Here is a 72,089-nt window from a genome sequence, read left to right as displayed (position 1 = left end):
AACAAGTTTTCAAGGACCAAAACAGTTTAGGGTAATGTTTCTAGTCCATTTCCAGCAACTAAAGTCGAAAATCTGCACTCTATGGCTCCTACTCGCCGAGTGCATGAACCTACTCGGCGAGTAGGTTGAAGATACAAGTGAACGCGGCAAGTCCCCCCATGGACTCGGCGAGTTCATCAGGCAGACAACAAGTTTTTCAACTTTTTTCCACTTTTTAGCACAAATAACAAACAAACAAGCCTATGCTCTGATACCACTGATGGGTTTTGAACATTCTAACACTTCCTAAGTGTACATGCAACCCTAATAACCTTAGATCTATGTTTGTTTAATTATCATGCAAAGTTGATTTCCAAGGCTATGATCGTATCTAGCATACATGGGGAACAATTTGAACATAAATAATAGATAGAATTACATACCTTGTTGTTGTAAGTGTTCCTTGAAACCTTGTGAGCCTAGTACCCCAAGTGTGATGCCTCAAGTGCTTCACACAACACCAAATGCTATGGACTAAACTTGGAGAGAATGTATAACACACTAAAATCGGCTAATCCCTCTTGGTTCACTAGTCTTATCAAGTGTAGCCGATTTTGGGAGATACATGGTCTTTATATAGTGTTGACACATCTAGGGTTACACCATGTAAACCCTAATGTGTCATGACTCTTCATTTCCATGACCCATGGGTTTGTAACTCCCATGGAGCCTCCATGGAGCATCCAATGGGTTTAACCTAACTTGATTATCCATGGAGCCTCTTAGCCCACTATATAAGTTATGGATGATTTACATAATCAACCCATATATTTAATTAGTTATCTTTTGATCACTTAATTAATTCTAAAATTAATTCTTGATCAAACTAATTAAATAATATTATTAATATATTAGAGCTTATAATATATTAATAAACCATATGTGTTAATTCTCTCATTTAGTCTATCCAATTGCATGGTGCCATGCAACCCAAATGGACCATGCCGGGTCGGGTCAAGTACATACCAGAAATAGTTATGGACTTAGACACCTTATCCAACAGATTATACTTTGGCTTGAGACTAAACAGCAGAAGGAAATTCCTATCCCTCAACACTTTCGTGAGGGATATCTTGATAATATGTAATTTTGCACTTATGACGATGAAACTGCCACTGCTGCAATAAAATTCAAGAATCGAGAACAAGTCTTGAGGTTGATAAGTGTTAAAGATCTTCTTCGGTTCAGGGAAAGGGATATCCGAACTCTGTCTTGTAACCAGATTATATGCAGAAAATATGTTATGGAGGCGGCTGCTAAAGAGTTTACTGGAATGGTTGCTACAACCATTAACGGAAGAATGTGGATGGGCTCCATGGGAAGACCAGATCTGAAGCTGTTTGAGAAAACAACATAATGAAGATCAAGACTATGCTAGCTTCAAACCAAGGGAGAGATTGAAAGACTACAATATTGTGGTTTGAGCTAGGCATTATTCTTGTATAGATCTTATTAGGGATGCAGTGTATGTAGTATAACAGTCTCATGGTATAGACTTGGTGTATGTGTGCAGCCTCACTCGTGTGTGCAGCTACACACGTGTGTGCGGCCACACACAATGTGTGTGGCTACACATGCGTGTATGGCTGCACACTCATGTGCTGGTGAGGGTAGTATTTATAGGGGGTTATCATGTGTCAGATGTACTTTTTGCTAAACAGTGATGTGTGTGTACTTCTCAAGGTGTACCTGACATTTATGATATAGATGTGTGCATGCTTGATGTTATTTCTCTTCTACTCCTTATACACTCTATTTTGATTGCTATTTTCTTCATTGATTACTGATTTGGATCCATATTTGGGGACTAACACAGTGAAGAACCATTACCCACTCCCGAGGATTGATGATCTCTTTGACCAACTTCAGGGAGCATCTTGTTTCTCCAAGATTGATTTGCATTTGGGTTATCATCAGATGAGGGTCAGAGAGGAGGATGTGCAGAAGACTGCTTTTCGGACGCGATATGGTCACTATGAGTTCGTGGTAAATCCTTTTGGGCTCACCAATGCTCCTGCTGTGTTCATGGATCTCATGAACCGCGTGTGTAGACCAATGTTGGATAGATCTGTGATTGTTTTCATTGACGACATCTTGGTTTATTCCAAGACGCAGGAGCAGCATGAGAAACACTTGCGGGAGATTTTGGATACTTTGAGGAGGGAGAGCTTGTATGCTAAGTTCTCCAAGTGTGAGTTTTGGTTGCACGAGGTGTAGTTTCTTAGGCACCTTGTCAACCAGAACGGGATTCCGGTCGACCTGGCCAAGGTGGAGGCCATGATGAGATCGGAGATTCCAAGGTCTCCATCTGAGATTTGGAGCTTTCTTGGACTGGCATGCTATTATCGGAGATTCATTCAAGACTTCTCCAAGATAGTCATGCCCTTGACCCGGTTGACAAGCAAAGTCGTGGTCTTTCGCTGGGGGCCTGAGCAGCAAGTCGCATTTAAGCCATTGAGACAGAGATTGTGCGAGGCGCCAATCTTAGCCCTGCCAGAGGACATGCAGGATTTTGTAGTATATTGCAATTCATCCATCTTGGGTTTGGGCGCGGTATTGATGCAGAGAGGGCATGTCATCGCCTACGCTTCGAGGCAGCTGAAGCCTCATGAGGCGAACCATCCGACACATGATTTGGAGCTGGGGGGAGGTTTTTCACCCTCAAGATTTGGCGTCATTACCTCTATGGGGTTCGTTGTACCATTTACACGGAACATAAGAGTCTGAGGTATCTCATGGGTCAGCCAAATCTAAATATGAGAAAACGTCGGTGGCTTGATGTGGTAAAGGCTTATGATTGTGATATCCTCTACCACCCGGGGAAGGCCAATGTTGTAGCTGATATGATTAGCCGCAAGGCAGCGCCGATCAAGGATATTTGTATGAGGATGACCGTTGTGACTCCGTTGTTGGAGCGGATTCGGGAGGCCCATCAGGAGGCTATGAAGGAGGAACATCGTAAGAGTGAGTGTATTGTGGGTCAGGTTTCCTCCTTCGATTATGATAGTCATGGACTATTGAATCTACATTGGAGGGTGTGGGTCCCATATCATGCAGGTGTGCGCCAGGTATTGATGGAAGAGTCGCATAAATCTAGGTTTTTTATTCATCCCGCGGTGACGAAGATGTACAAGGATCTTCGTCTTGATCATTGGTGGCCCTGTATGAAGAGGGACGTAGCCTGGTATGTGGATACATATCTGACCTACACGAAGTTCAAGGCCGAGCACCATAGGACTCATGACAAGATACATCTGTTGGATATCCCACTGTGGAAATGGGAGGATATCACTATGTATTTCACCACAAAGCTTCCCAGGACCGCACGGGGAGTAGATTCGATTTGGGTGATCGTGGATCGATTGACCAAGAGCGTCCATTTCATTCTGATTCAGGAGAGTATTTTGCCCGAAAAATTGGTCGACATCTATATCTGGGAAGTAGTGGCTCGGCACGGGGTACCAGTCTCGGTGATTTCCAACAAGGATGTGCGGTTCACTTCCAGGTTTTGGAAGAAGTTTCATGACGAGTTGGGTACTCGTCTGCACTTTAGCACCGCTTATCACCTGCAGATGGATGGTCAGAGCGAGCGGACCATCTAGATGCTGGAGGATATACTGCAGGCGTGTGTTTTAGATTTCAGAGGTAGTTGGGATACTTACCTTCCTCTGGCGGATTTTTCCTATAATAACAGCTATCATGCGAGTATGGACCGTTCTCCCTTTGAGATATTGTATGGGAGGAAGTGTAGGACCCTGATATGCTGGGGTGAGGTCGGTCAGAGGGTCATGGGGACTACCGAAGTGGTACTTAAGACCACAGAGAGGATCCAGTAGGTTCTGGGCAGGCATCAGACTGCTCAGAGTCGGCACAACATTTATGCCAACAAGCGTCGATCGGACCTGGAGTTCGAGGTCGGGGATATGGTGCTCCTGAAAGTGTCGCCTTGGAAGGGAGTCATTCGATTCAGGAAGCGGGGCAAGCTCGGCCTCAGGTACATTGGTCCTTTCAGGGTTGTAGCCCGGGTGGGCAAGGTGGCATATAGACTGGACCTGCCAGCCGAACTCAATAAGATTCATAGCACTTTTCATGGCTCCCAGTTACAGAAGTGTGTGGTGGACGATTCGGCAGCGGTGCCTTTGGAGGATATTCACGTGGATGACAACTTGAACTACATAGACAGACCAGTAGCAATCCTCGATATGAAGTCGAAGGATCTGAGGAACAAGAGGGTGGAGTTGGTGAAGGTGCAGTAGCAGCACCGTAAGGGCTTGGAATGAACCTGGGAGTCGGAGGACGAGATGAGGGAGCACTACCCTGAGCTCTTCCAGGACTCAGCAGCAGACTTCGAGGACGAAGTCTACAATAAATGGGGGAGATTTGTAACACCCCATTCCTGGTACATATTTGATTTAAGAAAACTTCATGTTTTACTCTGGGACTCAACGAGTTGGTGGACCAACTCATCAAATAGACTCGTCATTCTTCGGGGGTTTAAGTGACCTACTCGACAAGTCAGGAGACTGACTCGCCGAGTAGGATCTATATGAGTAAAACCCTAAATTTGAGGGTTTGCACCCTATTTAAACACTTTCTGAGGACACCATCCCAACCTCCATCACTTCCAAACCCTGTTTACAAAACCCTAATCAACTTTTGAGTGTTCTTGAGATATTGTGTCATTCATAGTGATTTGAAGTTTGAAGAATGAAGGAAAGACTTGGAAATCAAGAACACGTAAGTAGATCCAGAGATTTGGTTGCATTTCCAGCTTGTTTGAGGTAAATAGCTCCTACCTTGACTTCTTACTTGTGAGATCTACTTTAGGGTTTGGATCTTGACATCTTTGGGGCATTTCGAAGCCATTTTCGGGTTTTAGAGTGTAATGTAGAGTAAGGGCTTCAGATCTTGAACCTTGGAGGGTTCTCATGGCATAAAGGTGCCAAATTTATGGCCATGAGAGCCCTATGCATCTTATAGAGCTCATTTTTGGGTCTTTTAAGCTTAAAGACCCATGCATGGATGTAAAGTTCCTGACTTTACAAGTTATATTGATGCTAGGAGGTCAGATCTACCCTTTGGATGAGATGAGCTCAACAGAAATCGAGTTTATGAACATATACTTTAGGGGACTCGAGGAGTCGCTCTTGGGACTCGATGACTCGGGTATTGGTTCCCCAAACTTTCTGTTTCTGAGGAACCTGGTTGAATCTAGAATGGGAATCAACAAGATGGACGTGATTATGGACCTGGAAATCATGGGACCTGGCGAGTGTATGAACAAACTCGGTGAGTCCAAGGCAATCTCCCAACCCATGAAGACGGACTCGACGAGTTGTTCATATAACTCGTCGAGTCATATACTACACACATTCATATGATGAAGATGAGCTCGATGAGTTCAAGTCGGCGAGTCGGTTGAAGGTGGTCCCGATATTATGGTTGAAGGAGAACCCGTCGAGTTCTCGCTAGACTCGACAAGTAGAGTCTAAGGTTGTGTCATTTTGAAAGAATAGGGACTCGACGAGTTATTACACCAACTCAGTGAGTTAAGTCAACTAGAGGTTGACTTTTACCAAAGTTGACTTTGACCCTGAATTGAGTTGACCCTTGTAAGGGTTACAAGTATGAATTACTAAGTTAGAAAGGTTGTTGTGTAGGGATTGAGGAATCGAGGGAAGTTGGTTTTCATACTGAGATCAGTGTAGACACTACACGACTTCGAGGTGAGTTTCCTCCTAGTAGGGGTGGGTCTACGGCTACAATGCCAACACACAAGTAAGAGTTTTGGATTGATGATTTGTCTTTGTGATAATTATTTGGGATTGATATGTGATATGCTTACTCTACTTGATATGATTATTATGCTTGATATGCTTACTATGCTTAATATATGTTAGCAGTAGTAGGGTGAAATAGTCCCCAGCTACCGGTTAAAAGATACCGAATGGGAGGTTAGTTCCCAGTTACCGGTTGAAAGATACCGAAGGGGATATTAGTTTCCCATTTACCGGTTGAAAGATACCGAAGGGGAGTCCAGCTCCCGGCTATGCTTGATAGTTACCGGTTGAAAGATACTGAGGATTATGCATTATTGGGTATGGGTATGATGGGGGAACTCACTAAGCTTTGTGCTTACGGTTTTTATTTTTGGCTTCAGGTACTGTGACACCCCCATTTTCATGGCCAGAAAAAAGATCGATTTTGTTTATGCTTTATAAAAATCAGATTACCTCTTTTAATAAAAATGTTGCGGAATTTATTCCCAGAAAACATGATAAATACGTTATTAAATCATTTCCGAAGAAACCTATTTTTATTCATTTTCAAAACATTTGGGGTGTCAAAGTCAATACAGAAACATAAGCATAAATAGAACTTACAATCATTTGAAACATGTATAAAATCGTTCATCCAGCATTGATAAAAAGTATTCATATAATATGCACACATAGCACATAATTTATATAAAATACTTCATATCTATCTGTAATATTAAAGTAACTATGCACTCACCTGATAAGGTGGTGACTCAGTACTCGGACAACGCTTCGTTTACTTAGAACAACTTCGTTCAGACAAATCCTAGTATCATTACCACTAGGGTTTAGTTTAATATTCACCGAGACTAATTTGATAGTCTACCTATTATTATTATTACTATTATATAAACGTTAAACAACCCTATATAACTCATAATAACAGCCCAAATAATTATTATAAGTTCCTAATAAGGTTACTTTAATTAAATAAAAGCTACATTAAAAATTGCGTAGGCATAGCTCACTTACAGCGGGTTTTATAGAAAATCGGGCTTCGCTTGGAGTAGCATTTCCGAACCGAAAGACCCTTTTTCTCGGGACTTCCTTCGGGTGCTACGGGGGTTTCCTAGAGTTTAGGGGGCTTAAGGAGCTAGAGAGAGAAAATAGAGAGAGAGAGAGAGGGAGATAGAGAGAGAAGACTTGGATTTGTGAGGAAAGAAGGTTGCACCTCGCATCCTTTTATAGGCGCGAGACCTCGAACTACGCTGGGCGTAGTCTTCGGATAAGGGTGCCAGATGGCGAGCTTCGGATGAGGCGACGTGGCTATTCCTCGGACCAAGCAGAGTGACTACACGCGATGTTCTCTCTTCGCACGTAGGGCGTACCTCGTAAGCGAGGTGATCCTCAGCTATGTTGGGCGTATGCGAGGCTAGGTGTCCTTATCGAATGCGAGACCGTGGGGAGCAAGGGAAGGCTAGGATCATGCCACGTCATCATCAGCTTCACAAATTGCACTCTTAAATTCTAAAAATCATAAATTTCGCATACGAGGTCCGATTTCGACGTACTTTATATCCACGCGTAGGCGGGAACGTACTCTACAACTTTCGTTTAGACTTCGTCGGCTAATTTTGAATCTATCTTAAAAGCTATATTTTTAACAGGCCGAGACACAACTTGTCCATTAAAAATTCATAACTTCTTCATCTGACATCCGTTTTCGTCTGTCTTTTTATCGTTATGCTACTATTAACGAGATCTTCGATCCTCGTTTAGGTTGTGTCGGCTAAAAACTGCTCGATCTAATATTTGAATTTCGGGCTGTACACTACTAAGCCGAAACTTTGAAAAATCATAACTTCCTCTTACGAAGTCAGATTTGGGCGTTCTTTTTTTGTACGCTCTTGGTTTCACGAACACTACGACTTTCGTTTAGATCACTAAGGCTGAATATCGCTCTATCGTAAATTCACTATTTACGCTTCCCGGTGTCGTGTTGGTTCCGTCGCGAAACTTTGACAGGTCGTAACTTCATCGTTATAACTCGGATTTCGGCGTACTTTGTATGTACAGAACCCTTGAGACATTTTCTAATACTTGGTTAAGATTATTTATTCAAAATAATCTTTTTTCGAAAAGTAGTTTTCGACCTCCATTATCTCTAAATTGACTAGCCCGAATCTGCGGGCGTTACAATTATCACCCCCTTAGGATGATTATGTCCCCGAATCATCATCAAAACAGGGCTCACATGATGGATCCATATGTTATCTCTTCATCCTATGTAATAACCGTAACTTCTATATTTCTTCGAATACGTATCTAACTCCTAGTCTTCTTGACTGCAAGTGGTGCTCGATCTTGCACCTGCTCCCTATCTCACGTTAGACTCCAAATTATGACCTTTAAGTTACAATCTCGATCCTTATTGGACACTCCTTCTTAACAAAATTAAGATAAGTTCTTTTATTACTACAATGGATCGATGTGTCATATTCTAATGACCTATCATCGTAGGCTACAATGCTTAGACTCGGGTCTCTTAGAGTCAAATTCCAAAATAGACTATACCTTCCTTCATGTTCTAATGTGATATAATCACATCTTAAAAGGTAGCATTTCTAGCTACAAGCAACTATCGTGAAACCTCTATTGATCGCTTTGATTGTCTTTCACTTCAAGCTTCTAGCTTAATTCAGATGTTACATCGGACTTGATTATGTAAACCATTTAACCTACTCGTCTTAGTCGAACTCAATTTGATATGACTACTAGGGTCAGAATAACAACAATCTTCTTAGTCATTACCGAAACAATGGTAACGACATGCTTGAATAAAACGGAATCAATTATTAGCTTCTTGGTAACCTTGTGACTTTCCCTGATCCAGGCATGAGTCCTGTGCTTCCGATAGTATAGGCCTCTACCATTCACACATACTCATACTCATCCCAAGTATTATCTCGTAGTTTTCCAAGTCAACATACAAGAAAATCACATAACAACTTAACACATCAACTATTACATAGGTGCTCAAGTTCACCTTAGACTATGCCTCTAATAGGCTACATCATATGATACTATCTGCATGGCAACTTCATAACTTGATCCTCAGATATCAAGTCCTCACTTTTAATTCCTTGTGTTGTTATCCGCTTTGTCAAGGATCATGTGGAATGCCCTTGGCTTTGGCGGTGCATTTGGCCTTGTTGCTTCATTTTCTTTGGGCAATCTCTAGAAATATGCCCTTCTTTGTTACATCTGAAGCATACCTTGTTATTGAATGTGCACTCGTTGGCGTAATGCCCTTCTTTCGTTGCACCAGTAAATCTTCCCAATAAATATTGCTTGCTTCTCCCTTGGGCATCGTGTTAGCTAGTAGCTTCCACCAACTCAGTACTCCAGATTTTAACAGAGGGATCGCGAGAGCGGTCTTCTGTCTGTTGCTACACTTGAAACTCTGAAACATTGTCTCCATCTCAGAGATCTAATCCATAACTTCCATCGGTGTTGGGCCTCCAGAAAGACTCGGGGGTTTGGATGCCATGAAATCCTAGTACTTGCATCCATGTCCGTCATTTCCTCCATCTTGATTGTTTCTCCTAATCACCGGCGGATCAGCTTGACCAACGGTCCTGCTGTAGTTCCCTTCCTCTGACTGCTCGTTATTCAATTCAGGCTGTTCAACAGACACTGTAAGTTCTTCTCGGTTTCGTTGAAGTAAATGTATTGTTTCCTCCATTTGACGATCCAACATCATCTGGATCACCTCTTGTACTCCAGCCATTGTGATTGGCTTAGGAGCAGCTACCACAACAGGTATTTTCTCAATCACTGTAGGTTAATTCCTGTTTCCATTCGCATTCCCGAATCCACTACGGTTTCTTGCCATTTTGATCTATCCACTAGATCAGATGTTTGGTTGATATAACGAGAATTAAGATAGAGAAGATTTTCTTTAAGATCGAAGTATAATTCTCCCTATTACTTCGAAAACTTATATGCTAGTTCTAATATCATAATTAAACGTTTAAAAACCTAAACACATAAAATTTCCAGATTCATTCGGCAACAGACCATAGATCCGATCGTATAAATCATATCATACATCATTTAGCACATAAAAGCATGTTAGGAATTTTCCCTAAATAATCTAGTGCTTGTGTCTATTCAAGTGTATTACCTAAATTTGTTAGACACACTCCTCACAATCACCGCTTAGCATTCTAAGTTTAAGTCTAGAAATAAATCCTTATTCCTAGTTCGCTTAAACTAATTCTTTGATGCCAACTCTAGCATCCCCATTTTCACGGCCAGAAAAGAACGATTTTGTTTATGCTTTATAAAAATCAGAGTACCTATTTTAATAAAAATGTTGTGGAATTTGTTCCCAGAAAACATGATAAATACGTTATTAAATCATTTTTGAAGAAACGTATTTTTATTCATTTTCAAAACATTTGGGTTGTCATCGTCAATACAGAAACATAAGCAGAAACATAACTAACAATCATTATCACTTGTGTTTTATATCTCCTTAATCTCTCAGTGTAATGTAACTTCATATCGACACCTGTGATACAAATAAACTGAGTTGGTCAGGTTGGGAAACCTGGTGAGTACATAGGTTTTAAACCCACAATAATATTATTATGTTTAACAATCAAACAATCAACCCAATTACTCATGCGCATTATCTTCTTGACTCTTAAGGATCTACCCTAAGAATCAGTTATTCCTCGTTCATTCATTCCTAAGAATTATCCTAAGGAATCGGCATGAAGTCCGTCGTTGCCATGGTTTACACAATGGGCACTAAGTCTGCATAGTCGCCAGGGTTTATCTCATTTATTGACAACATTATTTGCAAGTGTCCACTCGCAATACATTTCAATGGGTTTTAAGAGTACACCGGTGAACACATCTTTCGCAACACCTACAGGTTGCGAGCATGCTAGTGTTCCACTGGAATGTCTAGAATAGTCCGTGATTATCATCCATACTCTGTTGGATGATGGGGTCATCGCTTGGGTCATGGTTTGGCTCATCGTTTTGGCTCATCGCTTTGGCTCATCGTTTTGGCTCATCGTTTTGGTTCATCGCTTTGCACCATATCTTATCACTCATATATCATCGATCATCATTCATCCCATCTTTCATCTCTCATCATTTATATCACCTCTAATCTACCCATGTTTTACCCAACACGTTTTGTAGATATAAAATACACATATAGTTTAAATCATTTAAAACGTGTATAAAATCGTCCATCCAGCATTGACAACAAGTATTCAGATAATATGCACACATAGCACATAATGTATATCAAATACTTCATATCTATGTGTAATATTAAAGTAACTATGCACTCACCTGATAAGGTGGTGACTCGGTACTCGGACAACATTTCGTTTACTTAGAACAACTTCGTTCAGACAAATCCTAGTATCATTACCACTACGGTTTAGTCTAATATTCACCGAGACTAATTTCATAGTCTAGCTATTAGTATTATTATTATATAAGAGTTAAACAACACTATATAACTCATAATAATATCCCAAATAATTATTATAAGTTCCTAATAACGTTAATTTAATTAAATAAAAGCTACATTAAAAATTGTGTAGTCGTAGCTCACTTACAGCGGGTTTTATAAAAAACTAAGCTTCGCTTGGAGTAGCATTTCTAAACCGAAAGACCCTTTTTCTCGGGACTTCGGGAGCCTCAGGGCTTCCTTTGGGTGCTAGGGGGGTTTCCTAGGGTTTACGGGGCTTAAGGAGCTAGAGAGAGAAAGTAGAGAGAGAGAGAGAAGACTAGAATTTGTGAGAAAAGAAGGCTGCACCTCGCATCCTTTTATAGGTGCGAGACCTCGGACTATGCTGGGCGTAGCCCTTGGTTACGCAGGGCGTAGTGTTCGGATAAGGGTGCCAGATTGCGAACTTCGGATGGGGAGAAGTGGCTATTCCTCGGACCAAGCAGAGTGACTACGTGCATCGTTCTCTATTCGCACGCAGGGCGTACCTTGTACGCGAGGCGCTCCTAGGCTACGCTAGGAGTATGCGAGGCTAGGTGTCCTTATCGGATGTCAGACCGTGGGGAGCAAGGGAAGGCTAGGATAGTGCCAGGTCATCATCAGCTTCGCAAATTGCATTCATAACCTTTAAAAACCATACCTTTCGTATACGAGCTCCATTTTCGATGTTCTTTATATCCACGTGTAGGCAGTTACGTACTCTATAACTTTCATTTAGACTCCGTCGGCTAATTTTTATTCTATCTTAGAAGTTTTATTTTTAACAGGCCGGGACACGATTGGTCCGTTAAAAGTTCATAACTTCTTCATCCGACGTCCATTTTTGTGTCTATTTTTATCGTTATGCTACTATTAATGAGATATTCGATCCTCGTTTAGGTTGTGTCGGCTAAAAAGCGCTCGATCTAATATTCGAATTTTGGGTTGTACACTGTTAAGCCGAAACTTCGAAAAATCATAACTTACTCTTACGAAGTCAGATTTGGGCGTTCTTTTTATGTACGCTCTCATTTTAGCGAACACTACGACTTTCGTTTAGATATCTAAGGCTGAATATCGCTCTATCGTAAATTCACTATTTACGCCTCCAGGTGTTGTGCTGGTTCCGTTGCGAAACTTTGATGGGTCATAACTTCTTCGTTATAACTCGGATTTCGGCATTGTTTATATGTACGGAACCCTTGAGACATATTGTACAACTTGGTTAAGATTATTTATTCTAAATAATCTTTGTCGAAAATTCGTTTTCGACCCCTATTCTCTATAAATTGACTAGCCCGGATCTGCTGGCGTTACAGGTACCTCTTCGTCTAAGGGGAAGGAGTCGGTGGTGCAGCAGAGCATCACACATTTCCACATGATCTTCCGCATTTGAGAAGCCTCGGTGTTGTACTCTAATATTATACTATTTGCTGGAATGTTTTTAAGACTTATGACTTGTGATTTTACGATTAAAAGGATTGTACTGTTGCTTTTTGATGACTATTTTATAAGTAATATATTTTAAAACAAAAATTTTTGGGTCCGAATTTGGAATGTTACACTCATAGATCTAGACATATTAAGGTTTCTTAACCATAAAGGTGCAAACTATATGGTGATTTTGGTCTCATGGATGTGTTAAGTCATATATGAAGCTCTTTTGAGCTCTAAAGCCCCATGCCATGCATGCATGTAAAGTTGGCTAATTTACGTAATAAACCACGGTAACGAAGTCAGATTTGGGTTTGGGTTGAGGTTTTAATTGAGTAAGAGCTATAAATAGAAAGTTGGCCAAGTTGGTGGAGTATGTTGGGTGTACAAGCGTGTACGTTGCGTGTACAAGCCCTGAAGTGTCTATGTTGAGCCTACAAGTTGAGTATGCCCCGCCTACTCAGCAGTTTGCACTTCTGTCTTTTTGGGCTTCGTTTTTGGGCCTGGTTGGGGTTTGGTTGTCTTGGGCCTTTTTGGGCCATATGATTTCTATTGTTGTGCTATTGAGATTTTATTAGACTCTCATGGGTGAAGTCCTATGAAAGGGATTGGGCCTAATTTGGAAAATTAGGTGATATTTAGGCTTTAGGTGATTATTTTGGAATTTGGGCTTTTTGGAAAATTGGATTGGGCCTTGTCCTTAGGCCAAGTTCTAGAAAGGGTAAAAAGGTATTGTACCCTAATTTTGACTCTTAGTGTGATTCAGGATCCAATTATTAATTGGATGTTATTTTGTTATTTATAGCGCAGAGATTTTAGCGAATCTACAACATGAGATTTATCTGTGGCTTTCAGCTGTCTGAGGTGAGTCTCCTCACTGTACTATGGGTTGAAGACACCAATGTCGGCCCATTGGTTTATGTATTATTGGAAGACCAAAGGGTAGCCCTTGGCACCTAGAGGTAGCTCCTGGCAAACTGTATGCAAGACTAGGGTTCTGACCTGGCAGTTAAGTATATTATTAGTTATAGATATTATGCTTGTTGTCTTTGTGATACTTTCATGGAAGACCAGGAGGTGGATCTTGGCACTTGTCTATAAGAGCCAGGGTATTGGCCCCTGGCCTGGCAAGGAAACACCATGATTCGGCTCGTGGCATAATGGCAACACAATGATATGGCTCATGGCATAATAGCAAGACTATGGTTGGCACATAGCATTCTCTATTATATGTATGGTATGTGGTATTTTGGGAAACTCACTAAGCTTTATGTTTACGGTTTATTGGTTATGGTTTCAGGTACTTTCGGTTCTATAAAGAAGGGCCCGACTTGATCACAACACATACACCCATGTTTTTCTGTAAATTTGTGATTTTGGGATTGTACTTTGATAACTATTTTATTATGAAAAACTTCTAAATGTTTGTTTAGAAGATAAATAGGTGTTTCGATTATGGTTAAAAATGAAATTTTTACCTTCAAATTTTGGGATGCTACACAGGTGCTGGCCCCGAACCCCCATATTCCCGAGTTCATATTCATCACACCGAGTATGCACCCCGCACCTCCTATCTAGGTTAGTAAAGCGACCTCGGCCTATCCCATTGTTAATAATAATTACACCAAAATATTTTGATAACACTAAAATCACCAACATTCCTCCCCTATATTAGTGTAATCCTCAATTTACTAAAAGCAAACACAAAATCAAAGTTATGCATAAATGAAAATATCTTGAAGATTGAATTTTCACATTAGTCTAATATACATGTCAAATAATTGAGAATCAGGGCGTCCTAAGGATTGAACCCATTAACTCATTTGAGTAATTGAAGATACTACACACATAAGTTAAACATAATATCTAATGTTTCATACCTGACACTATTACAACCATGTGTCCTATCCATTCATGAGTGTATTGAAGCCTAGCCCAAGCTTTCTGAAGCCGCATCACTTCACACTCACATAGGTAGTCCTTTTATATCATGTACATGTTAATGCACTTTTTTAAAAGAATTATTACAAACTTAATCAACCTACTTTAGCAATACAAGTTATAAGCACATACCTAGGGATGTAGCAAAAAAATGTGCTTCAATCTCCATAAGCAAGCTTTCCACATTGAATTCAACTTCTAGCATTGTATTAGAAGGGAATTGGGCATCTCAACCACAAACATATCAAATGGGACTTAATCCCATCCATATAACTGACTTCTTTACTAAGTTTATAGCTAAACCCTTCGTTAAGTGATCAACTAAGTTTGTTGAGATCGAACAAACTCACCAGAAATGATACCATGAGTAATGAGCTCACGTACCATGTTGTGCCTAACACCCAAATGTTGCGACTTTCCATTATACACTTGACTGTGAGCTTTTGCTAAGGTGGAAACACTATCACAATGTATAGAAATAGGTGATATAGGCTTTGGCTACAAAGGAATTTCATAGATAAAATTCCTTAACCATTTTGCTTCTTTTCCAGTAGTTGCAAGGGCTACAAATTTAGATTCCATAGTTGAATTTGTGATACATGTTTGTTTCTTAGAAGCCCATGAAATGGAACCTCCGCCAAGAAGAAACACCCAACCACTTGTATAAGATTGGTCCTCAACATAAGTGATCCAACTATCATATGAATATCCTTCAGTAATTTCAGTAAACCCTACATAAGTCAAACCAAAATCCATGGTTTTCTTTAGATACTTCAGTACTCTCCTTACTGCTTTCCAGTGATGAGTACTAGGATTGCTAGTAAACCTACTTAACTATCCTACATTAAATGAAATATCAGGCCTTGTGTTGGTCATAACATACATCAAACATCCAATGACCTTTTAATATTCAAGTTGTGAAACTGCCTCACCAATATTTGGCATAAGTTTCATACTTGGATCTAAAGGTGTACTCATAGGAGAACAAAACAATTGAACCTTTTATCACTTTCTCAATATAATGAGACTGTGAAATTGAGATTCCTTGATGTTCATGCTTGATTCTTATTCCAAGAATCACTTCTAACTCCCTCATATCCTTCATGGAGAGCTGAGGTAATAAAAATTCTTTGGTCATGTTAACTTGCCTTTGATTAGTACCAAAGATTAACATATCATCTACATACAAGCAAATGTTCACTCATTTGCCAGACTCGTCAAAATTGATGTATACACACTTGTGTAATTGATTCAACTTGAAACCATGTGACAAGACAACATCATCAAATTTCTGATGCCACTGTTTTGGTGCTTGCTTTAGCCTATACAAATATTTAACCAACTTGCACACCTTATGCTCATTTCTAGGCATAATAAAACCCTTAGTTTTTTTCATATATACATCTTCCACTAAATAACCATTTAAGAATGTTGTTTTAACATCCATTTGATGAATCACCAAATTATGAATTGTTGTCAGGACAATCAGCAGTCTAATGGTAGATATACGAGCAATTGGAGCATAAGTGTCAAAATAGTGATTAATACCATGTTTTTTTCTAAAACCATGGATAACCAATCGAGCCTTAAACTTGTCAATTGGTCCATCAACTTTCATATTCCTTTTGAATATCCACTTGCAACCCAAAGGTGTGCATCCAGGAGGAAGATCAGGCAACACCCCATTGTATTATTCACCATGATGGATTCCATCTCATCATTTATTGCCTCTTTCCAGAAAGCAACATCTTGAGACTTTATTGCTTCATTAAATGTTTTAGGAGCTTCTTCAACACTAGAACAATATGAATATTGATTTGCAATTTCATCTCTAGAACCCTCAACTAGGTAAAGTTGAAAATCATTACTAAATGATTTAGCTTTCCTTTGTCTTTTGCTTCTTCTAAGCTCAGGTGATCCATTTGAATTAGCTACAATAACCTTAGTAGCTTCACTGGAACTAAGAACCATGTCTTTTGGTCTAGGTGTGGATGAAAAAAATGATTTTCATCAAATATTGTATCTCTAGATTCTATAACAATGTTAACTTAAATAGAAGAATTAGGTTCTATAACATAAAACCTATAAGCCTTGGAATGCTCAACATATCCAATAAAGGTACAATCAATACCTCTTTCACCTAATGTCTTCATTTTTGGTTCAGTCAGCCTCACAACAACCCGACAACCCCAAATTTTAAGATATCCTAAGTTTGGTTTCTTTTTGTACCAAAGTTCATAGGGAGTTATCTTGTTCCTTTTATTTCGAACTCTATTCAATAGATAACATGCAATTAGCATAGCTTCTCCCTAGAAACCATCACTCAAACCTGAGTAAGATAACATAGAGTTCACCATTTCCTTTAGAAATCTATTCTTCCTTTCAGAAATCTCATTTTGTTGAGGATTATATGGAGCAATTATTTCATGTATAATAGCAATAGATTGGAAATAACTAGGATCATAATACTCTCCACCACGATCAGTGTGAAGTCTTTAGATTAAATCATTTTGTTACAGTTCAACTTCATTCTTATAAATTTTGAATTTATTAAGGGCTTCATCATTGGAATGTAACAAGTATACATAGAAAAAATGAGAATAATCATCTATAAAAGTAACTATGCATTTCTTATTTCCTAAGGATAGAGTTGAATGCAAGTCACATAGATCACTAGGAACCGCCGAAAGGGGCTCTGCCCCTTGGACCCCACAAAGGGTGTTACCCATAGACTCCACCAAAGGGCTGCAGCCCCTTGAAACTCTGCACCCAGAGGCGTTGCCCTCGGACCCCCGTATTCCCGAGTTCACATTCATCACACTGAGTGTGCACCCCACACCTCCTATCTCAGTTAGTAAAGTGAGTTCGACCTATCCCATTATTAATAATAATTAAACTAAAATATGTTGATAACACTAAAATTACAAACACTTCTTGTACTGTGTAGTGAATATTAGAGATTTTAAGATGCTTCTCCTTTGAAGGTTTATTTTGTATAAACTATTAAGACTTAAGAACAACTTATATACAAGTAAAGGCTAGCATCTTTGCTGGTTTATCCTTGCTTGGTGGATATCTCTAAAGAGTTTATGCTTTGGAGTTTCTCGCCATCTTCGTCAACTTCCAACCTTCTGAAAGGAATCAAAGTCTTCAAAGGTTGTTGTTTTTTTCTTCTCTGGTTATTTTAATCTTTCTATGTTTTGCAAAATGATATTTGGTGGGTTAGAAAGAGTTTAAGTTTATTCTATTGTAAAACTTTCGTTGTTGTTATTAGAGTTTTGTGGAAAAAACGATTTTGAATAAAACCCAACACCCGATTAGTAAGTTTAGGTATGGAAAAGTTTATATTTTAGAAAAAAATTGTAATCGAAAAAGTATGGAAAACCATATTTATTAGTTTTCAAGTTACTTGTAATTCAAAAGTTGAAAAATTCTCTTATCTTGAAAAATTTATAGAAAAAACATTATAAACCAAACTTGTTTTGGAAAATTTCACTTTTCTTAAAAAACATTTATGAAAAACAAGGTATTTTTCCCCCAAACAAATGGGTTCTTAATGTCTTAGGGACAAAAACAAGAAAAACACATTCATATTACGAATGTACAAAATCTAAGATGAGCCAAAAGCATCAAAAGCGTATATCATATACTAGGCGAATGCCCGCGCGTTGAGCAGAAACACCTATATATACTTGAAGTATTTACAAATATATGTTTTTTTAAATATAAAAATAACGTTGTTGTTAGATACAATATTATAATTTGTATACTAAATTGATATAATATATTGAGTATTTTGAATTATATGATAATGTATACATCAATTATACCTGCATAATCTCAATCGTTTGAATGACTTATACCCGCGAGTTACACATGAATAAAATTAAATATAATAAACGATTTAATGGTATTTATAGTTGTTATTGCTAATTATTTTTTTTTAAATTTATTTGGTTAATGTTTTAATTTCTATCATTATAATTATTTAAAACATCAAACACTGTTTTTTGATTTTAAAGGTAACAATATGAACATTTATATAGAGTTATTTTTAACTATTGTTATTGTAAGCTACTTAATTGGAAACTTTTAACGATTATAACAATATCTTTAAGAAATATTTTAGTTAAATTGAGACTACAATTTAGTTTTTGCATTTATCACTACAACTTATCAATTTTAAGTATTTACCAAATACTCTTTGGTTTTTTAAGTGGAACTGAAATTTATATTTAAGTTGACACTCTATTGTTATATTTAAATTAACAATTTAAGTATTTTGTGAAAACTGCTCAAAAGATGTAACTTTAAATTGATAATGGTTTACATACAACAACATTTTAAATCTAATAAATTAACTATAATGTGACAACCGTCAATTTTGGCCAAGTCAAAGTCAACTAAAGCGAACAAATCAAACCGGTCAACTCATCTAATCCTTGTATATTAGGGTTTCCATTAAGCTTCTTATTGAGCAACTCGCAAACTTAATACAAAGTACCAATTAGAGTTTTCACGTGTTCGGAAATTCTAAACCCTAATCAGGGCAAAAGATGGAACTAAACCGATAAAACAATGTTGCATACTCATTGAGAGTGTGTAAGACCCTTAAACATGACTGAATGAGGCTTACATACCTTGCATTGAGAAGCCAAACACTCAAAAGGGTCACAAAAGGAGCCTCTCCCAATCTCTTTCACTATATCTCTTTCTATGTCAAATATCTCCCAAATCTCTCCAAGAATGTGGAATCTCTCCTAAATTTCTCTCTGAATGGGAAATCTCTCCAAGTATGTTAAATCTCTCCCAAATCTCTCTCTAAATGGGAAATCTCTCCAAGAATGTGGAATCTCTCCCAAATCTCTCAACAATTTGGAATCTCTCCCAAATCTCTATCTGAATGAGAAATCTCTCCAAGTATGGCAAATCTCTCCCAAAATCTCTCTCAAAAACCTCTTTCGAGTTTTATAATCATTTGAGCCATCCCGACCCTTAACCGGGTCAAAAATCGCTTAAAATGAAGTTAGAACGGAGAAAATACCCTAAAAGACCCAAAATCCCCTTTATAGGGCCGAAGCCTCCTAGGGCTGGACCCTCTTGGACCGAAAGTAGCCAAGACCGAAGCCCCATGGTGTATCTGCAACAAGCTGACCGCAGCCAACGAGCCGCAGCAACCCGACCACAGCCAGCGAGCCGTAGCCACCGACCGCAGTCGTCAAAGCCCCACCTTCGGTCTTCCTTCGGACGTAGTCGCCTACGGAGCCGCCTCGGACCGCAACTCCCTCCTTTCTTCGGATCCACATCAACACCCGGTGCCTCTCCGGATTTTGGACTGCTGATGACCAAAGCCTCATGAACTTCGGATTTCAGCACTTCCTACCCGGTTTTCAATATTTTTAACGTTTTAAGCCCGTTTTTCATCGTTTTAACGCGGGATTTTCTCCATAAATCATATTTTAACATATAATACCCTAAATATTCATAATATAAGCATATTTTTATGGAAATAATTATTTAAGAATAAAATCTATTAAATGAGATCTTGTAGTGGAGTGTTGACTTATCTTTGATTATGACACAAGCAACCACCACACCCACTCTATGACTAACCCACCCACCTCCACACCATACCTTATCACTTAATTGTACCTTACCACTCAATTTTCAGCCTCTCCCACATCCTAAGAGCTGGAACATCTCATCCTCTCTCTTCATTTCACTCACTTCACTCATTTCCACCACAAATCAAACATCACTTTTCTCTCAAACCGTCTCACACAAATTCAAGATTTCCAAGGCATTTTCCAGCTTTTCTCCTTCATTTTGGTAAGTATCGTCACCCTCCTTATTATTATTACACTTCCCTTTACTCATATCATAGATTTTTTACACAAATTCCATCACTTTGGTGTTAGATTCTTGAAAAAACTTCTAGGCATCTTCAAGTGTTTGAGTTGAACACCTCTCATCTCCAACACTCATCTACTGAAACCACTCAAGGTGAGTTCATACCCCTACATTTTCATGTTTTCTTCAGTTTTTAGGGGGGGGGGGGGAATACAAGTTAAAACACCAAGAACATAACTAAACTTTTCTAACAGCTTTCATTAGAAAAGTTGGACTCCATTCACAGACTGTTTTGGATAACTTACGCATTTTATTTTTCAAAACTGTATTAGGTGAAAATAGCTAAATTTCTTAGCTTTAAAATGACTACTTGCACATCTATATACGATTTTTCTACAATATATGATGATTTTTACAAAACTGCCTATCACTGTAGCTACGAATCCATACCAGTCTGTGAATATGAGCATTTTTGCACAAGTTAGAGACATCTAAAAATCATAATAAAAATTATTAGCAAACTAGACACACTTTCAAAGCTACCAAAATTTATGGATTATGATTTTCACCTTAAATGAATTTTATATAAATTTTCTAAAGACAACATTATAAATTGTTAACAACAGAAAAATGTTGTCATTTACATTTCACCTTCGTAACATGTTGAGCAAGGTGTGTATCTTTATGGGAATATATGTTATCGCAATATATGATATTTTGTCTTAGTATATAGACATGCATCAGTTAACAAATTGATTTTGAAATATAGAACATGGAAGATAACAAATTGTTATAATCAAAGTACATCCATCACACACAAACATTCGAAAAACTATGGTAGTATAGTTTTTATGTTTCCTTTACATTACAAACGATACAATAAACCATAATAGGTATGGTTTAGATTCATTTCCATTCCAAAATTCAATTCTTTAAATATTTTTGTTCACATAAATTCGTTAATGACTTTTGTGAGACATTCGTTTCACGTTATCAATAAGTCATGTATTGTAACCAGACTCTCCTCGAGGGAGAGCGTGGTAGTTGTATATAGATTTATATTGGGTCTGAAAAACCCACATCTGAGCTGCTTGCAACAGCTAGACCGGCAGGTCCGAGGTCACAAATGTCATAACAGTTCCGACGCCTGAAGAACGTCGTTTGAGGCCATCTAGGTCATAGCATGGTTATAATAACTCACCTTAAGTATTAAAAAACATAAAATTTATGGGGAATTCATTGAAATCAAACGACTTTTGTAGATTTAAACTTGCATTGTTTTACCATAAGTATAACAAAATTACTTGTACACTTTCGGTCTCAGAACTTGAGACTACATAACACAAAACTCACACCTACATTCAGTCTTGGGATTAAGACTACATAACACTTTATAAAGAAATTATTGGATTTTCTGAGAACATACTCCATCGCTTTTACAAGGAAAAGCGGTATCTTTCTCAAACAAATATCTTATAAACTCACCAACCTTTGTGTGACATCCCCAAAATCTCGGACAAAAAAGACCGATTTCATTTATGTTTTTAAAAATAATTTCAGAGTAAATCCTTTTGATTTAAAAGTGTTGTGGAATTTGTTCCCAAAACAAAACATGATAAAATAATATTTATCAACGCATTTCATCAAGAGATGCATTTTCATTATATGTGTCATGGTCCGATACAGACCATAAAACATAAACGATAACATTACAAGTCATTCAACAAATATATACATATACAGACTTTTAAACAAAACAAGTCGATGATTCATCCATGTTACGCCCTTGCGCCACTTCCTATAATACAAATAAAACTGAGTGGGTCAGGCTTGGGAGCCTGGTGAGCATATAGGGTTTTCAACCCACAATAAATAAATTATATTTAATTTCACCAACCAATCACTATCCCGATTACCCATTCCCGTTATCCTCACTTTACGTCCCTAAAACAACATCTATCTCAAGGGACATAATCTAGGATTTTCATCGGGACAGACATTACTGATAAGGGGTTTCCTCAACAATAGATATCCAAAAGGCAACTATGAGGGGGATAGAGTACACCGGTGAACACATCGTTCACAACACCTACAGGTTATGAACCTGCTAGCGTTCCACGAGACTGTCTAGAAGGAGTCTGTGGTCGTTATCCATACTCCGCTGAATAACTAGGTCAACAACAACAACATCGAGGCCTCTCATCTGTTTATTACACACCAACTATCTACCCATGTTCTACCCAACATATTCGTAGATAAAAATATATATTTATATACATAGTTTAAAACCTGTATAGCATTTTCATTCAATACATATTTCACATAACAGATGAGGCATACCCACATAACACGTATTTCACAGGAAAACAAATCACATCTATGAGATTGAAGAGAGTGAATACACATTTACGCACATAACAACAAAATTATACATATAACACGTACTTCGTATAAAATACTTCATAATTATGCGTTAGAAGAAAGTAACTACACACTCACTTGACCAGAAGATGATCGGACAACACTACGGCTTGTAGAAGTAGTAATCCTCAGCAGATCTGGAAGATATCTACAAAAATCAAACTTCTCGCGGACAGAGCTTCGGCTCGGAAACCGCATTTCTTGGCATCTTCGGGATCTCGGGACTTGCTTCGGGGCTCGGGAATATTACAGGAGCTTCGGGGTACTTCTGGCATGCAAAACGATGCAAAACGGGAGAGAGAAGAGAGAATAATAGCAAAGGAGCCGACTGCCCTCGCATCCTATCTATAGGAGGCTGAGGCCTCGCAGTACGCGGGGCGTACTACCTTACGCGGGGCGTAAGCCTCCGAAACGTCATTGCTTACGTACCGAAGAACTTGAGTGCGGGTGTCGACATACCTCGGTGTACGCGGGGCGTACTTCTGATGAGTCCGATGACTCGCCTCCGGATAATACTGAATTTTAATAATTAAATTTAATTATTAATTATTTAATAAAGTTCGAAAATTCATATCTTCTTCATACGAACTCCGCTTTTGATGTTCTTTATATCCACACGAAGGTGAGACTACGCTCTACAACTTTCGTTTAGACTGCGTCAGCTAATTTTGGATTTATTTTTATTATTTATTTTTAATAGGCCGGGACAGAAAATTTTGTTATAAATTCATAACTTCTTCGTTTGACGTTCGTTCTCGCCTAACTTTTTATCGCTTCGATACTAACAATGAGATCTTCGATTCTCGTTTAGATCGCTAAGGCTAAATATCTCTCTAACGTAAATTTCACTTTTTACGTCATTCAGCGTTGCCGGTTCTGTCGCGAAACTTCGACAGGTCATAACTTCTTCGTTATAACTCGGATTTCGGCATTCTTTATATTCTCGGAAACCTTGTTTCAACTACTACAACATTATCCACAGATATCAAGTTTATTTTATACTTAAATTTTGATGCTTATTTTTATTCTTGATTAATCAAACCACATAATTAAGCAATTAAGCACAAAACACATAATACTCAAATAATACACTTCTATTATTTCAAAATGGGTTACAAAGGTTAACCTAGACTACTATATTAACATTAATGACAGGCCCAGAAAAACAGGCGTTACAATTCTCTCCACCTTAGAATGATTCCCTTCCCGGAATCACACATCAACAAACAAATGCAGATAGCGACCCATCATGTCACTCTCCGTCTCCCAGGTGAGATTCGGCCCATTCGTGTGTTTCCATCGGACAAGCACTAACTCGACCATCTTGCGTCACAACTTCTTAGTATTTCCGTCAATAATTGCCTCTGGTTCTTCAATCAACCTTTTCTTCTCATCGATTCTCAACTCCGAAAGTGGAATCATGTCGGGAACTTCCCCCGTGAACTTCCGTAAATAACACACATGAAAAGTGTTTTGAATTCCATTCAGTTCTTCTGGTAGTTCGAGCTTATAAGCTTGGTTCCCAATCCTCTGAAGAACTTTAAACGGTCCAATAAACCTGGGACTTAATTTTCCCCTTTTTCCAAATCTTATAAGTCCCTTCCACGACGAGACTTTAAGAAAAACCGAATCCCCAACCTCAAATGTCATCGGTCTTCGCTTTTTGTCAGCATAGCTCTTTTGACGATCCTGAGCTGCTAACATTCATTCCCTAATTATTTTCAACTATTCAGCAGTGTGATGAACCATCTCCGGTCCCAGAAACTGCTTTTCCCCAGCCTCAAGCCAACAAGACGGCGTACGACACTTTTGTCCATACAAATCTTGGTAAGGTGCCATCTTAATGCTCGAGTGGAAACTATTATTGTAGGAAAATTCTACCAACGGTAAATGTTCATCCCAGTTACCTAGGAATTCCAAGGTACATGCTTTTAGCATATCTTCAAGCGTTTGTATCATTCGTTCGCTTTGGCCATCAGTTTGCGGATGGTAAGCTGTACTTAAACACAAATTGGTACCCATTTCCTCTTGTAGACTTTTCCAAAACCTCGAGGTGAAACGGCTATCACGATCTGATACAATCGTTAACGGAACACCGTGAAGCCTCACAATTTCTTTCACGTAAGAATTTGCAAGCTTTTCCATAGACCATTTCTCTTTGGCTGCTATGAAATGCGCACTCTTAGTGAATCGATCAACGACCACCCAAATCATGTCGTGACCATTCTTTGTTCTGGGCAGTTTAGTGACAAAATCCATAGCAATGTCTTCCCACTTACCCATAGGCACAGGAAATGGTTCTAAACTCCCGTACGGTTTCTGATGTTGTGTCTTGACTCTTGCACAAGTCACACACTCAGCCACATACTTTGCAACATCAAGCTTTATCGTCGGCCACCAGTAGTAGGGTTTCAGGTCCCTATACATTTTAGTGCTACCGGGATGAATCGAGTACATGGTTTTGTGAGCTTCTTCCATCAGAAGATCTCTGATTCCTCCTGTCTTAGGTATCCAAATCCGATCTTGGAACACCTTCAGTCCATGACTGTTTACACCGAACACCAACGTTTTGCCCAAACGTTCCTTCTTTCGGCCATTCTTCTCAGAAGCTTCACTTTGAGCTTTCTTTATACTTTCCAAAATAGCCGAGACAACTTCAATTCTCAACGCTCTTGGCCTTTTTCTCTCAACATTGACTTTCCGACTGAGAGCATCAACAACAACATTAGCTTTACCGGGATGGTAAAGTATCTCACAGTCATAGTCCTTGAGTAACTCTAGCCAGCGTTGTTGCCTCATATTTAACTCTTTCTGATTGAAGAGATATTGGAGACTCTTGTGATTAGTGAAGAGTTTGTACTTCGTGCCATAGAGGTAATGCCTCCATATCTTCAGAGCGAAAACTACCGCTGCCAACTCCAAATCATGAGTCGGGTAGTTCTTTTCATGCTCTTTCAGCTGTCGAGACGCATATGCTATCACCTTTTCTCTTTGGGTCAAAACACAACCCAATCCAACCCCAAACGCATCGCTATAAATAGTGAAGTCTTCAACTCCATCAGGTAGAGAAAGTATCGGTGCATCACATAGTTTCGTCTTTAGCTTCTCGAATGCTTCTTTATGCTTCTCACTCCAAGCATAAGTAGCTCCTTCATGGGTCAAAGTAGTCAACGGAGTAGCGATTGAAGAAAAGCCTTGGATAAACCTTCGGTAATATCCGGCTAATCCTAAAAAGCTTCGGATCTCCGTGGGACTTTTTGGTTGTTCCCACTTCACTACAGCTTCAATCTTTGTTGGATCAACCATTATCCCGTCTTGGTTGACCACGTGACCCAAGAATTGGACTTCACGAATCCAAAAATCACATTTGGAGAACTTAGCATACAGCTTCTCCTTCTTCAAGACTTCTAACACTTCTCGCAAGTGTTTCCCATGCTCCTCCTGGCTTTTCAAGTAAATCAGAATGTCATCTATGAACACTATCACAGATTTATCAAGGAACGGATTACAAACTCTATTCATTAAATCCGTGAATGCTGCTGGAGCATTGGTTAGTCCAAACGACATAACTAAAAACTCGTAGTGTCCATATCGGGTTCTGAATATAGTCTTCTCTATATCCTGCTCTCTTACTTTCAGCTGATGATATCCTGACCTTAGGTCGATCTTCCAGAAATAGCTCGAACCTTGCAATTGATCAAATAGGTCATCAATCCTCGGCAACAGATATCTATTCTTTACTGTTGCCTTATTCAGCTCTCGGTAATCGATGCACATTCTCATACTTCCATCTTTCTTCTTCACAAATAACACCGGCGCTCCCCAGGGTGATGAACTAGGTCTAATGAAACCTTTGTCCAATAACTCCTGAAGTTGCATCATCAACTCCTTCATCTCCGTCGGTGCTAATCGATAAGGTACTTTTGCAATTGGCGTTGTTCCTTGTAACAAGTCAATTCTGAACTCCACTTGTCTATCAGTTGGTAATCCAGGAAGATCTTCGAGAAATATTTCCGGATAATCACACACCACAGGAATACTCTGCATCACCTTATTTTCCTTCTTAGCATCAATCACGAATGCTAAATATGATGTACATCCCTTGGTCAAACACTTTCTGGATTTCATTAGGGAAATGATTCCAGAATTCACTCGGCGTTTGTCCCCATACACCATAAACGATTCCTTCCCAGGCAGGTTCACTTTCACTATCTTCTTCTTGCACAAAATCTCGGCGTCATTGGCGCTAAGCCAATCCATTCCCAAAACGATGTCGAAACCGTTAAGTTCGATAGGTAATAATTCTTTGTGAAACTTATTCCCATTAAGGTCGATTAAGATGTTTTTTCATACGATGGCTAACAGGTACAAACTTTCCACTAGCAACTTCGACTAATAAAGCATTATCTAGTCTATCAACATGAAAAGCTAGTTTTCTACCAAATTCATGCGATATAAAGGAGTAGTTGGCTCCAGAATCAAATAAAATTTGGGCAGGCAATGTGTTTACGAGAAAGGTACCTGAAGCGACATCAGCTTCATCTTTAGCGGCTTCCAGTGTCATCTGGAATGCTCTCGCCTTTGGCTTTGGCGGAATGTTGGGTCTAGTTGCCTCCTTCTTCTTCGGGCAGTCCCTTGACATGTGTCCCTCCTCACCACAACCATAACAAACTTTCTTAGTGAGGGTACATTCATTGGCATAGTGACCTGGCTTTCCACACTTGTAGCATGTGGCCACTACCTCACATTTTCCATGATGCTTCTTCTTACATTTGTCGCACCATTTCGCTTCGCCTTCACTTCCCCTCGAACCAGACTTCGAAAACTTGTTTTTCTTATTCGACCCTGAAGTTCCATCGAACTTCCACTTTCACTAACTTCTATCCTTTCCAGACCCTTTTCCTTCTGCTGGGCCTCCACATTCTTAGCTGCACGAACAGCCGTTTTCAGAGTAGTTGCCATCTTGACTGTCGGACCAAAGTCGGCAGGCAGTCCATTAGCAAACCTCTCAATCTTGGAGAGTTCCGTTGGCACTAGGTACGAAAATAATTTCATTTTCTCAGTGAATGCCGTAGCGTAGTCGTTTACGCTCATCATCCCCTTCTTCAAGTTTTGGAACTCATTGTTTAGATCAATCAGATCTATCTCTAAACAATATTGCACCCTTAACTGTTCCAAGAACTCCTCCCATGACATTTTCAGGGCTTCTCCTCGTGGCATAGTATCTGCCAACAACTTCCACCAACTCAATACTCCAGTCTTCAGTTATCTAACTGTAAAGACAGTCTTCTGTTTGTTGCTATAGTCGCAACTTTCAAATACCATCTCCATTTCGGAGATCCAATCCATTATCTCAATAGGCTTTGGGCTCCCAGAAAGACTTGGCGGTTTGGCGCCCAAGAAGTTCTTGTACAATTGCCCATCCTTGTTGTTTCTCCTTTCCGGATTGTTTCTTCGTTCTCCTTGAGTCCCAAATTGACTCATAATACGACTATTGTTCCCTTCCTCCGATTGCTCGGGAATCAATTCAGGTTCCTCAATAGGAATGATAGGTTCTTCCCTATTATTATGCAACATCTGTCGCATCTCCTCCCTTTGTTCGACTAGCATAGCCCGAATCATGGCTTGCACTCCAGCCATCGTTATTGGTTCTAGTGCTGCTGCTACAACAGGTATTTGCTCAATCACTGGCGGTTGATTCCTGTTTTCATCCGCGTTTCCAACGCCACACCTTGTTCTCACCATTTTTTTTTCTACACACCGAATAAGGTGAAATTTAGATCTTCATTCATGATAGATTTCAAATCATCCTTATCACTCCGAAACGATTACATGCTAGTTCTCATATCGTATACATACGCTTAGAATCCTAAACACATAAACCTTCAGATCTGGTTGGCAACAAACCGTAGATCCGAACAAATAATATCATATATGGCAACATATAACATTTAGCACATAAAAGTATTTTAGGCAACTTTCCTAAAATTAAACTAGTGCTCGTGCCTAAAATCCAACAGACACACATCTCAAAATTCTACTTAGCATTCTAAGTTTAAGTCTAGAAATCCTACAAATTCCTAGTTCGCTTAAACTAATGCTCTGATACCAAATGTGACATCCCCAAAATCTCGGCCAGAAAAGACCAATTTCATTTATGCTTTTAAAAATAATTTCAGAGTAAATCCATTTGATTTAAAAGTGTTGCGGAATTTGTTCCCAAAACAAAACATGATAAAATAATATTTATCAAAGCATTTCATCAAGAGATGCATTTTCATTATATAATTAAAACTCGGGGTGTCATGTTCCGATACAGACCATAAGGCATAAACGATAACATTAAAAGTCATTCAAAAAATATATACATATACAAACTTGTAAACAAAACAACTCGATGATTCATCCATCTTACGCCCTTGCGCCACTTCCTGTAATACAAATAAAACTGAGTGGGTCAGGCTTGGGAGCCTAGTAAGCATATAGGGTTTTCAACCCACAATAAATAAATTATATTTAATTTCACCAACCAACCACTATCCCGATTACCCATTCCCGTTATCCTCACTTTACGTCCCTAAAACAACATCTATCTCAAGGGACCTAATCTATGATTTTCATCGGGACGGACATTACTGCTAAGGGGTTTCCTCAACAATAGATATCCTAAAGGCAACCATGAGGGGGATAGAGTACACCGGTGAACACATCGTTCACAACACCTACCGGTTATGAACCTGCTAGCGTTCCACGAGACTGTCAAGAAGGAGTCTGTGGTCGTTATCCATACTCCGCTGAATAACTAGGTCAACAACAACAACATCGAGGCCTCTCATCTGTTTATTACACACCAACTATCTACCCATGTTCTACCCAACATATTAGTAGATAAAAATATATATTTTTATACATAGTTTAAAACCTGTATAGCATTTTTATTCAATACATATTTCCCATAACAGATGAGGCATACCCACATAACACGTATTTCACAGAAAACAAATCACATCTATGAGATTGAAGAGAGTGAATATACATTCACGCACATAACAACAAAATTATACACATAACACGTACTTCGTATAAAATACTTCATAATTATGCATTAGAAGAAAGTAACTACACACTCACTTGATCAGAAGATGATCAGACAGCACTACGGCTTGTAGAAGTAGTAATCCTCAGCAGATCTGGAAGATCTCAACAAAAATCGAACTTCTCGCGGGCAGAGCTTCGGCTCGGAAACCGCACTTCTCGGGATCTTCGGGATCTCGGGACTTGCTTCGGGGCTCGGGAATATTACCGGGGCTTCGGGGTACTTCTGGCACGCAAAACGATGCAAAACGGGAGAGAGAAGAGAGAAAAATAGCAAAGGAGCCGACTGCCCTCGCATCCTATTTATAGGAGGCTGAGGCCTCGCAGTACGCGGGGCGTACTGCCTTACGCGGGGCGTAAGCCCCCGAAACGTCATTGCTTACGTACCGAAGAACTTGAGTGCGAGTTTCGACATACCTCGGTGTACGCGGGGCGTACTTCGGATGAGTCCGATGACTCGCCTCCGGATAATACCGAGTTTTAATAATTAAATTTAATTATTAATTATTTAATAAAGTTCGAAAATTCATATCTTCTTCATACGAACTCCGTTTTCGACGTTCTTTATATCCACACAAAGGTGAGACTACGTTCTACAACTTTTGTTTAGACTCCGTCGGCTAATTTTGATTTTATTTTTATTATTTATTTTTAATAGGTCGGAACAGAAAATTTCGTTAAAAATTCATAACTTCTTCGTTTGACGTCCGTTCTCGCCTAACTTTGTATCGCTTCGATACTAACAACGAGATCTTCGATTCTCGTTTACATCACTAAGGCTTAATATCGCTCTAACGTAAATTTCACTTTTTACGTCATTCAGCGTTGTCGGTTCTGTCGCGAAACTTCGACATGTCATAACTTCTTCGTTATAACTCGGATTTCGGCATTCTTTATATCTTCGGAAACCTTGTTTCAACTAGTACAACATTATCCAAAGATATCAAGTTTATTTTATACTTAAATTTTGATGCTTATTTTTATTCTTCATTAATCAAATCACATAATTAAGCAATTAAGCACAAAACACATAATACTCAAATAATACACTTCTATTATTTCAAAACGGGTTACAAAGGTTAACCTAGACTATTATATTAACATTAATGACAGGCCCAGAAACATAGGCGTTACACTTTGTGTTGACACTTTTTCAAACAACTTGTATTCTCAGGAATTCAGTGAAACCAAGTAACTACAAGCTTTTGAGGATGAGACGCTACAACGTTAAACAACTATTTTTACATAGTGTTGTAATCAATTAATGACATATGTAAGACTTGCAACCATGTAATACTTTTTCGATTATGTTTATGATTGGTTGTATTGCTTTGATCACTATTATACTCGTTGTTATGATACAATACATGAAGTCCTCTAACCCCGAACGTTTCCGCCATCCTTGGTTTGGGGGTGTGACATATAATATGTTAAAAGTTAAAGACATAACTTTATAAGTAGAAGTAATATATTATTTTAAAACTGAAATTTAGTTTATTTATGATTGCACTTTATGTTTGATATATATTTAACCTTATTAACAATTTTATAATCATTATTAGAAACACACTACAATTTATCACTTTTAACTATTTACAAAATAATTTTTGGACTGTTTAACATAAACGCAAATTTATATTTATGCTGACCTATAATGTTATATTTAAATTAATAATTTAAGTATTTTATACAAATTGTTCCAAAATTGTATCTTTAAAATGATAATGGTTCACATCCAACAATATATTAAAACTAATAAATTAAGTATAATATATTAAAAGTTAAAAAAACCTAACTTTATAAGTAGAAGTAAATATATTATTTTAATATTGAAATTTAATTTATATATGATTACACTTTAGATTTTATAATCATTTAACGTTATTAACCAACTTATAATTATTATTAGAAAGAAATTGAAAAGTTATGAGAGTTCAAATGAATGTGGTGAAAGGAAAAATGCATGGAAGTTTCAAATGCATGTAGTGAAAGAAAAAATGTTTCCTATATAAAGATTAGGAATTTGCAAAATCTAAGTGTGATATATCATCTCTATATGTACTCATGATATTCATAAAATGGATATGAATGAAGAACTGAGTATTTTTAGGAAGTTACAGACGGCTACATGATAGTTGGTACAAACGGTACCCTTTCCAGAAGGCATGGCAAAACATTAAAGAAACAAAAAATATATATTGTATAAATATATCAATCGATGACAAATTACACGATTTAACTAAATTAAAAATCAAAAACCTTGATAAAAACCACATACTCTGAAATGATGTCCCTAGAGAAATAAATTAAGGCTGCACGGTCCTGTTGAGTCATTTTCGTGAAATAATCATGACACCGCAATTCCATACATAAAAGTTATGCCCGCGTACACTTAAACCACTTGCTCCACATGCATGACCTTTTAGCCTCTTGCTCCCTCTCAACCTCAGCGTCGGCCTCAGCCACGAACTCGAACTCGAGCTCGAACTCCATCTCGACCTCGACTTCATCAACTTCATCCTCATCATTAAGGGTGGGATCATTGCACGTAGATGTTTCATTTTCCTAGCATTCAATATTAATTGAAAGGTCACAACTCCTTTAATTTTGCTAAATCATAAACTAATCAAGAATTATTATGATAATGTTAACATTAATGTGGTGAGAAAAAGGTTTGGGTGTCAAAAATCACACCTCCGGTACGTGACCAAGTATGACTGGCTGCCTTTGGGAGAAAGCTGTGAAACGGATTCCAAATTCTGATGAAAAGGAATAAAAAGTAATACGTTAGTTATCATTTACATGCATCCACTTGGGCGAAAGTAGTTGCAGCTAGGTTTCCCAATGTGTTGGTCCTTGTTGAGATCTAATCCTTTATATTTATATGATCTAAAATATCAGAAAAAAACTTGATAATGGACCTATTAGCGATAAGAATAGAAGATAGATATGTTATCTCCTGTAAAATAGTATAGTCTATTATATTTTCCATTTTTCCTGTACTAAATCAACCCATTTATGCGGATCTATACTTTGAATAGGACTGATACACTTAAATTTTTAAAACTGGTTTAAATTTTATGAAGATAAACTCTAATTTTAATCTATGAATTCTTGGCACATACAAACAAGATTAAAAGTAACACAGGATCCACAAAATATTCAGTAAAAATGATATCTACCTTTATAGTGGGTGTTGTCTCGAAAAATATTAGGATAAACATCATTAGCATCGATACCACGTAACATAATTCGCCTAATGCTTAGGATGTAATATTCTCCTGTTGCTAACTGATATCCGGTGAGATCTCCACCAATTATGTGATTCCATGATTTGTAATAAGTCAGCACATCTTCTTCAGCAGTATTTCCAGCATCATAAACAACCTCCACCCCACACTCCCATGCAGGAGAACCAAAATACGAGGTTCTTCTTACTGTAATAGAAACCTCGTCACCACCTTCCATCTCATTTATTCCAAACATCCAATGGCTTAACACCGTGTAACACCCTTCTTCACCTACATGAACGTCACTACTGCAATGTTCGTAGAACCAGGCGCGGTTTTTTGTTTTATTATGAATGATGATCATAGGCAAAAATCTATGTGTATAAACATAGCAGAAATTAAATCCTCTGAGCCTGTTAGGAGAAGATGGAATGTTAAATGATATTGATTCTCCCTCGCTTCTACACCTAATCCATTTCGGCATATCTTTCCCCAAGTAAATAGTGCTGAATATTCCAAATTCATAAAACATCTGCCAGATAAACCCAAGCTTAATTAGTCACCATAAATTAGCTACATATTCACAAAACGACATATAATTAACCAGATAAAACCTGAATTTGATGTTCCGTTGATTCTCTACCATAAGAATAATGTCGCACACCCTTTTTGTTAAGAAAGTCGAGTTTATTCCAGCCCAAACTATGTAATACCTTTTCCTCAACACTTGCCATAGGTTGGATCTTAACGATGCCTTCAATTTCACAAGGCAAAGGTTCTACCACTGTCCACGGTGTAATTAAGTCGAGTGGGCACATTTTTGGATCAAATACAACTTTTCGTAGTAAACTCTGTTTGTCATAATGGACGTTCAAAAATGTTAGTGTACTTGGAGGATGCTCGACTGATGTCAACCTTTCACATTGTGACAAACTAAGTAATTGAAGCCTGGGAAGTCTTCTCACACAAATGGGAAGGGAAGTAATGGGATTATTATCTAAACGTAATTCCTTTAACATGACCAACCAACTAAATTCCATTGGAAAGGATTCCGTGGACAAATTATTATTTACAAGGGATAACTTTACTAAAGAGATGGGCAAAGAAATCGTAAAGAACTGGGAATCACTTGGTATGTCCTCATGAATGGTGGAGGAAGATAACTTTTTGTTTATGTCAATGATGTTAGCCTTGATCATTTCTGGTGAATCCATATCTCTAATCTCAATGTGAGAACTACCAAGATTACAACCCTCCAGCAATAGTGTTTTAAGCTTCCTTAACATGCCTATGTTAAGTTTTTCAAGCTTTTTGCAGTAGCTTAGATCAATATACACAAGTTCAACACATTCCTTAATTGATTCACATATCTCAACCAACTCATTGCAATTAGTAGCTATTAATCTCTCAAGTGCAGGGAGTTCTACAAAGCCAACCAGACTAAGAAGCCGTTCACAAAAACTTAAATTAAGAATTTTTAGAGAGCCAAACAACCTTTTGTCTTTTGAAGACAAGCCAAGTAACTCCTGAAATGGGGATAAGTTAGAATAGTAGTGAATGTCATCAACTCAACATTGATGAATATAAAATGGACTTGAGTTACCTTTTTTCTACTCTGGAGTTGTTGTGGATTACTATACCAAATGACAAATGATTCAAAGTTGCTATAAGACATGTCAAGAGCAACAAGATTATCCATCGGTAAGTTTGAAGGTATACATTTTGAAGGGAACCCATGCATACACAACCATCTTAATTTTTTTGAAAAGTTCTCGTAAGACTCACTGATTTGCACATAGTTGAGTTGTAAGAGCATTAGATTATTCATCTTACTCAATGCTTCCGTTTTCAACTCAAATGATCCATGTAATTTCTCTTTCTTAATCATTCTCGTGTCAAGGGTGAGGCCTAGAATATTTTCCTTACCCTATTAAGAAAGAGATGCCAAAAACAAAATAATAAAATTGATATCCACTCTAATAAATCAAAATCTTTTTGTCACATCTCACACTCTCATTAATTTGACCACATGTCATTTTATTGTTATGTTCAATTAAAATTTTTCCACATGACATTTTGTGTTTTTTTCTATTTTATTAAATTTTACATAATATTAAAATATAATAATTGTAATAAATGTAATAATAAATACATTTCAATTTTAGTAATTGGTTTTTCTTCTAATTTCAACATATCTAAATTAAAACTTCACTATTTTTCTTTGTTTTTTTTATCTAAATCGTTTGTTTAAATTTAAAAGAGAAAAAAAAACACTTTAATTTTAATAATTCAATATTTTTCTAAATTTTCTTATAAATTCAAACTTTTTCAAATGCTTTGAATTTTCATATTTATTCTTTTTTAAATGAACTCATGTAATACATGGGTCTTACACCCCGTGTATATATATATATATATATATATATATATATATATATATATATATATATATATATATATATATTAATTATTTTTAACATATATAATTAAAACTGACAAGTATACATGGAGTCTTACCTTTTTTTGTTTCAACACTTTAAATGAATCCTCATGACACCATAATCTACTTCGCTTCCATGGCTTGTTAGGTGATTCTTGATGCACTAAAACTCTTCCCATTTCCCGAAGCAACCCATGCATCATCAATTCGTTATTTGATGTGATATCAACAAAACATTTGTCAATGAGATTCATGATCCCATATTTTGTTTTTATATCGCAAGCCTTTAATATTGTTTCAGTAAAATCTCTATCTGTGCCAACAAAAAAACATGCGATATGCTTAAACAACTCTTTATCATTTTCAGAAGGCAAAGAGTCAAAGCTTTTTCTCAAGACATTGTTTATAGGTGAGTTGTTTTCTTTCTTTAGCCCTTTCAGGAATTCTTCCCAGTAAAATACATCTCGGTTATGCAGAGACTTTCCCAAAACTTTAAGAGCCAATGGATGTCCTTCACAATACTCCACAAGTTTTTCTAGGACGTCTTCGTATCCTGCCTTGGGATTGTTGGGCACGCACGTATTAAAACACAAAAGTTGTTTTGATTGACCCTGTAATAAGCCTTGAAGCAAGTGCTTTTCATGTGTGGGCTTAATGTTCGCTTTGAATAGTACACAACTCTCTGTCAACCATGCATCCTTTGTTGTTATTATAATCTTGCTTTCTGGATGTAAACCTTTGCTTCCAAGTAATGCATCCAACTGGTCAAGACTATCAACATCGTCAAGAACGATAAGCACTTTTTTATGGGCTAATGCATTTTCTATCTTTAAGGTGTATACAGAAACATCATGAACTTGTATTGAACTTCTTTTAGAAATTTCATCATAAAGTTGTTTTTGTAAATCAAGCAACCCATTATATTTTTCTTCACATCTTCTACTTATATCTTCAATAAAGCTACTTGTTGCGAACTCATCACAATGTAACCCATAGACATATTTAGCTAAAGATGTCTTTCCTATACCACCCATACCCAAAATAGTGAGTATGTCTGCCGTATGCGAGGATGTATCTTTCAACCATGAAGTGACGAACTTCTTAGAATCATCCCTCCCAATGAGTAGTGGCAGAGGAATCCTTGAGGATATGCGTAATCTGTGGTAGACGTCCTTAGCAATTTCTTCAATAAACTCGGTCTCTCCCCTGAAACCTAATTTTAATTACAACCATAGAATACAATCCAAAATACTAAGATGCCAAATATTGAGATTTAATCCATCATAAGATGAAAATCAAATTTCTTTCATATGAAGTTGTTATGTTTGGTTAAGTTATATCATATTTTTATTTCGAACCATATAAGTGTTTGTTATGTAAGGCCATAAAATTATGTATAGTGAGATTAGAACCATTAAGTAATGCAAGATTTCACTATTGGGGCACTGAATCTTAGTATGTTTCATTAGTTTCAAGAAGTACATACACACTAAAATATTTTGGAGGTTTTGCATGAATGTAAACAACATGTAAGATTATCATATGCAACTTAAAAGCAGAATTATTTTGGTTCTGATTAAATGACTTATGATATTATTATAATCCTTAGAATAAATTACATGAATGATAGCTATGGTTTGGTGTAATTTGCATGTCTGGTCCCTAACTTATTTTTTTAACTTGGAAGGTCCCTAATGTTTGTTTTTGTTGCGTGTTTGATCCCTATCTTACCTAAAAAGATTATTTTGCCCTTGATTTTTTAATTTATCTAAATAATGTGGGTTAGCTAAGGTAAGATAAGGTGAGGTGGAGATAAGGTTAGGGGTGTGTGTTTGTTTAAATAAATTAAAAAATAAGGGCAAAATAGCCTTTTTAGATAGATAGGGACCAAGCGTGCAACAAAAACAAATAGTAGGGACCTTAGTTAGACACTGAATGTACAAATTATCCAAAACCATAGGGATCATTCGTGTAAGTTACTCTAATCCTTATGATTCAAAGATAGTAATGATATACTAATATATTCATAATAATATACTCAACACGACGTGGCGTTATGGTTTTGACCCGCGAAGTTTAATGAACCAACACGGCGCGTTGGGGTGTCCTAACATGGTGTGTTGGCTGCTGAGAATGAAACCCTACTTTGTAGGGTGTTGCACCTTATATAAAGGCCTTAAGTCCTCTTAACTAGCCTCCTTACCAGCCTCCTTTGCTATTAAAACCCTAAATCGAGCATTGAGCTTTCTTGGAGGTGTTCTTGAGCTTTGATTGGATTCTTGTGGACATTATTTCTCTTTTGAAGGAGCTTTGGAGATTGAAGGTACCGATCTTCGAAGGAAATTCATAGATCTAGAATCTCTCCACTTGTTGCAGTGTCTTTGAGGTATCAAGTGCATACCTTGTCTTGTTGTTGATTAGATCTCCTCATAGAGGGTTTTGTTATGTTTTGGCTCTTTTTTTTGAGTTGTCTGAGGAGTTAAGTCGCTTTTTGGGTTTGCCCTATAGATCTAAGCTTTATGCGGTCTCCTTTGGCAAAAAGGTGCAAGATTTATAAGATTCTAGGTCACATGCATGCATTAAGCTCTTTATTAAGCCCTTCTTAAGCTTTAGAGCTTCTCTTAAGCATGTATGAACGTAAAGTTGGCAACTTTACATGGTTTTCCAGCTCTAGGGTGTCAGATTTGCATTTTGGGGCTAAATAATTGAAGATTAAGTGCTTAATGGTTCAACCTTCACTCTTTTAAGCCTAGGGTTTAGGTTTTGGACCCATTTCGGTGATTCCTAGCTCATTTTGGTTGACAACTGAGCTTTGGAGCTCTTGGAGTCGATGTAGGCAGCTTAATGTATTAAGTTGTTGGATCCCAGGCCGACACGACGTGTTTGTAGGTCAACACGGCGTGTTGACTTGGATTTTCCCGACTTTGTGGATAATGGAGAAACGTCGCGTGTTTGCAGGACGACACGGCGTGTTGGGTCAACATGGACTGTTGACCTTAACTTTTGACTTTTGACTTTTGTATTTGACCAAGTATGACCTAAGGGGTACTTGAGGTAATCTGAGTTGTATCTAAGGATTAGTCACTATTTGTCAATTAAGTGACGGGTACAACTAATATCCGGAGTCAAGACCTATTCAATTATCGTTCGGATTTCAAGGTGAGTTACCTCACCGAGTTTAACAGGTTGAAGGCACCAATGCTGACCCTTCTTGTTTATGTTAGGATGCTAGGAGTATCCGTGACCCTTGCATGTGTTATGTACTACTATGTATGTCGGGCGGGGCTCGATGTCGGGCAAGGCACGATGACTGGAATGTATGCTAATGTTTTATGATATTATATGCGCTATCATGATTGTGTTATATGTATTGCATGCGTATAGTTGGTGAGGCCCGATGTCAGGCGGGGCCTAACAATAATACATATGTATACCAAGCAGGGTTCGATGTCGGGCGAGCCTAATGGAAGGCAGGGGCCCAATGTATGTTTAATTATGTATGGTATGGGGTAGTTTGGGGAACTCACTAAGCTTTGTGGTTACGGTTTTCAATTTATGTTTTATGTACTTCCGGATCCAAAGGGAAGAGCTCAGGTTGACTGCATCGCACACACCATATGGATTCTACATTTCGGATTTCATTCTGATATTTGTGATATTGATACACTTGTTTTTATTTGAGATGTTTGGATTATGTTTGGGAAACAATTTTACTTAATTTAAAAATGAAATATTTGGATCATATTTTTGGGACATTACAAGTTGGTATCGGAGCCTTGGTTTGAGGGATTCGAGCATACTTTTGGGTGTGTCTGAACTCAAACTAAGGATTTGGTAGAATTTTCAAATAGAAAATGTTTTATAAAATCGGTTTTAATAAAATAAAAAGGTTGTGGTGCATGCAATCGACCGAGCTCAAGTAAGCTTTCCCAAATTACCCATACAAGTTACCTGATATGATTTGATATGTGAATCTGTGAATCGTATGCTAGTTTGGGCTAATGATATGCTCAGTTTTGCATGATAGTATGCTAGGAGAGATGCCTTTGTATGCATGTTGCATGAGCCTGTAGAATTGCATGCTAGTACTAATTATTCAGTGATTGAATGGCCTAATTAGGTTATGTATGATTCAGATGACTTGATGCTCGAATGATGCATGCTTTGTGCTTTAGGAATTCTTACTAACCTCAGCTAACTAGTAAGCGAATATGCTAAGTTACATATTATGGGAACTAAATAATTTTAGAAGGTTAGGTTTTAACGTTATTGCCCAACTCTTGTTTGAGTCCTAACCGTTGTAGGCTGAGTTCTCTCATTCGAAGAATTATCTAGTTTTAGTAATATATAATAGTATTCGTAAGCTACTTAGAGGAAGTTAACGAGAGTTCTTTCTGTAGTTGATAGCGGAGAGTGGTGTGGATGTTGCCTTAGGAAAACCTAGGATGAGATATAATGTTGGGAGCCTTATTAGCGAGAAGTGAATTGGTGGAGTTAAAGCAATCATTGAGGAAAGTAAGGACAGATGTGGAAGGTAGTATGGGCCTGTACTACTGAAAGCAGAGGATCCGTACTCGATTCAAGGAAGATTGCGATGAGATCGGGGAACTTGTATATGTGTTGGGATGTGTATTCTGATGGTTTATATGGTATATTTTCAGTATGGTGACATTGCAAGGTAGGACAACTGGCAGCTTTGGTGCTGGTGAGGGATCATGCTCAGGATCTAGAGTCGGATAGCTCGATGAGAAGACGAGGGAGTTCATTGTGTCCGAGGTTACGCGTATTATTTTAGAACAGAATCATGTGATCTTTGGCACGGTTAAGGAGGATATATTGGAGTTGTTAGACGAGCGATTGAGCGCGTTTCGTGTGGAGACGGTAGCTTTGATGGGAACGCGTTCTTTGACATTCAGAGAGTTCCAGGTTTGTGGAGCTCCGGATTACCATGGGGTGAAGGATCCCATTGTGAGCAGGTGGTGGTTCGCAGATGTTGTTAACGCTTTCCACACAAGTCGTTGTACCGAGGGGGACAAGGGCAAATTAGCTTCTTGCCTTTTGAAGGACAGGGCATGCGACTAGTAGGAGGAAGTACGACATGCGCTGGGTGATGATGTGGTTGATGTGATGATGTGGGATGATTTCTCGACTCAGTTCCAAGCCGAGTTTTCACCAGTAACCGAGGTGCAACAGTTGGCACGGGAGTTCCAGGATCTCCGCTAGACTTCGGAGATGTTGGCTGAGATCACTGCTATGTTCAGGAAGAAGCGCTTCTGGTTCCACAGTATGTGGCAGACGAGGAGATGATGAAGGCCAGATATCATGAGATGCTGAGGAGCGACATTCGACAGTTTGTGAGTCGATTCAGCTGTAAGACGTTGTAGGACATGATTGAGCGAGCCAGGGAGAGGGAGATAGATCTGGAGATGGAGAAGATGAGGAAGCTAGAGGCCCAAGGTATCAGATACCGGATCAAAAGGCCATCAGGGCCGTAGTCGATGCGGGAAATGCTACAGGACGCACGAGGAGCCGTGCAGGGTGGGTAGATTTGGCTGCTTCAAGTGCGGCCGGACGGGTCATTATAGCAGGGATTGTACGGCTACCACCACACAAGGATCAGATATGATTTGCTTTCATTTTAATCAGAGGGGCCACAAGAAGGCCCAATGTCCGACTTTAGCAGCAGGAGGACTGTTGTCGGTACTCATTCGTGCGACACTGAGGATTACTGACGGTCGCCAAGGCTAGGCAGATGCACCAGAGAATAAGAAGAATAGCATATGAGGAAGAGCAATATATCTTTGTTACTAATACGTATTGTAACTTCTAGTTTTGATTTTAGTGGGTGGTTTTTTTGCTTCACATCATTTTTTTTCTTATTAGGCCGGAGGGTGTGTGGGTGAAGATTTCCTCACTTTTTGTCTGCAACGCCATCATTTCTCTAACTTTTCTTTCCTTCACTAAAAACCAAGGTGTCTGTCGGAAGCTTCATTCACTTTTTTTTTTAAAATAGTTGATTTTTACGATTTATATTTTTTTTTAAATGACTAATAAACATAAAAATTAATTAAAAATAAAAATTATTTCATTAATTAAAATAAAAATTACATATAAAACTAAGATTTAAATAACTAGAAGGAGGTGTGGGTAGGAAGCGTAAATTGTGTGGGTATTTATAGATGTGGTAAAGGTTATATATATATATATATATATATATATATATATATATATATATATATATATATATATATATATATATATATATATATATATATATGAGGCGGTCTAATTTTGTGAGACCGTGAGACGCATTTTTTTATTTTTTTATTTTTTTTAATTAATTCAATTTCCGAAAATAATATTTAAAAGAAGAATTTTTGAATTTTTTTCATTTATTTTGCATTTTAAAATTATTTTTTAGAATATGTACAGTGTAACATTTTATTAGAATATTTCACGTATTTAAAAAAAAAAAGAATTTTTTATATATATATATATTTTTTAATTCAAGTTCCGAAAATAATATTTATAAAAAGAATTTTTAGTTTTTCCATTTATTTTGCATTTTAAAATTATTTTTTAGAATATGTCAGTGTAATATTCTATTAGAATATTTCACGTAATTAAAAAAAAAAAAAACGAGATTTTTTTATTTTATTTTTATTTTATTTTTATTTTTTTTAGTTAATTCAAGTTCCAAAAATAATATTTAAAAAAAAAAAAAAAAAAATTTTTTGGATTTTTCCATTTATTTTGCATTTTAAAATTATTTTTAGATTTGGTCTCACGGTCTCACGGTCTCACAAAATTAGAATGGTTTCAAATGAACCTGAATATATATATATATATATATATATATATATATATATATATATATATATATATATATATATATATATATATATATATATATATATATATATGAATTTTGGGCTTTTTAGCTGCTGAATAAGTAAAACAAATAAATTTTAAATTTTTTTACGGTTTTTTATCGGTTACCTTATCCCCATCTTTTTTTTTTTTTTTTTTTTTAGATGTTTGACTATTACTTTTTTCATGGCTTTTACGTTCTTTATTTCCTTTTGATATCAATGTTTTGTGTTGGATATTGGATTATGAGGAAGAAACTAGTGTTGATTTTATGTTTCATTTAAGGATGAAATCAATGTATAATTTAAGGATGAATTGGTGTTTGATTTTGGTTTTAAATTTAGTTTAGTTTTTTGGTTGATTTTCCAAGCAGGGTGGTCACTGATCGGTGGTTGGTGGTCGGTCGTCGACCTAGAGGTATTTGTTTTGATGGATCAGTTCGCTCATATCTGTTAACGTTTTTTTTAGTAAAAGCGAAAGAATAGTTTGCTTTGTTTTTACCACATGGTTGCGTGAGATCCGATCAAGTTAATCCAATTTGATTCTGATTTTCAAAACATGGATTGATATAGTTCAAACTAAATTCAAATCCGATCCGAACCAGTCTAATTATAATTCAGTCCATTCGATTTTAGAGTTCGGTTGTTAAGAGTCTGGAACATTTTAAAAAATATAACATGCATATTAGACCGCTCGATAAAAAAAAACATTAACATATTGATTAATTCTAAATTAAAAACTATAAGCAAGTACTAAACATATATTTTAATTTAATATTTAACGGATAAAAAACTTTTGAGAAAAAATCATATTTATATTTTTTATTAGGCTTAGTAAATTAACAAATGATTACAAATAAGTATTATAAATTAAATATATAAGCATAAAATAACACATAGTCAAATTTTCATCAATTTAGTTTTTGTTTTATAAACCAATGTCAATCCAAAAATAATTTGTTTTTTTGAAAATCAATACAAATATTCAAATTGTCTAATCGGAGAATTCGTTTTTATCAAAATTATGAACAACCATACTGGTGAGTGGGCTTTGTTGATATTAATATTAATAAAAATTGAAACCATTAATAGAAAAAAAAAATAAAAGAATAAAAAGGAAAACTAAAAAAAAATAACGAAAGGTTATAATATTCATTTCATGTTTAGTATTAACTAAACCTCAAACAAAATCAAACTACGGGATGCTTCAACTTAAAAAAAAAAAATAAAAAAAAAAAAAAAAAAGAAAAGAAAGAAAGAAAGAGTTACGGACCATACACGCATGTAGACTACCCAAAACACATGGTCATTGGTCCTTTAGTGTAATTTACTCTAATTAAAATTTGATTTTATCATAAAATATGTCTGACAAAATAAAAATGGTGAGCCTTTATGGCCTTATCGGATTTAAATGTTTGAATCATTTGATTTATCAGATCACATGATTGAAAAATAGATTCAACTTTGATGCATTTGATTAGTCCAATTTAAAGATACAAAATATATCTTTGTCTAACATTAAGCATAGCATTTAGAGAAGACTGACACATGTGTTAATTAAACAAAGTTGAAGGATGCGTGTCTAAATATGGGTAAGAAATATTTTACCTGCCATCTATGCTCATCCCTTTCAAATCAGCAACTATGGTAAGCGCTTGGATCCATCGGTCGATCTTTTGAGCCCATTGATTTCTTCTATTTGCATTTGTCTCAGCCTTCATCACCCTTCTATGCTTAGCAATTGCATCTGCGAAGCTACTTTGTTGCTTCCGAACATGGGTGGGTTCAACATGATAGAAGATAGGGATGACGATATGGTTGGAGATCATACGTTCCCTAAGGATCAGTACCAATTCATCAAGACACCATGATGAGTTAGCATAGTTCTTGGATAACACGATAATAGAAGCTCTAGATTCTTTAATCGCGCTTTCCAATTCCGGTTTCAGATCTCCTCCGGTTTCAATCTCTTCATCATCCAAAAAGGTAGAGATATTGGCACCCAGGAGGGCCTTATGGAGATGATCAATGAAACTATGACGAGTATCGGCACCTCGAAAACTTAAAAATATGTCATATTTTTTATCATTTGTAGATGATGAAGATGATCCTTCACTATATTCTGAGAGAACAACCATAATGAATGATGAGAAGGTATGAGTACTTTGACACTAGATTTACAATCAAATGAAGGGTAAGCGATGGTTTTTGTAATGGACAAAAAGTTTTAAGTCAACAACTACTTTTGATAAAATACACCTTGTGGAATTTTCTTGGAAACTTATAAGAATTAGAAATAATAGATTACTAATTAAGAGACGTGTCCAGCCGTCCAGGTAGTTCACTTGCATAAGTTATGCAAATATTATTTATATAAAAGACAGAGCTTTCCAAAGCTATAAATTATATATTTATAATATATATTCTTCTCGGATATAAACTATGCAATAAGATAATGTTAGAATATTTTGAAAACGACTGAATTACAAAACTTGCCTTTGCCAAACCTAGTATATATGATGGTTTAACGAGTTCCAAATTATATATATTTTTTTATATGATCATCTTATCTTTTTGTCTAAATCTCCATATTTTCCTTACAAAATCATCATTTTAAATTGAAACATACATAAACAAGAGAGTTACAGACCAAGATTAGCTGAATGGAATGATTTCAATAACAATAATATATACTACAATATAGCACGGGCATAATATTGGACTATACACAATTGGGCTACATATAATAAGCATGGGCTAATCTAATATAGACTAATACGCCCCCGTAGTTTGAGGGGGAGAGCGATCTCGGAAGCAAAGACTGGATTGGAAATCTGAAAAGAGCATAGATGGAACTCCCTTCGTGAAGATGTCTGCAAACTAATGAGAGGAAGGGACATGAAGCATGCGAATTTGTCGTGGCCACTTTTTTCTGAATAAAGAGAATTCCAATCTTAACATGTTTGGTACGCTGATGTTGAATGAGATTGGTGGAAAGATAGAATGTGCCGACATTGTCACAGTTGACAATGGTGACCTTCGCGAATGGGTAAGAAGTTCTTGTAGCAAGTTGTGAAGTCAACTTGTCTCTGCAATGGTATTAGTGACACCTTTGTATTCTGTATCGGCACTGGAGTGCGATACGGTACGCTGGTAGTTGGACGACTATGAAATAAGATTGTTGCCGAGGTAGATATAGTAACCACTATTCGATCGACGAGAGTCGGGCATCCAATCATCATCAAAATAAGCAATGAGGCCTATAGTGGAAGAGGGATGAATTTGTAAGCCATAGTCAAGAGTACCTCAAATGTATCACAAGATACGCTTTAAATCATGAAGATGAGGTTCGTTAGGGTCATGCATGTATAAGCATATCTTTTTGACCACAGAAGAGATGTCTAGACGTGTAAAGGTGAGATATTGTAAGGCAACTACAAGGCTCCAATCTAAGATAAGATCTGACACTAGACCATAAATATCCATCTTTGCCTTAGAATAGGTTGGGGATGCAACATGGATTACACGTCGACATAAAATCACACTCTAGAATGTGTATTTGCGCTAAGAAAGGAAACACACATGTCTGATGTAACGTCCCAAAAATCACGGGGTAAAAATTTCACTTATAATGTAACCAAAACATGGTTACCATTTCATTCAAACCTTTGAATCATAGTTAATCAAATTGTTTATCAGAGTTTATCCCAAAATCCTTCATTGCGGAAATCATAGGTGTGTGTGCATTGCGATCAATTCGAGCTCCCCTTTTCCAAAATGATGATACCTGAAACCATAAACAAACCTGTAAGCACAAAGCTTAGTGAGTTTACAAGAGCATACCATTCACACAACCACATATCACATATCCTGTTAGCTATAAAAGCTACCCATATACCACGTATACTGTTAGCTATAAAGCTACACACATATCACGCAAGCCATGCATACATAAAACCTGTAACAGTGCCATGGGCTACCCCACATGGTCTTTACCTAGGACTGCCATGGGCTCCCCCACATGGTCTTACATCCAATGCCATGGGCTACCCCACATGATCTTTACCTAGGACCACCATGGGCTACCCTACATGGTCTTACATCCAATGCCACGGGCTCCCCCCGGGGTCTTCCTTGCAAATCCCATAAATAACCAAATAGCATATCATGCATCACATAAACATCTACACATAATATGCACATAAATCTGTAAGGATGTCGTGGGCTACCGCCAGGGTCTTATACCATTATGCCATGGGCTACCCCACATGGTCTTCTATGCAAGTATCACAAAGATAACTAGCATATCACATATCACATAACTACTGGCATACCACCTAGCATAAAGCTAACTATCATATCAAACAACATAAGATGGGCTGGCCTTGGTGCCTTAGACCCATTGGTATGGTGAGAAGACTCACCTGCAACTGCCAGCTGAAGAAATAGGATCACGCTGCTCCAACCACCGACACGAACTCCTCCACTGGTCAACTCCCCCAACTAAACTCAATAAATACCAATCATTACCAAAATACCTCTGGAAGTCAACTGGTTAACCCTTGGTCAAGGTCAAAGTCCTAAGTCAAAGTCAACCTTCCAGGTTGACCCTACTCGCCGAGTCAACCTGCTGACTCGTCGAGTTCCCATACTCAAAACTCCCATGTCACGACCCAACTCGCCGAGTTCATCAATCTCTGAGTCCCATCCTGTTCAACTCACCGAGTCGTCCCACGACTCATGGCTTAACCAGAAAAGGTTATGGTTCCATGGCCAGACTCGCTGTGTCAAAGAACAAACTCGCCGAGTCTCAGGCAATCTTCATCCGACTCGACGAGTTGTTCATCTCACTCGTCGAGTTCCTCCTAATCTTCATGCTACTTGCCAAGTCCACTCAAAGGACTCGCCGAGTCCGTTCAGTTCTTCATACATGCAAAGGCCTTTTGAGTCATGCTTGGACTCCAAACTATAGATCTACCCTTCCCAAGCCTATTCCTCACGTAAAGTTGCAAACTTTACGTATAGAAAAGGAGATCTAGGCTTAAATCACCATAAACTAGAGTTTAAGACACAGAGGCTCTATAATCAACTCAAGGACAGTTACTTTATGCTTCTCTAGTCCAAGATATGCTTAGATCTGAAGTAGCAGCTTCATATTTGAGCTTCTAACCCGAATTGATTCTTAAACATGGCATAAAAGCCCCAAATCTCATAGCAAAGTAGATCTAGATGAAAGAAACAACTTAATACCTTCAAGTGCTCTGGAAAGTCCCTCAAACTTCTGATCTACTGCAATTCCTTGAAGCCCAAATGATTCCTTCCTTCCTTCTTCCCTTCAATTTACCCAAAAATGGCAAGATACTTGAATGAGTAAAGATGGGGGCTTAGGGTCTCATACTCTGGATGAAAGAGGCTCTAAGGAACCCTAATGGAGAGAATAAGGAGTTTAAATAGTACCCACAGTCACGAATTCAGGGTTTTCCTCTTCAGACACAACTCGTCGAGTCCACGAGCCGACTCGCCGAGTTGGTCACTTACTCGATCCCTCGGATCCCGCTCCGACTCGTCGAGTTCCTCTCTGGACTCGACGAGTTGGCCCTTTGACTTAGGGTTTTCTTTCCTTTCTTGGACTTTCTGATCTTGGGTGTTACAAATCTCCCCCACTTAAACTAAACTTCGTCCTCGAAGTTTGCTATGGCCAACTGTACAATAATCTGCCTCTGACACTCTGTCTGGGAAAACTAACACCCGCTGACTACCTCTGCTGACCTTCCGCCCAATCATGCTGGATGACATAACCCTCACAGATAAACTTCCTCTATCCTTGGTGAAGAACATACCCTTCACAGCGACCATCACTCCAGCCACTCTCGGTGCTGGTCACTACTGCCGATAGTACCGAACTACCTGAGACACTGAACTTGCTATATGGCTGCTTCCCAAAATATCTCGAGACATTCCTGATCTCCAACCATCCGTCGGTTATCTGCAACACCGAGTTCCAACTCAACTGTGGAGTCCAAGGACTCCTCACTCAGTCGCTCCTACGACTTCTAAATGAAGTCTTTCGCTGGAACCAGTTTCCACTAGTTATCCTGTCACTGTGGCCCTAACAACCTCCCGCTACTACGAAACTGCTTTTCTAAAGAACTACGGGGACCTCCCTAGTCCTGACTTGACTGTCAACCATCCGAAGCACTGGACACCTTCCCGATTGTTGAGCCAGAGACACATGCTCCACATTCCCACACGACCTCCGAAGGACACCTCGTCTGACAACGACTGCCTTGGAGATATCTTTTCTCTCGACTCCTTCACTCCCTTGATCCATCCGATCATGATAGGCTGACAACCCTTCCCCACTGAATACGACACAAAAATGAATGCCACAAGAACAACTGTGGTCTTACATCATACCCGACCTCCCTTGACCTGTCTTTTCCTAGTTAGACGTGTCGTGGTCCCATTACTGATATAACCAACTCGATTCACACTCTGATGGCTTGAGCTACCATCAACCACACTCATTCATTACCCTTGTATCCTGCATTAGATGCCCTTGTCACCTTATGCTCCCAATCTCATCTTACTGAAATAAAATCCTGCACTGAACATGCACGAGCCCTGATTCGAAATCCTTTCCGAATCCAGTTGACACCCCGCCACTATGTCGAGGTTCATAATACACCATAACTTCTAACGTCCCCTTCATGGCCGATAGAAAATCACCCTTAGCCGATCCCTGAGACTATCAGCCTCTCATCTGGTCCAACCACCAGGTGATCAAAAACAAAGACTTCCCAGCCGTAGCCATACGACATCACGTGCCACTTATCCACAAGGTCCTGCAACTCGAGGTCCACCCTTGACTCAACAGTCTCTACCATTTCCATTCTGAAACCCCATACCCATTCATGCTCGCCCATGGATAATCCATCAAATAACCCATCTGATCCTGACTCTACCTAAGTTATGGCTTTCCCACGACTTTGCGAACTGGTCCACCGTAGACCCAATTGCTCGAATAACTCATGAATGCTATGGCTACCCCGTAGTCTTACAACACTCCCACCGTGACTATCCATTAGTGAACGCTACGGCTCCCTCGTAATCTTACAACACTCTCGTAGTGAATGCTACGTCTCCCCCGTAGTCTTACAACACTCTCGCAGTGAATGCTACGGCTCCCCCGTAGTCTTACATCACTTTCACACCACATGTTCGCTGCCCATGGCCCCACTGATCACCTATCAATCTAAACGCATCTCACTATTGAACACCCACGAAGTCTATCCTTCCAAACCGAACTCGATTACCGACTGGAACCCTACCTGGTTCCCTTCCCCGAAGCCCGCAATATGACGCCAGAAGGACACGATCCAAATGCAAAGGAGTTTCCGGAACTCCCATCCCACGATATCCGATACTCAGTTGGCCCCTAAGGCCGTGCTTCCTCCCCAAAAAGGAAAAATGTGTGACTCATCCACATCTCACTCTCACTTTTGTCCTGGATGTCTGAATGATTCTCCCCCACTTAGCTTTGACTAAGTCCGCTTGGCACATGAAAATTGAAGGATTCCCAAATCCTCTCTCTCGTTCCAATGATTAATTTGCTGACGGTCGGTGCCTAACAAAGCTAGAACACCATGAATAACCCTTCCCAAAAAAACACAACTTCCGAAACCCGCCAACATCTCTGAACCCCAACCATATCAACGAATTTAGATACTTTAAATATTATTATACTCGGTTCTTGGTGACTAAAGGTCAGATGGTCTAACTAAAACTTCAGCAACAATTTTCTTTTCCTTGACAACCTCAGAAGCCTTTCCAAACTTGATATCTAAAGTTACCGGAACTTAGTCCTAATTCCTCATGTAAGCCTAGGAACCAATCCAGGCCATACCCAAAATAACACGTGCGCACTGAAAATTATGAGATAATTGGAGTCGGTGCCCTCACTACACCTCCCTGATCGTCAAGTAGTTGACTTCCTTGTCACCCATATGCCTTTAATGACAATATGACGGACTTGACCCCTATGAGCATTCCCTGCTGATGTGGCCAAAACATGCTACATCTGTAGCTACCCAGATCACCGACAACCTCCGACGATGACTCGGAGCAATCACAGTATGTGCAGAATCCACCCCGCAAGATATGTCCGTCTAAAGATTCCTCGTAGATTCCTTGGCGTGCTGGCTGGCACCTGATACTCTTGCCAACTTGAAAAATGGCAGAAACCGATTCGAGATTTAACTGTCACACTCCCCAAGTAATATAAATTACCGATACCTCCGGAAATGACCAAAGATAGAATATCCGCAAACATCTGGAGGGATCCTGACCATCTCCTCCCGAGTTACCTCGACCACCCTGGAAACATGATGCAACACTTCATTCCGATCCCAAAGGCAATCCAACCCCTTGTAATGAAGTTCCATCGCATAGTTTCCGCAAGTGTTGCACCAAATTAGGCCCTGCTGGCCTTTCAAAAGCTAATCCAAACTCTTGGATCCCCTTCCCGAGATCCTCCACTATAGGCACCCGAGCTGGTCCCCCTTTCCAAGGGTGACCCTAATCAATCCCTACTCTCGAACTCTAGAAATCCTAACACTCAGGGTCTCACACCCTGACACACTCACCTGCTCAGTCGTCCACGACCGATCTGCAATAGATGGACCAACCTATGCTCCAAGCCAGTTACAAACTATCATCAAGACAAAGTCTTTAACCCCGAAAGTGCAACAGATCGTACCAATCAATCCTTGCCGCCTGATGCAAGATATCTAATGCGAACTCCAAATCCTGGATCTCTACCGGAGTCAGGACCAAACCCTGGTCTTTTCCCCTTGCGTGCTCATTCACATTCTGCACTGCAGCTATCCCCACAGTCCACTCATAACCACCAATCTGTTTCCTTAGGTTTCTTGGATTCTTCCAGACTTTCCTAGATTCGAGTATGGATCCTATGCTTTCAGTAGTACGGGTCCAATACTACCTTCCACACCTATCCATACGTTCCTCCGGAATCATCCCAATCCTCAAGTCACCTACTTCCCTGATGTACCGAATGTCCGCTAAACAACAACACAACAGCCACCAATTGCATCTCCTAGGCCTCCCCCTAGGCCCCCAACCACACCAAACCGCCCCACTAACTCACTGGAGCATATCCTAGGCTTTCCTAGTTTCCTGACCTCGCCCTGTGTCACACCCTGAAAACCGAAGGCGGAAACATTTCTGGGGTTGACTCCATGTTGAGTATCAAATCCAATGCACATAGTAAGCAAAGTAGACAACCATCACATTACATATATAAAAGTTTACATATGTTTCAAAAGTAAATTGTACAAGTGTGATACATAACACATATGAACAAAATGAGATGATTCTTCTACGCACTCCGTCTTCGCCAAGAGTGATCGTCGAGTACCTGTCTAATGTGGACCTGAGAATACAAGCGGTTTGAAAATCAGTATAAAGCTGGTAAGTTCATAATCGGTTAGCTTTCTGAAAGTTTTACGAGTTCCTTTGGTTTCCTGAAAAAGCGATTATCCAAGAAAATCCCATATTTTCTTAAAAGTAATGTTTACCAAATCTAAATTGTAATATTAAAGATGTACACTGAAATCGTAATTGTTCTCACGAATTGTAAAGTTTAGTTATCTAACCTGTTATACTTTTCTGGTTACGTACTACTGTTACTCAGGAAAATCCTATATTTTCCTACATGTGTGTGTACTATTACCGATTGTATGTGTGCGCGAACTGTTACCGATTCCGATTATGTTCAATGTTATCCCTAGGAAAACCCCATGTTTTCCTGAATGTGTAGGTGTGTGTGAACTGTTACCGATTTCGATTATGTTCAATGTTATCCCTAGGAAAACCCCATGTTTTCCTGAATGTGTAGGTGTGTGTGAACTATTACCGATTCCGATTATCCTTAAATGTACATTAGTTTTATTACGTACATAAAACTAATAAATTAGTGTAAAGTGTTAATAATCTTGATTGCGAGGCCGTAACCATACTCAGACTAGATATGACTCGAGCCAGGGCGAGTATCCTTTTTATGACTTTCGTCACCCTTGAACCTTTCGGTTCGGCTGTACCTAGCAGCCAGGTGCGGGATTGTCAGTCCCGTATAGATCTATACACTCAAGCCAAGGAAGTGTTACAGAGGACGTGACTCCAATCTTTAAGATTTCTCTTTACTTCTCGTGCCAAGGGAAGTAGTATCTATGGCTATCTCAGTTCTAATGGATCATTTCCTTTACACTCGAGCCTAGGTGTTTTATTAACGACATTACAATGTTTTATGTATTCTAAAGGTGTCTGTCCTTTACACTCGAGCCTAGGTGTGTTATTAAGGACATTACGATTGATTTATGTTTTCTAATGGTGTCTGTCTTTTATACTCGTGCCTAATATAAGTGTGACCAATCAATTGTAAAGTATACAACATAACAGTATATAATAAGAATTGAAAATCGGTTTGAACAAACAACTCTGTGAGTTAAAACGGTTTGTTTGTAAGTTTTCAATTCTTAAAAGTGTGAGCATTATGAAACCATTTAAAATGAAATAATGAATTTAAGTACAAGATATCCTTGTACTTTTGCTTGTATTCTCCCCCTGAAAACATTTAAAAACCATTGAAAAAGGGTAGGGGTATGAACTCACCGGTTGAGAAATGCATCTGTTTGGATCCTAAACGTCAGTTCTGGGTTTGCGTACGCACAAGATCCCTATGGATTATGAAATGATATACAAATATATCTAATTAGATTTATAAACTCTCATTAGATAGTATATTACACTCCAATGAGCGAAAACACTTCAAAACGGGTGTTTGGAGTGACCAGGGTGACATCTACGGACGTGTATTGATGCGAGGGACTTGGGATTTGAGTTTACTTTTCAAGAGTAAACTCCGTAATGAGTTTTCAGCCATATACACCCCTCACACATGAGTTCACGGCCGTGAACTCATGTTGGCAAGATTTATGGTGCTTAATGGGTCAATAACACTTGGGAAGGGTTGGAAAATTTTTATCTAAGGCATGGAATGAATTTAAATCACCAATAACAACACTTAAGGGAGTTTACAGCCGTAAACTCCTATACCCCCTTACATTGATGATTTAATGGCTTCAGATTAATCACATGTGATTCCAAAAAATTTTACAAGCCTTGGTATGAATTTAGGGCATCAAATAACACATTTTTAGGAGTTTACGGCCTTGGAGCACATGATATGGCCGTAAACTCCCAAATGTAGAGTATTGTTGTGTTTAAGGTCCCTAAATTATTTTTGGTTGGTTCTATGATTTATTCCAAGGCTTTTGGTGGTGTTGGATGGCTTTATAACATGTTTGAAATGTGTTTACTCCCATGTTTGAGGGGTTTACGGCCCAAGCATATGTCTTGGCCATAAACTCATTCAAATCCCTCAAAATCCATGTCTAAAGTGTTCGAATTCAATTCCATGAAGTCATTTAACCATATCTGAAGTCTAGTTGTGGTTTGGAAGGGTTTTGTTGCTCAAAAAAACCCCTTTAAATGTGTTTATGTCCAAGGACAATTCTAGTGCCGTAAACCCATGATAATGGTCCTAATCCATGGTTTAAACTCGAATTTGAAGGCTAGAGGGGTTGTATAACAAGTTAGGGAAGTTACCTCAAAGATTTGAAGCCTTAAATTGATGATTTGGACCCTTAAACTTGGATATAGGAGAGAGGTTAGAGAGAGAGTAGAGAGATAGGAAGCAAAAGCTTCAAATGAATGTTTAAACACGTTTAAATTGGTCCCAAAACTTGGACACGATGGAATTCTACCCGATACCGGCATTAAACGGGGCTTTTGGTCGTACCCGATTAAGTTGCCGTAACTCGATGTGGGTGATTCTAGAAATGTTCCGATCAATAATATGAGGTGATAAAATGATTTCTAAATGTATTAGGACACTCATTAGGTCATTTTAGATCATTTTCATTTAATGAATTAATTAAATGACGGAATCGGAAACGAAATTGGAAACGACGATTGGATTATCGAAATGAGTTACGAAAAGGGTTACAAGTAGTGATACGAATTTTGGGTTGTTACATTATCCACCCGTTAGAGGGAATTGTGTCCCGAAATTCAAAGATTAAGACTCATATCATGAAATGAAAAGAGGTGTGGATGAATCTACTGGTTCGGGTCTTCACGCTTCCAAGTGGAGTCGGGTCTCCGCTTGACGTTCCAGCGAACCCTCAATATCGAAAAGCATCTTGGTTTTGTTGGGTAGATACTTTTTCAAAGACCAAGATGTGAATCACCAGATGTGTGCTACGAAGTTCCAAGGGTAATCAAAGTTTGAAGTTTACAGAATCGATCCCACAAGGGTCGCGAAGGCTCTAACGTATCACGAGTGAAATATTTCGCTTTTCCAAAGCAATTCATGTCTTCTCTAGGACAAGGCTTTAAACAGAATACCAAATCCAACAAGAAGGTACATCTTCTTGTGGCAGAGTAGTTAAGGCCATGATGATCTTGAAAGAGATTTTTGGGACCAGTAGGTTATGGCCCCACGAGTATGGCTGCTTTGTTTACTACATGATTAAGGAAATGGTTTGACCGAGAGGGTACCACTACTAACCCGTAGTGATCATATCGATACTTGGTCATTTCCTTGGGCACATCATTCTTACTGAGGTTTGGTTATGTGGTAGTTCCAGGGATAAAGCCGGTGCGAGGCTAGACTAGACGTTCAGAAGAAATTCTTGGGAATCACTTGGGAAAGACATTAGGAAAAGAGCTGCAAACTTCCTGTTTTCCGAATATCACACGGACGAGGAATGCATGGGAAAACTTTCTTTTTTCTTTTTTTTTTAAAAACTTTGATGCACGAAGATCATGAGAGTCGGATCAAAGGAAAGTTAAGATGAATAACTTTCTCGAAATTAGGAATAACAGCATGAATGGGACTCGGTCATTACATGCTAAATGTGACATCAAAACATTACATAACAAGTTTTCCAATAGGTCGAACGGAAAAGAATAATTGTTCAGATTGAGAATACAATCTACGGATACGACATAAGCGTTCTCGTTCTCACATGATAACCATCTCGACGTCATACATTTTCGGTTACTCACGAACGACAGGGTTTAAAAGATGTTCAAATGGATGGTTAGCGAATTTCTTTTGGTGCTAGAATCAAAAAGAATCACAAGCATAAAATTTTTAACGATGGGAAATATACCTGTGGCAATGGTGGGATCGGTGGCTGTCTCAACTTGTCCTATCGCTAGAACTCTTCCGGTGTTTCCAGATGTTACTGCCTTGGGGCAGTTTCGTTTGTAATGTCCGACTTCTCCGCAACCATAGCAGGCCCGACCGATGCCCGCTCCGGAAGTTTGACTCGTTGATTGAGTTGGTGTCTTACAGTTTTTTTGCCATGTGACCTTTCATACCACAACTGTTGCAAAATACCTCTATACATGGACCAGAAGAAAGGTGATGATATTTGCACTTGTCACAACTAGGAAGGGTTCCAGCATACCTACTGGCGGGTTTTCGAGTTGAGGATCCAACAACAGAAATGGCGGCAGGGGACGTGACAGCATGAACTGCCACAGTTTGTTGTCTCTTCGAAGACTCCTGCGATATCTGACTTTCCTTGATCTTCCCAATTTTTTTCTTTTCTCACCACTCCTCTATGTCGGTTCAGGAGTGGTAGCTGCTTCTTCAAAGTCATCACTATGGTCTATTAGGATTCGTGCAAAACATTTGGCGCTGTTGTATGTGACTGGTCTCGCAGCTATGACATTCCCTTTTGTTGGCTGGGTCAACCCCCAGATGAATCTCTCTATCTTCTTACTCTCCGGGGTAACCATTCCCGGACAGAGTAGCGCCAGGTCATCGAACCTGGAAGTGTAAGCGACAATATCGGAACCGTTCATCTTCAAGTTCCAGAGTTCGTGTTCTAACTTCTACATTTCGTCCCGAGGGTAGTACTCAGCCAGCAGAAGTTCCTTCATGGCTTCCTAACCCATGGCATTGGCTACGGATAAAGTTAGAGATTTGACTCGGCCGTTCCACCAAGTCAGGGCTTTGTCGATAAAGGTGCAGGCGACAAACTTCACCTTGTCAGATTCTGAGCAGACAAAAATTTCAAAGATGGATTCGATTTTCTCGAACCATCGGGTGAGGGGAATGACACCTCTAGTGCCATCAAAGGATATAGGTTTTGCGTTCATGAAGTCTTTATAGGAACCCCTTCTTTGGTGTCCCTGACTATCTTCTAGGTTCTGGGGCTGGGGACCACCTCCTGAACTATCGGGGTGTCTTTGTGACATGGCGGCTACCATTGCGGCAGTAAGAACTGCCTGAAGCGATGCAAGATCAAATTGAGGAGGAGGTGGTGGCGGAGGAGGCTTGTTGTTGTTCTTTACGCTGGGTCTCTTTCTTGGAGGTATCTTGATCTAATAAGATCAAGAAAGATAGGATGTTAAGTCCTCCGAATTGAATCAAGAGATATGACAGTTATATATTCTGTATAAGCGATAAAACAGGAAGGAGTTAGCAAAATAGAAGATTTATCGCTAGAGAAATGATCAGGGAAACAAAGCTCGATTGAGGATTTCTAACAACGATTGGCTCGAGAAATACTCCCATAGTATTTCATGGTTTGCTTACGACACTGGCTCGGTGTTTGTGGCATCTAGGTAGGTTTTAGGCATGCCGCACACCACAATCACTCCCAAGCACATGTTGGTCGTGTCTCGAATGAATATAGTTAGCTAGGTTATATTGATCCTTGACACGACTAGATAACTGCCCAGGTTTCACTGCAGTACACAACACCCATTTACTTATGTTTTGTTCTACTTGTAGTTACATATCTTGACGGTTCGGTATACTTATATACTTTTGAAAATACTTATATTTTGAAGGATACTTTTAGTCCAGAGCACTTAGGCCCCTTAGTGTTTATATTTTTATACCATGTAAGGTTTGGTATACTTAGTTCACTATAAACAAGGGCTCTAATACCAATCTGTCACACCCCGAAAACCAAAGGCGGAAACATTTCCGGGGTTGACTCCACGCTGAGTATCAAATCCAATGCACATAGTAAGCAAAGTAGACAACCATTAAATTACATATATAAAAGTTTACATACGTTTCAAAAGTAAATTGTACAAGTGTGATACATAACATATATGAACAAAATGAGACGAGTCTTCTACGCGCTCCGTCTTCGCCAAGAGTGATCGTCGGGTACCTGTATAATGCGGACCTGAGAATACAAGAGGTTTGAAAATCATCATAAAGCTGGTGAGTTCATAAGCGGTTAGTTTTCTGAAAGTTTTACGAGTTCCTTTGGTTTCCTGAAAAAGCGGTTATCCAAGAAAATCCCATATTTTCTTAAAAGCAATGTTTACCAAATCTAAATTGTAATATAAAAGATGTACACTGAAATCGTAATTGTTCTCACGAATTGTAAAGTTTAGTTATCTAACCTGTTATACTTTTCTGGTTACGTACTACTGTTACTCAGGAAAATCCTATATTTTCCTACATGTGTGTGTGTACTATTACCGATTGTATGTGTGTGCGAACTGTTACCGATTCCGATTATGTTCAATGTTATCCCCAGGAAAACCCCATGTTTTCCTGAATGTGTAGGTGTGTGTGAAGTGTTACCGATTTCGATTATGTTCAATGTTATCCCCAGGAAAACCCCTTGTTTTCCTGAATGTGTAGGTGTGTGTGAACTGTTACCGATTCTGATTATCCTTAAATGTACATTAGTTTTATTACATACATAAAACTAATAAATAAGTGTACAGTGTTAATAATCTTGATTGCGAGTCCGTAACCATACTCAGACTAGCTATGACTCGGGCCAGGGCGAGTATCCTTTTTATGACTTTCGTCACCCTTGAACCTTTCGGTTCGGCTGTAGCTAGTAGCCAGGTGCGGGATTGTAAGTCCCAATAGATCTATACACTCAAGCCACGCTCTCTTACGTTCGGAGATTCTGGTTACAGGGGTAGTCCTCCACTCTCTCGGGCCAAGGAAGTGTTACAGAGGACGTGTCTCCAATCTTTAAGATTTCTCTTTACTTCTCGTGCCAAGGGAAGTAGTATCTATGGCTGTCTATGTTCTAATGGATCATGTCCTTTACACTCAAGCCTAGGTGTTTTATTAAGGACATTACAATGTTTTATGTATTCTAAAGGTGTCTGTCCTTTACACTCGAGCCTAGGTGTGTTATTAAGGACATTACGATTGATATATGTTTTCTAATGGTGTCTGTCCTTTATACTCGTGCCTAGGGTATTTTATTACATACTTTACATATGATTTATAATCTCAATCAATATAAGTGTGCACAATCAATTGTAAAGTATACAACATAACAGTATATAATAAGAATTGAAAATCAGTTTGAACAAACAACTCTGCGAGTTAAAACAGTTTGTTAGTAAGTTTTCAATTCTTAAAAGTGTGAGCATTATGAAACCATTTAAAATGAAATAATGAATTTAAGTACAAGATATCCTTGTACTTTTGCTTGTATTCTCCCCCTGAAAACATTTAAAAACCATTGAAAAAGGGTAAGGGTATGAACTCACCGGTTGAGAAACGCGTCATTTTGGATCCTAAACGTCAGTTCTGGGCTTGCGTACGCACAAGATCCCTATGGATTATGAAATGATATACAGATATATCTAATTAGATTTATAAACTCTAATTAGATATAATATTACACTCCAATGAGCGAAACACTTCAAGACGGGTGTTTGGAGTGACCCGGGTGACATCTACGGATGTGTACTGATGCGGGGGACTTGGGATTTGAGTTTACTCTACAAGAGTAAACTCCCTAACGAGTTTTAAGCGATATACACCCCTCACAAATGAGTTCACGGGCGTGAACTCATGTTGGCATGATTTATGGTGCTTAATGGGTCAATAACACTTGGGAAGGGTTGGAACAATTTTATCTAAGGCATGGGATGAACTTAAATCACCAATAACAACACTTAAGGGAGTTTACGGCCCTAAACATGGAGTTTACGGCCGTAAACTCCTATACCCCCTTAGATTGATGATTTAATGGCTTTAGATTAGTCACATGTGATTCTAATAATTTTTACAAGCCTTGGTATAAATTTATGGCATCAAATGACACAATTTTAGGAGTTTACGGCCTTGGAGCACATGCTATGGCCGTAAACTATCAAATGAAGAGTTTTGTTATGTTTAAGGTCCCCAAACTTTTTTTTGTTAGTTCTATGATTTATTCCAAGGCTTTTGGTGGTGTTGGATGGCTTTCTAACATGTTTGAAATGTGTTTACTCCCATGTTTGAGGGGTTTACGGCCCAAGCATATGTCTTGGCCATAAAGTCTATCAAATCCCTTAAAATCCATGTATAAAGTGTTCTAATTCCATTCCATGAAGTCATTTAACTATATCTAAAGTCTGGTTGTGGTTTGGAAGGGTTTTGTTGCTCAAAAAACCCCCTTTAAATGAGTTTACGGCCTAGGACAGTTCTAGGGCCGTAAACCCATGATAATGGTTTTAATCCATGGTTTAAACTCGAATTAGAAGGTTAGAGGGGTTGTATAACACGTTAGGGAAGTTACTTTAAAGATTTGAAGCCTTAAATTGATGATTTGAGCCCTTCAACTTGGATATAGGAGAGAGGTCAGAGAGAGTAGAGAGAGGAAACAAAAGCTTCAAATGAATGTTTAAACACGTTTAAATAGGTCCCAAAACTTGGACACGGTGGAATTCTACCCGATACCGGCATTAAACGGGGCTTTTGGTCGCACCCGATTAAGTTGTCGTAACTCGATGTGGGTGATTCTAGAAATGTTCCGATCACTAATATGAGGTGATAAAATGATTTCTAAATGTATTAGGACACTCATTAAGTCATTTTAAATCATTTTCATTTAATGACTTAATTAAATGACGGAATTGGAAACGAAATTGGAAACGGCAATTGGATTATCGAAATGAGTTACGAAAAGGGTTACAAGTAGTGATACAAATTTCGGGTTGTTACATTATCCCCCCGTTAGAGGGAATTTCGTCCCGAAATTCAAAGATTAAGACTCAGATCATGAAATGAAAAGAGGTGTGGATGAATCTACTGGTTTGGGTCTTCACGCTTCCAAGTGGAGTCGGGTCTCCGCTTGACGTTCCAGCGAACACTCACTATCGGGAAGCGTCTTGGTTTCGTTGGGTAGATACTTTTTCAAAGACCAAGATGTGAAGTACCAGATGTGTGCTACTATGTTTAGGGGGTAATCGAAGTTTGGAGTTTACAGAATCGATCCCACAAGGGTCGCGAAGGGTCTAACGTATCACAAGTGAAGTATTTCGCTTTTCCAAAGCAATTCATGTCTTCTCTAGGACAAGGCTTCAAACAGAATACAAAATCCAACAAGAATGTACATCTTCTTGTGGCAGAGTAGTTAAGGGCTTGATGATCTTGAAAGAGATTTTTGGGACCAGTAGGTTATGGCCCCACGGGTATGGCTGCTTTGTTTACTACATGATTAAGGAAATGGTTTGACCGAGAGGGTACCACTACTAACCCGTAGTGATCATATCGATCCTTGGTCATTGCCTTGGGCACGTCATTCTTACTGAGGTTTGGTTATGTGGTAGTTCTAGGGATCAAGCCGGTGCGAGGCTAGACTAGACGTTCAGAAGAAATTCTTGGGAATCACTAGGGAAAGACATTAGGAAAAGAGCTGCAAACTTCTTGTTTTCCGAATATCACACGGACGAGGAATGCATGGGAAAACTTTCTTTTTTCTTTTTTTTTTTTAAACTTTGATGCACGAAGATCACGAGAGTCGGATCAGAGGAAAGTTAAGATGAATAACTTTCTCAAAATTAGGAATAACAACATGAATGGGACTCGGTCATTACATGGTAAAGGTGACATCAAAACATTACATAACAAGTTTGCCAATAGGTCGAACGGAAAAGAATAATTGTTCGGATTGAGGATACAGTCTACGGATACGACATAAGCGTTCTCGTTCTCACATGATAACCATCTCGACGACATACATTTTCAGTTACTCACGAACCACAGGGTTTAAAAGATGTTCAAATGGATGGTTAGCGAATTTCTTTTGGTGCTAGAATCAAAAAGAATCACAAGCATAAAATTTCTAACGATGGGAAATATACCTGTGGCAACGGTGGGATCGGTGGTTGTCTCCTCTTGTCCTATCGCTAGAACTCTTCCGGTGTTGCCAGATGTTACTGCCTTGGGGCAGTTTCGATTGTAATGTCCGACTTCTCCGCAACCATAGCAGGCCCGACCGATGCCAGCTCCGGAAGTTTGACTCGTTGATTGAGTTGGTGTCTTACAGTTTTTTGCCATGTGACCTTTCATACCACAACTGTTGAAAAATACCTCTATACATGGACGAGAAGAAAGGTGATGATATTTGCACTTGTCACAACTAGGAAGGGTTCCAGCATACCTACTGGCGGGTTTTCGAGTTGAGGATCCAACAACAGAAATGGCGGTAGGGGACGTGACGGCACGAACTCCCACAATTTGTTGTCTCTTCGAAGACTCCTGCGATATCTGACTTTCCTTCATCTTCCTAATTTTTTTATTTTTCTCACCACTCCTCTCTGTCGTTTCATGAGTGGTAGCTGCTTCTTCAATGTCATCACTATGGTCCATTAGGATTCGTGCAAAACATTTGGCGTTGTCGTATGTGTCTGGTCTCGCAGCTATGACATTCCCTTTTGTTGGCTGGGTCAGCACCAGATGAATCTCTCTATCTTCATACTCTCCGGGGTAACCATTCCCGGACAGAGTAGCGCCAGGTCATCGAACCTGGAAGTGTAAGCGACAATATCGGAACCATTCATCTTCAAGTTCCAAAGTTCGTGTTCTAACTTCTTCTTTTCTCCCGACGGCAGTACTCAGCCAGCAGAAGTTCCTTCATGGCTTCCCAACCCATGTCATTGGCTACGGGTAAAGTTAGGGATTTGACTCGGCCATTCCACCAAGTCAGGGCTTTGTCGATAAAGGTGCAGGTCGCAAACTTCACCTTGTCAGATTCTGAGCAGGCACAAATTTCAAAGATGGATTCGATCATCTCGAACCATCGGGTGAGGGAAATGACACCTCCAGTGCCGTCAAAGGATGTAGGTTTTGCGTTCATGAAGACTTTATAGGAACCCCTTCTTTGGTGTCCCTGACTATCTTCTAGGTTCTGGGGTTAGGGACCACCTCCTGAACTATAGGGGTTTCTTTGTGACATGGCGGCTACCAGTGCGGCAGTTAGAACTGCCTGAAGCGATGCAAGATCAAATTGAGGAGGAGGTGGTGGCGGAGGAGGATTGTTGTTGTTCTTTACGCTGGGTCTCTTTCTTGGAGGCATCTTGATCTAATAAGATCAAGAAAAAGAGGATGATAAGTCCTCCGAATTGAATCAAGAGATATGACAGTTATATATTCTGTATAAGCGATAAAACAGGAAGGAGTTAGCAAAATAGAAGATTTATCATAGTGAAATGATCAGGGAAACAAAGCTCGATTGAGGATTTCTAACAACGATTGGCTCGAGAAATACTCCCATAGTATTTCATGGTTTGCTTACGACACTGGCTCGGTGTTTGTGGCATCTAGGTAGGTTTTAGGCATGCCGCACACCACAATCACTCCCAAGCACATGTTGGTCGTGTCTCGAATGAATATAGTTGGCTAGGTTATATTGATCCTTGACACGACTAGATAACTGCCCAGGTTTCACTGCAGTACACAACACCCATTTACTTATGTTTTGTTCTACTTGTAGTTACGGATCTCGACGGTTCGTTATACTTATATACTTTTGAAAATACTTATATTTTGAAGGATACTTTTAGTCCAGAGCACTTAGGCCCCTTAGTGTTTATATTTTTATACCATGTAAGGTTTGGTATACTTAGTTCACTATAAACAAGGGCTTTGATACCAATCTGTCACACCCCGAAAACCGAAGGCGGAAACATTTCCGGGGTTGACTCCACGTTGAGTATCAAATCCAATGCACATAGTAAGCAAAGTAGACAACCATTACATTACATATATAAAAGTTTACATATGTTTCAAAAGTAAATTGTATAAGTGTGATACATAACATATATGAAAAAAATGAGACGAGTCTTCTACGCACTCCGTCTTCGCCAAGAGTGATCGTCGGGTATCTGTCTAATGTGAACCTGAGAATACAAGCGGTTTGAAAATCAACATAAAGCTGGTGAGTTCATAAGCGGTTAGTTTTCTGAAAGTTTTACGAGTTCCTTTGGTTTCCTGAAAAAGCGGTTATCCAAGAAAATCCCATATTTTCTTAAAAGTAATGTTTACCAAATCCAAATCGTAATATAAAAGATGTACACTGAAATCGTAATTGTTCTCACGAATGGTTAAGTTTAGTTATCTAACCTGTTATACTTTTCTGGTTACGTACTACTATTACTCAGAAAATCCTATATTTTCCTACATGTGTGTGTGTACTATTACCGATTCTATGTGTGTGCGAACTGTTACCGATTCCGATTATGTTCAATGTTATCCCCAGGAAAACCCCATGTTTTGCTGAATGTGTAGGTGTGTGTGAACTGTTACCGATTTTGATTATGTTCAATGTTATCCCCAGGAAAACCCCATGTTTTCCTGAATGTGTAGGCGTGTGTGAACTGTTACCGATTCCGATTATTCTTAAATGTACATTAGTTTTATTACGTACATAAAACTAATAAATAAGTGTAAAGTGTTAATAATCTTGATTGCGAGTCCTTAACCATACTCAGACTGGATATGACTCTGGTCAGGGCCAGTATCCTTTTTATGACTTTCGTCACCCTTGAACCTTTCGGTTCGGCTGTAGCTAGCAGCCAGGTGCGGGATTGTCAGTCCCGTATAGATCTGTACACTCAAGCCACGCTCTCTTACGTTCGGAGATTCTGGTTACAGGGTTAGTCCTCCACTCTCTCAGGCCAAGGAAGTGTTACAGAGGACGTGTCTCCAATCTTTATGATTTCTCTTTACTTCTCGTGCCAAGGGAAGTAGTATCTATGGCTATCTAAGTTCTAATGGATCCTGTCCTTTACACTCGAGCCTAGGTGTTTTATTAAGGACATTACAATGTTTTATGTATTCTAAAGGTGTATATCCTTTACCGTCGAGCCTAGGTGTGTTATTAAGGACATTACGATTGATTTATGTTTTCTAAAGGTGCCTGTCTTTTATACTCGTGCCTAGGGTATTTTATTACATACTTTACATATGATTTATAATATCAATCAATATAAGTGTGAACAATCAATTGTAAAGTATACAACATAACATTATATAATAAGAATTGAAAATCGGTTTGAACAAACAACTCTGCGAGTTAAAACAGTTTGTTAGTAAGTTTTCAATTCTTAAAAGTGTGAGCATTATGAAACCATTTAAAATGAAATAATGAGTTTAAGTACAAGATATCCTTTACTTTTGCTTGTATTCTCCCCCTGACAGCATGAACTACCACAGTTTGTTGTCTCTTCGAAGACTCCTGCGATATCTGACTTTCCTTCATCTTCTTAATTTTTTTCTTTTCTCACCACTCCTCTCTGTCGGTTCAGGAGTGGTAGCTGCTTCTTCAAAGTCATCACTATGGTCTATTAGGATTCGTGCAAAACATTTAGCGCTATCGTATGTGTGTGGTCTCGCAGCTATGACATTCCCTTTTGTTGGCTGGGTCAGCCCCCAGATGAATCTCTCTATCTTCTAACTCTTCGGGGTAACCATTCCCGGACAAAGTAGCACCAGGTCATCGAACCTGGAAGTGTACGCGACAATATCGGAACCCTTCATCTTTAAGTTCCAGATTTCATGTTCTAACTTTTGCATTTCGCCCAGAGGGCATTACTCAGCCAGTAGAAGTTCCTTCATGAGTTCCCCCGGTGGAGAGGGAACGGTTGGTTCAGGAGTTCTTGACCCTCAAGCAGGGTAATGATTCTGTCACGGTGATCACGCGGAAGTTTCATGAGAGGGCGATGTTCTGCCCCGAGCAAGTGTCCACGGAGTAGGCTTGGATGAGTCGGTATTTGGGTGTGCTGAGGAGGGATATCCGGGAGTTCGTATCGAACTCGTCATATTAGACTTTTGCTGAGCTTCATGCAAATGCCAGGAAGCGTGAGATCGAGTTGGAGACCAGGCCAGGGAGGAGGCCGAGTCTCAACGGGTGGATCGGCGGCCGGCTCAGTCTCAGCCGACAGCCAAGCGGACCAAGTCCGCTGATTCGAGATCAGGAGGTCAGAAGGGCCGCACTTGCGGAAAGTGCGGCAAGGGTCACGAGGGGGCATGTCGATCGGGTGCTTGCTACAAGTGTGGCAAGGAGGGGCACATTGCTAGGGATTGCCCCAAGGGATTCATGGTTTGCTTTCATTGCAACCAAACCGGCCATCGGAAGGCCGAGTGCCCCCAGCTTCACCAGGGATCTACGCCTGCTGCCAGGGTTACCGAGACTCGGCCAGTGAATGCCGAGGCTCCGAAGGCTCGTGGAAGAGCTTTCCAGTTGACTGCAGAGGAGGTCCGCACGACGCCTGATGTCGTAGCCGGTATGTATTCTTTCATGTATTTACTTTTATGCTAAGATATTGTGCTTATATTATGATATGCGTAGGTACTCTTCTTGTGAATTTTGTACCTGCTTTGGTATTATTTGACTCGGGTGCGAGTCGGTCTTTTGTATCGTTGGCTTTTAGCAAGCACATCGGTATTCATCGGGAGGTGATGAGTCGACCCCTGCGAGTTTCTATAGCAGATGAGAAAGCGGTATACGCTACTGATGTGATTCGAGGATGTGTGCTCGAGATTTTCAAGGTCGAGTTCCCTATAGACTTGGTTCCTATAGCTATGGGGGATGTCTGCGTCATCGTGGGCATGGACTGGTTGAGTAAGTTTGGGGCAGTCATTGACTGTGAGAGACAGCTGGTGACGATTCGAGACCCTAGTCGGGCAGTGCTTACGGTTTATGGCGAGGGGACCCGGTGTTGGTCGGTGTTTTGTTCGGCTGCCAGGGCAAGGTAGAGTCTGCAGCAGGGCTGCAATGGATTCATAGCCTACATGATGGATACTCGAGTGGCCGCGGGGAGGCCTAATTCGGTTGATGACGTTCCTATTGTATGCGAGTTTTCAGATGTGTTCCCCAAAGAGTTACCAGGTGTGCCTCCAGAAAGGCAAGTGGAGTTCCGTATCAATTTGGTTCCGGGAGCGGCGCCCATTGCCAAGGCGCCTTATCGTCTCGCTCCACTGGAAATGCAGGAGTTATCCTCGCAGCTTCAGGAGCTGTTGGGAAAGGGGTTTATTCGACCGAGTAGCTCACCTTGGGGAGCACCAAGATAGACTTGAGGTTCGATCTGTTCGATCAGTTGCACGGGGCATCTTGGTTCTCCAAGATAGACTTGAGGTCGGGTTATCATCCGATGAGGGTTCGGGATGAAGATATCAAGAAGACTGCTTTCGGAACTCGTTATGGACATTATGAGTTTGTGGTGATGCCTTTTGGGCTCACCAATGCCCTAGCTGCGTTCATGGATCTTACGAACCGGGTGTGCCGGTCGATGCTGGATCGGTCGGTGATCGTATTCATTGATGATATTTTGGTGTATTCGAGGTCTAGGGAGCGGCATGAGGAACATTTGAGGGAAATTCTTGGGGTATTGAGATTGGAGAGGCTGTATGCCAAATTCTCCAAGTGTGATTTCTAGTTACGAGAGGTCCAGTTCCTCGGGCATCTTGTTAACCAGAAAGGGATATTGGTCGACCCGGCCAAGATTGAGGCGGTGTTGAGGTGGGAGGTGCCGAGATCGCCCACTGAGATCAGGAGTTTTCTGGGTTTGGCTGGATATTATCGCAGGTTTATCAAGGATTTCTCCAAGATTGTCGTGCCACTTACTAGGATGACCCGGAAGGGTGCTGCGTTTTCATGGGGACCGGAGCAGCAATCATCATTCGAGACGCTTCGTCAGAAATTGTGCGAGGCCCCGGTGCTTGCACACCCGGAAGGGATGGAGGATTTTGTGGTGTACTGTGATGCATCTATATCGGGTTTGGGGGCGGTGCTTATGCAGAGGGGTCATGTGATAGCGTATGCTTCGAGGCAGTTGAAGCCTCATGATTCGAGATATCCCACCCACGACCTGGAATTGGGGGCTGTAGTGTTTGCCCTCAAGATCTGGCGGCATTATCTTTATGGGGTTCGGTGTACCATCTACACAGACCACAAGAGCCTGGAGTACTTGATGGATCAACCAAATCTAAATATGCGACAGAGGAGGTGGTTGAATTTGGTGAGGGATTACGATTGTGAGATCCTGTACCACCGGGGCAAGGCTAATGTGGTAGCCGACGCGTTGAGCCGTAGGACGGAAAGCACCCCGATCCGAGATATTTGTATGAGGTTGATGGTAATGACCCCGATTTTGGATACTATTCGAGGAGCTCAGGCTGAGGCTGCAAAACCAGAACACCAGAAGAGGGAGCGGGTTGTAGGTCAGGTATCAGGATTCGTCGCGGATGGTTGAGGGCTTATCACTTTTCAGGGTCGGATTTGGGTACTTTTTGTGGGCGGTGCGCATGCTATTTTGATGGAGGAAGCACATCGATCGAAATTCTCGATTCATCACGGGGCTACGAAAATGTATTTGGAACTAAGGAAGGAGTATTGGTGGCCCTGTATGAAAAGGGATGTTGCATTGTTTGTTGAGAGATGCTTGACTTGTCGGTAGGTTAAGGCCGAGCACCAGCGACCGCACGGTAAATTGCAGCCGCTAGATATTCTCGAATGGAAGTGGGAACAAATTACCATGGATTTTATCACCAAATTGTCGCGGACTGCGAGGGGAGTCGATGCGATCTGGGTGATCGTAGATAGATTGATGAAGAACGCTCATTTTCTAGCCATCAGCGATAGCTCTTCTGCGGAGAAGTTGGCGGAATTATACGTGAGGGAGGTGGTATTGCGGCACGGGGTGCAGATCTCGATTGTTTCAGACCGTGATATGCGTTTCACTTCCAGGTTCTGGAAGAAGTTTCATGAGGAGTTGGGTACTAGACTTCATTTTAGTACCGCATATCATCCCCAGACAGACAATCAGAGTGAGCGGACGATTTAGACGCTCGAGGACATGCTCCGGGCATGTGTGTTGGATTTCGGGGGTAGCTAGGATGCGTATTTACCCTTGGCAGAGTTTTCCTACAACAACAACCATCATTCGAGCATTGGTATGCCACCCTTTAAGCTGTTGTATGGGCGGAGGTGTCACATCCCCATCTGCTGGGGTGAGGTGGGGCAGCGGGTGATGGGTAGCACGTAGATCGTACTCCAGACGACCGAGCATATTCAGCAGGTCAGGCAGAGGTTGTTGACCGCTCAGAGCCGACATAAGAGTTATGCAGACAGACGCCGGTCCGAGCTTGAGTTTCAGGTCGGCGATCTTATACTCCTGAAAGTCTCTCCTTGGAAAGGAGTGATTCGATTCAGGAAGAGGGGCAAGTTGGGGCCTCGATATATTGGTCCTTTCCGTGTGATCGCGAGGGTAGGCCGGGTAGCCTATCGTTTGGATTTGCCAGCAGAGTTGGGGTAGATTCACGACACTTTTCATGTGTTGCAGCTAAGGAAGTGTATAGCCGACGAATCGGCAGTGGTTCCATTAGAGGATATTTAGGTAGATGCGAGCCTGAATTATGCCGAGAGACCTGTGGCCATCAGAGATCGGAAGATCAAGGTTTTGAGGAACAAGGAGGTACCCCTGGTGTTGGTTTAGTGGCAGCATCGGAAGGGATCAGAGATGACCTAGGAGCCGGAGCGTGAGATGCGTGAGCAGCATCCGGAGCTATTTGCAGGGCGAGACTTCGAGGGCGAAGTCTAGTTCTAGTGGAGGAGAATTGTAACAGCCCGGATTTCCAAAGATCTTTTATTCATATATCTTTGGTGTTTTGTGAGGGGACTTGGCGAGTTGGAGCTTAAACTCGCCGAGTAGGATCGCGGTTTTGGACGCGGGTTCGCGCCTGGACTCGACGAGTCCAAGGAATGGACTCGGCGAGTCCGTGCTATTTAATGAAACCCTAATTTCCCAGTCCTAAGCCCTATTTAAAGGACCTTATGGCCCTTCATTGCGGCTACCTTGATCCTTGAGAGCACCAAAGCAGCTGAGAGTTCCTGTGAGTGAGACAAGAGGCCATTTTTCACCAAATTTGTGTGTATTTGCAAGAAAGGAAGGGGAAAGTCAAGCTAGAAGAGTTGGGGAGCTTGGATCTACTTCCATTTCGCCAGGGGAAACTTCTTGAGGTATCATTCAAATCTTATTTCCGTATTTTTGTTGATATGGTCAAATCTAGGGTTTCTTCTTGCCTTGTTTGCTTTGTAATTGAAGTGTGAGAGGTCCCATGGGGATATGGTACCTAGATCTGGACCTTAGCAGGTCCAAAAAGTCCCTAATGCCATGCTTTATGTCCTTTCTTTTGGGTTGGAGACTAGGGTTGCCATCTTAGAGGTCATTTCTCCAAAAAGAGCCTTGTAAGTGTTGCATGGTAGCCAAGACTATGTCTTTACGTGATGAATGAGCTTAGGAGGGCCAGATCTATGAGTCGATGGAGCGGATCTGACCTCCGAAGCGAGATTTAGTTGATGCATGGCATTGACTCGCCGAGAGTGAAGAACAGACTCGGCGAGTAGCATGAAGATTGTCCTTAACCACTCAGTGAGTACTCGACGTGTCAAAAGAAAATCCTAGAGAGTTGGTGAAAACGCTTAGACTCACCGAGTCGCTCTAGTGTACTCGCCGAGTCCGGTCAAGTTGACCGTTGACCAGAGTTGACCAGTGTTGACTTGATAGGGGTAGTCAACCTTAGTGGTAAAAGTGTTAATTAGAGATATATGATGTTATAGGAGGATTATAGCTCGGGGGATTGAGCACGAGTGATTTCCAGGATTCGCGAGTTATCAAGGTATTTGAGGTGAGTCTTCTCACTATACTGTACCCGGAAGGGTTTGACTGTGTGACCGGAAGGTCACATACGATATGAGATATATGCATTATGTGTGATAAGTTAATCGTTATATGTGCCATGTATGATATGCTTGATATGGGCCGGAAGGCATTATGTTATGGGCCGGAAGGCGAATATGTTATGGGTCGGAAGGCATTGTAATGTGGACCATAAGGTCAACGTGGGTAAGACCGGAAGGTTTACCCAGTCGGGACGGAAGTCCCCTGAGACACATGGATCGGAAGGTCAGGGCCTGGAAAGGCGTATGTGCGTAGGTTGTATTTTGGGGAACTCATTAAGCAATTATGCTTACAGTTGTTGTGTTATGTGTTTCAGGTACTAGCGAGGACCGTGGGAAGGCGCCGGCGTGATCGTACACATTATCGGGGAAAACTATTTTGTGATCTTTGTGTTGTATTCGGTTGTGACAATATTGTTTATGTTGAATTTCAAATATTAATCGATGTTTTGATGTTTGCAATAATGAAAAATTGGTTTTAAAATTTACATCATTACATCATCACTATGGTCTATTAGGATTCGTGCTAAACATTTGGCGCTGTCGTATGTGTCTGGTCTCACAGGTATGACATTCCCTTATGTTGGCTGGGTCAGCCCCCAAATGAATCTCTCTATCTTCTTACTCTCCGGGGTAACCATTCCCGGAGAGAGTATCGCCAGGTCATCGAACCTGGAAGTGTAAGCGACAATATCGGAACCCTTCATCTTCAAGTTCCAGAGTTCATGTTCTAACTTTTTCATTTCACCCCGAGGGCAGTACTCAGCCAACAGAAGTTCCTTCATGGCTTCCCAACCCATGGCATTGGCTACGGGTAAAGTTAGGGATTTGACTCGGCCGTTCCACCAAGTCAGGGCTTTGTCGATAAAGGTGCAGGCAGCGAACTTCACCTTGTCAGATTCTGAGCAGGCACAAATTTCCAAGATGGATTCGATCTTCTCGAACCATCGGGTCAGGGAAATGACACCTCCAGTGCCGTCAAAGGATGTAGGTTTTGCGTTCATGAAGTCTTTATAGGAACCCCTTCTTTGGTGTCCCTGACTATCTTCTAGGTTCTGGGGCTGGGGATCACCTCCTGAACTATCGGGGTTTCTTTGTGACATGGCGGCTACCATTGCGGCAGTAAGAACTACCTGAAGCGATGCAAGATCAAATTGAGGAGGAGGTGGTGGCGGAGGAGGATTTTTGTTGTTCTTTGCATTGGATCTCTTTCTTGGAGGCATCTTGATCTAATAAGATCAAGAAAGAGAGGATGATAAGTCCTCCGAATTGAATCAAGAGATATGATAGTTATATATTCCGTATAAGTGATAACACAGGAAGGAGCTAGCAAAACAGAAGATTTATCACTAGAGAAATGATCAGGGAAACAACGCTCGATTGAGGATTTCTAACA

General features: G+C 39.6%; 1 protein-coding gene across 2 annotated transcripts; it reads right to left on the bottom strand.

Moving 5' to 3' along the window:
* Positions 1-32,136: 32,136 nt before the first annotated feature.
* Positions 32,137-44,760, bottom strand: LOC145012743 (disease resistance protein RUN1-like). 2 transcript variants are annotated; one of them, XM_078971530.1, is made up of 7 exons: positions 44,205-44,760; positions 35,805-36,933; positions 34,891-35,214; positions 33,902-34,813; positions 33,240-33,819; positions 32,752-32,816; positions 32,137-32,622 (listed from the first exon to the last, which is right to left on the bottom strand). In XM_078971530.1, exons 1-7 carry the CDS (start codon positions 44,732-44,734, stop codon positions 32,434-32,436), a joined length of 3,729 nt encoding a protein of 1,242 aa, XP_078827656.1. In that variant the 5' UTR covers positions 44,735-44,760; the 3' UTR covers positions 32,137-32,433. The 2 variants fall into 2 exon arrangements, with proteins under 2 accessions (XP_078827656.1, XP_078827657.1); XM_078971531.1 differs by having other exon boundaries at positions 35,805-36,940; positions 44,205-44,293.
* Between the last annotated feature and the right edge of the window lie 27,329 nt (positions 44,761-72,089).

The sequence above is a fragment of the Lactuca saligna genome, chromosome 8, assembly GCF_052625555.1.
Source record: "Lactuca saligna cultivar CGN05327 chromosome 8, ASM5262555v1, whole genome shotgun sequence".
Taxonomy (NCBI): domain Eukaryota; kingdom Viridiplantae; phylum Streptophyta; class Magnoliopsida; order Asterales; family Asteraceae; genus Lactuca; species Lactuca saligna.
This window is presented reverse-complemented; position numbering and strand designations above follow the sequence as displayed.

Coding starts and splice junctions, on each gene's coding strand:
- LOC145012743 (XM_078971530.1), bottom strand. CDS start 44,734: ATGGTTGTTCTCTCAGAATATAGTGAAGGATCATCTTCATCATCTACA. Junction 35,215..35,804: donor AAGTGTTGAAACAAAAAAAG/GTAAGACTCCAT, acceptor CTTTCTTAATAG/GGTAAGGAAAATATTCTAGG. Junction 32,623..32,751: donor TACTTGGTCACGTACCGGAG/GTGTGATTTTTG, acceptor ATTGAATGCTAG/GAAAATGAAACATCTACGTG.